The sequence below is a fragment of the Kogia breviceps genome, chromosome 5 (genome assembly GCF_026419965.1).
Source record: "Kogia breviceps isolate mKogBre1 chromosome 5, mKogBre1 haplotype 1, whole genome shotgun sequence".
Classification (NCBI taxonomy): Eukaryota; Metazoa; Chordata; class Mammalia; order Artiodactyla; family Physeteridae; genus Kogia; species Kogia breviceps.
Window position 1 is genome coordinate 113,648,823 of NC_081314.1, and position 72,089 is coordinate 113,720,911.

Sequence of the window (72,089 nt, forward strand, 5' to 3'; positions counted from 1 at the left end):
TTTTCTTGACATATCTTTAGAAATGCTTCTCTCTTCCAATAAATACTGATTAAATAGCATAAAAAGGAAAAGAAAACCTGGTCAGAAGAAAATTTCCTGTCTATGCACATCTTAATTTAAGCAGAAGATTGAAGAAATTTTCCAGGGATGCATTAACAAAGTTTGTCTTACAATATTCAGAAGCAGTAGTTCACCTCTGGCTATTTAGTCTGTTTAGCATAGAAGTTAAGGTGGCAAGAGCTAAACTCTGAGATTATATGTGCCTCTTTCCCAACATGTTAATTAGCCTTTCTAAATATTTTTCATAATCTAGAAAGTGAAGCTAAGACTTGACATTCCTCATAGGGTCTCACTGAGGATCAAATGAGGCAGTGTTTGTAAACCAATTATTCTGGTACCCGGTTTATGCTCAGAACTCAATATATTTGTGTAATTATTATGGTATTATACAGAAAAAAAAAAAAAAAACCTCTTGTATACAATGTTTTATAATTTAAAATTTTATAATTTCTGATATTTCTGAAATTGTTGACATCTTTATGTTCCTGTATTTTCTTCTTTAAGTATATTGTGAACATTGTCTCTGGATTGCTTTTCTTTTGACTGGACCAACATAATGCACATAGTATATATTCATTTTTTGACAAATATCGTAACTTTGATAATAATGAAAATCATTGCTATTAAACAATTCAGTTAGTGGCTACAAACAACATGAATTTCCCCGTACTCTTACTGATGGATTTTTTGTCTTTTTTTCCCATAGTCTGTTTATTCATAAGAAGAAGCTGAGCTCTTGATGTCTGTCTTCCAATTCATGTGGTAAGTAATTTCTCAGAATTTTTTCTCTCCTGCCATTTCCCCTCTGTTTCTAAAATCTAACTTTATTCTGATAGAAGTACTTTTATTATTATTATTCTTTACTGACATCCTGGGATGATTGTACCAGTGCTACTCTTTGCTCTGTGCTTAAACTCAGTGACTTTCTCCCACAGAAATAAAAATTATTTTAGAAGAAAAATTATATGTGGTGCATTACTACGTTATATAGTTTATTTTATTTGGAGTCCACCCTTTTGAAGTGGAGTTCCCACGTAGTGTAACTTATTAACCTCTAGAATTTCAAAGAAATTATACATAAGGTTTTTTCTTTCTCCATTATCAAATATTATTTACCCATGGTCATAACAACATTCATATGGGATTATCGAGTTTTGTATATTTTAATCATATCATAAAGCTTCTAAAGACTGTTACATAAATCAATATATAAATATGTATATGCACATATATAGTATGTGTATATATATATGTATGTATTTATATGCCAAAATAATGTTTTGAATGAATATTCTTGAAAGAATCAGATACAGTTTAAAAAATCAAATATGAGTGGGCCATACTGGACACACATGGCTGTATTTAGGGATTGGTAGATGTAAAATTTTTGAGAAGAACTATTTAATTTAGTAATGGAAGTGAATGATTCTCGTATTGTGAATCACAGGAAAATTATAAGAAGTATATTGATTTCTACTTTAATATGATCTCTGCTTTACTGGAAATTTGAAAAACGATGGAACCAGACAAAGTATGCAAGTTAGGGGAACTAATTATAGTTATGGTTGGGAAGGATCTTCAGATGTTGTAGCTCGAGAATAACAAGAGAGGAAATTAACATGAGAGAGCACAGACACGTATTTTGGGGACTGCAGGAAGAGGAGGTCAGGAGAACTGAAATTCCAAAAGGTAAAAATTAGTAAGCAAAACCTGAAGATTCACAGAGGAAAATTTAGGTATCATGTATATATATATTGAATGGAGGAGCAAAGTAAGTCTATTAACACAGATGTTGCATAATTTTGAGAAAGTAGCTCCTAACATTGAAGTATTTGATTATGTCCTATATCTGTGATCCTCACTGGGTATGGGGAGTTCTGAATAAAAAGATACTAATTATAGCTGAAAAGAAACATAGAAATATTAGTATGTTCTTCTGGATAAAGAAAGTTAGAGCTTCTTCCTGTGTCTCACGTGTTTCTACAGAGACAAATGATCATGAGTTAGAAATTGACAGCCACAGCACACAAGATGGATTTCTCATGGGCTTGTCCATAACAAGAAGAATATCCTAGATAAGTCTGTGAAGTAAAGGGATAGGATAAGACCTGAATTATACATTTGATGAGAAACAGGAAGGAATACAGAAACGTTTCAATAGACATACTGTATTTCCCACATACAAATCTACTGAAAAGTCAGTTAGGGCTATTTTATAACCAAAGCTATTTGTTTCTTCAGGAGTTATTTGAACTGCAGAGGATATATAACTCTAAAGTTCATTAGAAATTTTGGACTCAAAGGAAAGGAGAAAAATTGGTCAAGGTTACATAGAACACAACATTTATTTATAAAGAGTGCTTAATATTCCATGGAGACTAATGGAGAAATTATTAGCAAGAATGTGTACAGAATATTAATGGTACTCTTTTGAAGCAAAGGTCATTATAATTTGAGAATATTCTAAAATGTTGTTTCTTTTAAAAATATTTTGAGGAAAAAATTTAAGGATTAAAAAATTGAAATTTTCTTAAATGGTAATTTAATGATTATAATAAACTATTATGCACATGTGGCAAAATATGAATTAACAGAGGAACTTCTTAAAAGTTTGCAGAAATATTAAGGCTTATGAGTCCAATGTCATCCATATTCTCTCAGGATCAACGCTACTTGGAAACTTAATAGAAATCCAAATTCTTGAGTTTCTCCCCAAATTTAGTGAATCATGTCCTCTAGGGGTGGGTCTCAGCAATCTGTGTTTTATCAAGCTCTCCTGGTCATTCTTATACATGCTAAATTTGTAGAGCCACTAATCTACTACTTTTGTACTTGAATTAGGGTTGCAAGAAAAAAATAATAACTGAGAACAATAGCAACAATAACAAAAAAACACTTAGATTAGATTTTCAGAATAACAGCAAATAATGTTTAATATAAGCATGTCCCACATAGGGCATGGGTGATGTTAATAATAAAGCTCATTAATTATTTATCTGAAATTCAAATTTAACTGAGTGTCTTATGTTTTATCTGGCAACCCTTACTTGAATGGCTAAGACTAGTGATAGGTCAGATAATGTAACCCTTTCATTTTGAACATGGAAATACTCAGGTTTAAAAAGATGTTATAAACGACTATGTTTCAGAGTTAGTTTATTTCAAAGGGTGGGTCTGTGTGCAAGAAATATGTCGAATCCTTGCTCAGTGATCTTTCCACTACTTCCTCTTCTATATACCCTAAACTCCATGAACGGTTGTCTTAGTCTGATTGGACTACCATTAAAAAAATACTATAGGTTGGGTGACTTAAAAAGCAGAAGTTGATTTCCTCACAATTCTGGAGACTGAAAGTCTGTGATCAGGTTTCCAATATGGTCAGTTTGTGGAGAGATATCTCCTCTCGATTGGCACAAGGCCTCCTTGCTATGTTCCCATGTGGCAGAGAGATAGAAAACAATCTCTCTAGGATCTCTTCTCATCATTAGAGTTCCACTTTCATGATGTCCTCTAAACCTCTAAACTTGATTACATCCCAAAAGTCCCATCTCCAAATACCATCTCATTGAGGGTCAGGGCTTCAACATATAAATTTTGGAGGGACACAGTTTAGCCCACAGCAAGTGTTAATCTGTATCTTATAAATGTATAAGAATTTCAACTTTGCCTTGAAAATTTATATCTAAAAATTTGATATAAAGAAAATAAGTGTAGAAACACCTAATAAAATATAGTACTTCTGAGAAAAATTCTGGAGTGTTTTTGATCTGAATTGCCCACACTCATGAAGTTCTAAACTGTACAACAGTCAATGAAGCCACATAATCCAGAGTATATATTGAATCTGCCTATATCGTGTAGACCAAAGTGCATATCAACTAACAAGGATTAATTTTTTAAATTAATAGGCTTTATTTTTTTGAGCAGTTTTAGGTTTGCAGAAAGTAGAGTTCCAGTATACCACCCTCTATTTCCCCCGTATTATTAACATCTTTTTAAGTCAATGGACGTATTTGTTACAACTGATAAGCCAATATTGATATATAATTATTAACTAAGGTTCTTGGTTTATTAATGTTCAGTCTTTGCAGTTTATATTCTGAGTTTTGGAAAATGTATAATGCCACACATCCATCATTATGTTATTGCTCTAAACTCCCCTGTGCTCAAGGATTCATTTCTAAACTAGATGTTTTCAGTGATTGCAAAGTGAAGTCTTTACTGCAGATGTCTAAAGAGTTACTCGAATAGAGGAAGAGAAACAGCTTTAAATCTTATTCCCACAGAAGCAATTTCTAGAGTTGTACATTTGTTACTGCATTCTTATTTCCTTTTTATTTTCAGTAAGTTCATGGCCCTAAATTATATGAACTTTAGAGATGAAATTTTTCATCTCCCAAAATTCACCCTGAGTACCACCAAATAAAATCAAACACAGAAAATAAGAATAATTAAAAGTACTCAAGTAAAATCAGAATCTTCCTCTCTGAGTCTCTTGACTGTACTAAGTGATGTAGAGGAGAAATTTATGCTACCTTTCTAATAGTAAAGCAATCTTTTTTTTTTTTTTTTTTTTTTTCTATATTCAAGCACTAGCATCTGGTTGGTTACATTTCAGCTAAATTTCATGTTGTTAATAGTCTGTTCAAAACAGCCACTTCAAAGATTTCTTTCTGCAGCCGTGTTTGATATTGGTATTTGTTCTTAGTCCTTTGTGGGGTGCATTAATTGGATCATTTTACACTAATCGAAACTGTTTGCCAAACAGTACTTTGACAATTTGGAATGGAGTTTCTGTGTTTGCCTTGCATGCAGGCTCAGTCTGGATCAGGGTAGATACCAGAAAACTGATAGATATGCATTCTTCTTTTACCACTCTTCAACATTTTAACTTCATGGTTAATTATGTTCAATCTGAATATCTTTATAGATAGTGGGAAATTTTAATTATAAAACTTCTTTTTATTTTTGTACCTTTCTAGTTCTCTTGGCTAGAAAACTATACCTATTTGTGTCACTGTACATTTTTCTTTTAGATTTTATTGGTTATTTAAGTTCTAACAGAAAAAAAACAACAACTAATCTCTTATGTCTAATAAAAACATTGTCAAATAAAACTGAGCTAACTTTGACACACACTAATTACTTTCAAACATTGAAATCTAACATATATTTTTGAAGGAAAATTTGAGCTGTGATTTAGATTATTAACAAGCATTCTAGTTAAGCTACAAAATGATATTCAGGAAACAATTCACGGACATTCAACAAAGAATAAGTATATAGTCACAGAATATTAAACATTACAAAATATAACATGTTAAAAATTCACTAGTGTTGCTTTTAGGTGAGTACATTGTGAAATTTGAGAGTTCAGGATATTAGCATTGAAGGGGACTATTACTATTTTTAAATGACACTCTCTTAAATCACATTAGTTTTTACTCACCAATATACAGTTTGCATTATATAAGTTTTGCTTTTCAAATGAGGTTAACCTTTGACAAAATTAACAGACAGGGAAATTTGTCAGCAACAATTACATGTGCTTTTAATTAGATTTTAGATCTATACTTATTTTGAATGTCTCTTTACTTATCACCAATGCACTCATTTCTTCTATCTAATTTTAATCAATGTAGAATGCTTATAATACACAGACATTTTCTCAAATAACTTATCAGTTTGGTTCATATGATTGAGTCAGCTGTCTTCTCTCTCAATGCACAGAAATTATATATTTCTCTATACCATTAAGTATCACAGTCTAATCCAGAAATCAGACCATTATGGCTACAGTGTCTTCGATTTTCACTCTCACTTTTTAAATTTATTTTTAAATCTACAATATATTTGTTCATTTCAAATTCAAAAAAACCCCTGCTTTCTTTGGAACACAACTTATACCACATTTATATTTAGAACAGAAGAAGGAATGATTCTACCCTTTTCTCTAAAACAGCATGTCCCTAGTGTATTCAGTAGAATGTGGTCAAATATATTATGGAAACATATCATGTGTTTTTCATCTCTTCCATATCCACTGTTAACATAGTAAAGATTCTTATTAAAATGCAAAAAAAGAAATTGTGATTAGTACATAATTTACTGAACACATTTACTTTCCAATATTCCTCTCTCCTATTTCTTTAAGGAGACATTAACATTATGAAGCATCCATGGATCATGCTGCTCTTAATATTGACAGAGTAGAGAGTAAAGAACACAGGATTCTGCTTTCTAACTGGATTTTGATGTTCTTAAGTCATTAAACTACCTAGCTAACATGAAACATGGTTTAATCTTTCTTAGGGTGCTCTGCAAAACCAAAGTATGCTTATATGCTTTGTAAGTAATTCTGAAAAACACTGAATAAAAGTCATGGGATAAGTTCAGTGGACAACCACTGCCCCCCACCCTAAAATCTACTTAAACACTTACCTATTGCTTTCATAAAAATAAAAGCACTTTCCCTAAAGCCCTTAATATTTAAAATAGAACAATACTAAATGAAACACTAAAAACATAAGAATAAAATTACTCTTAGACACAAAGACTAGAAGATAAGAAAGATGAATACATATACCAAATTCCAGGAAAAATTGTGAACTACTTAAAAGTACTCCACTCAGAAATGAATAAACAAAAGTTAGAGAACCAGCAGGAGAAATCCTAAATCCAAAATCCAGCTCTAAAACTTGATAGTTTATTTCCATTGGATAACTAGCTAGCACCTCTAAATTTCAGCTGTAAAATGTGTACACAAATAGAAATCAAATCATCAGTTAATTTGGACTTTAGCTGAGATTATTGATGTAAAATCTTAGCACAACACCTGGCACATGGTAATCACACATTTTATTAGTTATCATAATGAAAATCCATTATAGCAGTATGTCAACAATATAAATATTCTGTGCTCTTAAGGAGGCAGGTTTCCAAGACTCTCCCTGGCAAGAAATTGAAAGAGAGGGATAATTCTTTCAAATACTTGAGAAGTTTTTCTGCACATTTCTGTTTGATATTGGAGGCTTGGGTAAATTTTGTAAGTGATAATTTGCTAATAATGAAATGATTGTGCCATACCCTACATTAAATATACTTCTTAAGAGCAGAAAATATGTGCTCAAGTCACAACTCTCTAGAACCAAGGCCACCTAAACCTAGGGTGGTTTCTGTGGCATTTATTAAAATGAATTTACCAAGGGAAGTACAAAAAGACTGTTATTGGTTTCATTTTTGTACTCTACCTAAGAGCTGTAGGGGTCACTTTGGACTAAAATATGTTTGTAATGTATGGCTTCTAAAGAGAAATAAGAAGTTATGAATTACTATAATTAAAGTGTTCTCTATGCTCACACAGAATATGAAAAAGCTCTTAAATATTTTTTACCAGAGAGTATAAATTGTCACAAAACAGAATGAAAAAAAATGAAAAAGGTACCACAGGTATATATTAATAAAGTATACAGTTATAAAAAGTATTAATAGGGCTCCCCTGGTGGCGCAGTGGTTGAGAGTCCGCCTGCCAATGCAGGGGGCGCGGGTTCGTGCCCTGGTCCGGGAGGATCCCACGTGCCGCGGAGCGGCTGGGCCCGTGAGCCATGGCCGCTGGGCCTGCGCGTCCGGAGCCTGTGCTCCGCAACGGGGGAGAGGCCACAACAGTGAGAGGCCCGCGTACCACAAAAAAAAAAAAAAAAAGTATTAATAAATTACAGATCAGAAAGAAAGGAAATTTTATTGATTTGATTCCTCTCCCTTTTTTTCTTGATGAGTCTGGCTAAAGGTTTATCAAATTTTTTATCTTCTCAAAGAAGCAGCTTTTAGCTTTATTGATCTTTCATATTTTTTTCTTCATCTCTATTTCATTTATTATTGCCCTGATCTTTATGATTTCTTTCCTTCTACTAACTTTGGGTTTTATTTGTTCTTCTTTCTCTAGTTGCTTTCAGTGTAAGTTTAAGTTGTTTATTTGAGAGTTTTCTTGTTTCTTGAGGTAAGATTGTATTGTTATAATCTTCCCTCTTAGAACTGTTTTTGCTGAATCCCATAGGTTTTGGGTCATTGTGTTTTCGTTGTCATTTGTTTCTATGTATTATTTCAAATTTCCTCTTTGATTTATTCAGTGATCCATTGGTTATTTAGTAGCCTATTGTTTAGCCTCCATGTGTTTGTTACAGTTTTTTTTCTTTTTTTATCCATAATTTATTTCTAATCTGATAGCGTTGTGGTTATAAACTATGCTCAACATTATTTCAATTTTCTTAAATTTACTGAGGCTTGATTTGTGACCCAACATGATCTGTGCTGGAAAATGATCCATGTGCACTTGAGAAGAAAGTGTATCCTGCTGCTTTTGGATGGAATGTCTTATAAGTATCAATTAAGTATATATGGTCTAATGTGTCATGTAAGGCTTGTGTTTCTTTCTTAATTTTCTGTCTGGATGATCTGTCCATTGGTGTAAGTGGGGTGTTAAAGTCCTCCACTATTATTGTGCTATTGTTGCTTTCCCTGTTATGGCTGTTAGCATTTGCCTTATGTATTGAGGTGCTTCTATGTTGCTATGCACCTGAAAATAACACAACATTGTAAATCAATTATACTCCAATAAATTTTTTTAAAAGATAGAGAGGAAAAAGAAATATGAAATATTTAAAATTTACAATAATTATAAGCATGTAGCAGTATTTCAAGTTCTTTGAATCAATTATGACATAGCCAGAGATAATCAAAATTGATGAAAACAGTCTTTGCAGATATGATTAATTTAAGGATTTTGAGATGGAGAGATTATCTTGGATTATTGGGTTGGACCCTAAAAGAAACCACAAGTGTCCTTATAAGAGAGAGGCAGGGCAAGATTATCAGAGAACACAGAGAAGAGAAGACAATGCGACCTTGGAGGTGGAGATTATAGTGATGTGGCCACAAGCCAAGGAATGCTGGCAGCCACCAGCAGCTGGAAGAAGCTAGAATAAATTCTCCCTTACAGCCCTTTTGCAGGATGTGTGATTCTGCCAACACCTTGATTTTGGCCCAGTGACACTGATTTCAGACTTTTGGCTACAAGTATTTTGAGAGAACAAATCTCTGCTGCTTTAAGCCAACCAGGAAACTAATACACTGGGATGAACAATCTCTTCTACATGTTTCTCTCATCCTCTTGCATTCTGTCAGTGTGCTCTTTTTTCATGGAAATTTCAAAAGGCAAAAGCAGAATGAGAAAAGGCCAAGATCTTTTCAAGTCTCTGCTTACAACAAGTTTGCTGATAACTCACTGGTAAAAGTAAATCACATGACGGGTAACTAAGTGGCTCAGAGTCAAAGTGAGAGGGCACTGAAAGTTTGCAAAGTAAAGGATATGGATATGGGGTAAAAGGAAGGGTTGGGGCCATTTTTGCAATATACCATGCATAGGTTTATTTTCACTAAATTTGATTATTATCTTTGAGTCTATCTCTGGCTAAATCCCCCTTATTTTCAGATTTTGCCCTTTCTTAATGCTTATGTTATGTTATACTACTGTAGTACAATTCTATTTTCACTATTACAGCAGTTATCCCAAAATGTTAATTTCACAGGTCCTCACTAGACTGTAATTTCAGTGGGGACAAACATGCAGTCCTTGACTCTTTATGTCTCCAGTGACTAATGTAGAACCTTGGATGGTAGTGCAAAATATGCTAGTTGAACTACTATACAAATTATACTCTGCTACATTAGACATTCTGCTAATGCACTAAAAAAACAGTGTTAATACCTTTATTTCAAAGGATTTTAAATAAATATAATACAACTTGTTTTTCTTTTTGCAAATAAGTTCATATACTTTTATACTTTTATTCTTATTTCATATATTAAAAAATGTGTTAAAATCAAAGTAGAAAAATTTTCACTACCATTTAAAAAGTAAGGCAGCACTAATTGCTATGTGATTATATTCAAACTGGACAAAATTACTAATATTAAAATTTTCTGTTCAGTTTATATTTTCTATCATTCTTCAATTTATTTTCCTGAGAAACTTTAGGAAACAGGTTGAAAACACCATAAAGTTATTTTTGCTCATGTATATCCATTGAAACATTTACCTATTGTTGAACAAATGTGTTCAGGTACCTGATACTCCTGTTAAAAATGATTCATATGTTGTAACTGGTTTGATTTTATTTCAACTCTTTTAGTAACTCTGGAATGGTGAGTATAGAGTGAGCATTACTCAGACATTTTACTTTGGTTTAGTACAAAGTGAATAGAAATATTTTGAGAGTGACCTTAACTTTAACCAGGAATGCAGGTGAAAAAATTGAATGCTAGAAAAAGTAATTAATGTTTCAAACACACATACCCACATACACACACACACACCTTTCTCTTCATTTTACATGATTTCTTATTGATATTACATTTTACCCTTTTTCTTATATTGATATGTATAACAGTATTTTTTAATTTTAATGATAATAAATGTAATTAATTCCAGCAATATCACTTTATTGTTTTATATTTGTTTCTAATTTGATAAATATTTATGAAAACGAAAAAGAGAAGTATTAGCTAATATTGGCTCGAAAAATATTTTAGACACATTCCTCATCAGGTCCCCCTAAACAGCTGTGCCACTACACCTCCGTCCAAAACCACTTGTCAAGCTCTGTGCCTTAGCAGCACACAGGGTGCCAACTCTGCTGGCCTGTGCCAGTCTGTGGGGGAGTTGCCTGACGCTGACTCAGATCCAGTTGGAATTGTTTTTAAAAACTCTAAAATCAGTACATTTTTATTTTAGGAAGAAAACCATACATTCCTTTCTTCTTTTTCTTTATAATATCACTTTTGAAATAATATAAACTGTCTACAATAAAAATCAGAAAATGAGTGTTGTTTCTGAAAACATATTTGCCATTTTGTAGCTTCCAGACTACAAAAATCTCATAATGTCTGGAAAATTGGATCTCAACCATTCAAACATAATTATTTATCAAACTTTTTTTGGCAAAAGACTACAGTGCATAGTAGCTTAATTTGCATACATGCAAGCAATACAAACATTCTGAGTTATTGAACAATTATTAGCTGAATAGTAGTCACTGAATTCAGTCATCCCAGTCAAGCCAGTGATCTATATACATGCAGCTTCAATGAGAATAGTAGCAAGTGTCAGAATACATAGTAAGTGTAATAAATTAAAGCCCATGGTATATTAGATCTTTTGATTTCCTAAATAAATTTAAGGAGATCACAATGAAAGTCAAAAGATCAACAACAACAAAGATACTCTGTGGATGACTTATAAAATGTGTCTTGTTTTGAAGTAATCATAATAAAATTTTACTTGCAATCATTGCCAGCCACGTCATGATAGATTTCTTAGGAAAATGAACAAACCATAAAAATAGAACAAGCATTCATCACAAAAAGTGTACTATCTGTAGTCTGATGTTATCACCACCACCAACACAAAAAATAAAGTTGAAAACTTTCATTGAAAGAATACTTCAAAAGTTTAAAATGTTAACCATGAAGAAAATAGAAAATCAAAATATAAATTTGATTCTCTACTAAGCATGAAATATTTCAGAATTGAAAAATGCAAAGTATTATACTACTCACATTGTGCCATGTTAGCTATTAGTGTGTTGTGATGATAAAAGAAAGAAATTATTACAGAAGATAATGCACCCCCTCCTCTGCTCTCAGTGGAGACTTAATTATTGAATTTTGTCTATACTGAAGTATTTATTCATAGCCCTTTTCAGACAGACAAAGTGAAATTATTTTAAAAATATTTCTGTATATAAAAATCATGTATAACTGTAATTATCACATAAAGTTAATGTAAATAAAGTGTTAGCATATTTTGTGGTTCAGAGTAAATGTTGAATAATTGTAATTATTGTTAATATTTCTAAAATTACCATTGAACTTCATTAAAATGAATGTTTTCTTTCACTAGTTAAATTGGTTGCAGTGAGATAGTAACTTTTGATAGTGAACACAGATCACTGGTGCAAAATTTAATCCAGGTCACCTGAACCACTCAAAATTCACAGGTAAGGTGGGAACCTGGAAGATTTTCTGAATGGTAAATGAAAATTTTAAATTGTATTTATACATATGTAAGCATATTCCCCCTTTGGTTTTCCTTTTACTAGTGTTTTACAATAATCATTGACATGATAGCTTGCAATAAGTAAAATTACATTATTAGGCGGATTTTTTTTTTTTTTTTTTTTTTTTTTTTTTTGCAGTATGCAGGCCTCTCACTGTTGTGGCCTCTCCCGTTGTGGAGCACAGACTCCGGACGCGCAGGCTCAGCAGCCATGCCTCACGGGCCTAGCCGCTCCATGGCATGTGGGATCTTCCCGGACAGGGGCACGAGCCCGTGTCCCCTGCATCGACAGGCGGGCTCTCAACCACTGCACCACCAGGGAAGCCCCCATTAGGCGGATATTATTGATGCCTTAATATCTGTCGATATTTTTAATAATTAGGCCTACGTTTTCCAGCATCCCTTCAGAAATTCAGTTGAGAGAATTTAATATTAATTTCGATGATAGTAATGGGACCCATAATTTGAACATTTTGCTTGGAAAATATTAACAAAAAAATAGAAAAAAAATCATATCTTCAATAAAGATAATAGATTTATGAATATAAAAGTATATACAATGTACTCATGTACATATTAATTTTTTTCAAATAAAATCTATTTCTACTCTATATCTTCTAATATATATGTAAAAGTATTTAATGAAAAAGTGAGCATACAGAAATATTGCAGCATCTCCTTTTAAAGTATCAGGGCAAATTTAAGAATAAGCAACTTATATCTAATGTATGCTTAGGCAACACGTGAAATAAAAGGAAAATTATTACAAATTAAATAAATCTCTAAGCAGGTATTTTATGGTTCTAAGCTTTTGGGTTTTTTTTAAATAACAATGTTTCAAAACAAGAGATCCTTCTACAATGCTATGTGAAAACACAGTGATGGAACCTGTTAAGAATCCACATTGCACATCTCCCTCTCTCCAGGGTGCCACTAGAGTCTACCCATATTAGATAGAAGCTAGATCTATCACACATTAAAGATTTTACTAAATTTAAGGCGAGCTGGAGCTTATAAAGTTATCACTTTGTAGCCTAGTAACATGTTCATAATTAAATGCTAACTAAGGAGAAAATTGCAAAAGATAAACAAATAATAGGCAGTATAAGAAAGCATGTAGAGAATCCCTCCAAAATAATTTTATGATCTGGTGTCTCTAAAGACTCTTCAAATTCTCAGTAGCCCAAAAGGAGAGATTCTTCCAACTCTTACTTTAGTTCTCCCTCAGCTTGAAATGCAGAGTTGAATTATGATGTATGATGGCACTTACTTATGAATATCCTGAATTGCAAGATAGAGAAGAGAGAAAGAGAAAATTGTTAATCCCCTCATCTTTAGGAAGAAATAAAGAATTGTTTAAAAGCAGCCGGCAAGAAACAACTCAGGTCACCTTCCGAGAAAGCAGGTTAACTGTCGTGAGTATTTGATGTGTGAATGATAAAGGGAGGAAAGGCAGAAACAAAAATGGAGGGATTTTCTACTCAATAGGACATCTGCTATCATCCTAACAAATCAAAGTATTTGGGGACATGGATGGTTTAGTAGTTATTCAAATGAATTAATACCAAATAGAAAATCACCAAAGGATTGACTGCTGGGAAATCTAGAGTGATATTGACAAAAAGAACATTGTGTTTTTGTTTGTTTTTTTATTGGTGATACAAAAGGGCAGTTTCATTATAGTCACAAAGAGGGTTGAAGCAGTTCTTAAGGCATAACCCCTAAGAGCACACACACACAAAATAGATAGAGGGTTTCCCGGGCTTCCCGGGCTTCCCTGGTGGTGCAGTGGTTGAAAATCTTCCTGCCAATGCAGTGGACACGGGTTCGATCCCTGGTCCGGGAAGATCCCACATGCCACGGAGCAACTAAGCCCGTGCACCACAATTACTGAGCCTGTGCTCTAGAGCCAGGGGGCCACAACTACTGAGCCCACATGACACAACTACAGAAGCCCACATGCCTAGAGCCCATGCTCTGCAACAAGAGAAGCCACCACAATGAGCCCACTCACTGCAACGAAGACCTAACGCAGCCAAAAATAAATAAATAAATTTATATAAAAAATAGAACTCCACTTATGAGAAATTATACACTATTTGCATACTAATTTATGTAGCAATAATAAGTGCTTTAAAATCCAGTATCTTAAGTATAGAAACATCCATATAAGGTTTGTGGAATAAAATGATGTTAGCAAGCATTAATATTTTACAATGATTAAACCCTCCTTTCTAAATAACAATTATATGATCCAACTATACAGGTACATATTCAAACTCAGTTTTAGAAATTGGAAAAAAAATAATGTATATGTAATTGTATACTTAATGATTATATAAACTGATACAAATATTTAATACATTTTATAATGTTCAAACATAGTTTTCATAATGCTCAGATGTTTTAGGGTGCACAGTCACATATTTTTACTATTGTCTTTAAAAAGGCAGCTCTTCTGGCATGTTAAATCACAATATTTCATCTTTAATCTTAGCTAGCCTTAACAGATATTATCTAATTAGAAGCACAAAAGAGTCAACCATATTTTTTTTTCATTGTACCACTGCTGATATTTGGTCAATTATGACATGGTTTTACTGTAATACATTAAATTGGCATGCAAATATTTATTATTAAAGCCTCTTTAAAAAATAACCATTGTTGCTTACTTAGCTCCTGTATCAATATTTCTTACTTTCTCTCCTCCTAGGCATACGGGATGTTTACATTTCTCTGTCCCCTTGAAGTTTAGGGTAGTTATAGGACTTACTCTTGCCGATGAAAAATAAAGCAATGAAAAGTGAATCAGTTCTTGGCAGAAATACAAAAGAATTAATAGGCAATTCTCCATGCTCTTTTCTTCGTCATGCTGATTGTGGAAATAGATAATTCTGTATAGTGGAGACTCCATCAATATGGATTGCTGAGATGTTTCACAGAGGAGAGTTGCCCTAAGAAGGACACTCATATTCACAGCTAACTTGAGGACTGAAATATAAACATTAATTATAAAACTACAGAAATTGGAGGGCAGGGGTTGTCAGCATGGTATAACCTAGCTTATCCTGATTCATATAATTTTCTTTTCCCAATTCCCACAACTGAGTAGCCCACTCTACTAACTTCACATGTTTAATAGTATCCTATTTCTATAGAGAAGAGATATAAAAGGCATTCATTTAAAATCTATTAGAAATATTTAGCTGCATTTAGTGTTTTGGTAAACACCATTTAAGCAATAGGCTTACTCCTAAGTTATTTATTCACAATAATGATAAGATTGGTCCTTGTTCTACAGGAACATATATTCTAGAGAGAAGGCAGACAGAAATACAAATGAATCGGTTCAATACAGTATGATCATTGGATTAATGGAAATGCATACAAAAAGAGTGAAAGTAGACAGAAAGAAACACATCCCTGCTGAGGGAGTTAAGGAAAACTTTGCAGAGAAGAGTAAATTTGCTGACTGAACACAAAGTCTGAGCATATTCTAAACAAAGGGAATATGCAAAGGCCTGACAATGTATGAGCTCAGGACAAGTTTGTGATTAAATATTGCCAAATAAATATAATGGAGGTATTGGAATAGATCAGATTGGACAGCTGGACCAAGCTATATCACAATGAATCATATGTGAAGGACTTTATATGTTTATAAATGAGAAATTCTGGAAAACATTGCATTTTAGAAAACAAAAGATGTAGAATAGAGAATGAACAGAACAATATTTTAAATGGAAAAAAAATCTGGGTGGCAATATTTGAAAAATGAGGGACCTGGATGTATCTAAGATGCCTCAAAGGTTTCAAGTGGAAAAATATATGGAACTGACTGAGATGTGAGAATGTAAGAAGAAAAACTGATTTGAGGAACGGAAGGAAAACGTAGTGATTAGTTCAGTTTGGGACACACTGAATTTGTATTTATGTTTCATTTGAGTAAAGATGTCTAGTAAGAGCTCAAAATAAAGTTTTCGATCTCTGATTCTTCCCACTTTCCTAAAATTGTGTAACACAAACTGGTCAAAGAAAACATATGGATTGAATTGAAAAAGTGAGGATTAAGTGGTAGGAGCTAAAGGAGACAGCTAGAAATAACTCTTTCTGAAATCTAACATGTTTATTTTTCTCAGTGCTTGAATCCCTCGCGTGTTTCCTTAGTTTCTCTGTGAAAAATGCCTATCTTATTATTCACTAGAGCTTAAACGTTATGAAATCAAGGGTTTTGCTTTATTTATATTTTAGAGCCTACAGAAGTTATAGCAATGTGTATAATTAGGAATCTCAATAAATTATAGATCAGAATTTAGTCCTTACTTCAGTTATCTACATGTGTAGGCAATAGGAGAATTGTGTGGTATCAGGATTTGTTTGCTAGCATAAGAATTTAACTTAGACAACAACTAGATACACTTAATTCCCCAGCTATGGAATCTATAACATAGAGATTTAGTCATGTGATCAGGATTATGCAGGAGGTAGGCATATCTGGATATACTAACTGGAAGAGGCTGGCCATTGTCCTGCATTGTTCTGATATGCTCTTTTTAATCATCTTTGAAAAGTTAAGAAAACATAAAAGTACGCCTTCAAAGTATTCCTTGTTGTAAATAAATTTCTGACCCTGTAACAGCTTGGTTTAATACCACTTTTGGACTCACAAACAAGAGAGATAATTTGTTTGGTTCCCTCCAAGGTGATAAGGTCAAAAGAACTTATTAAAAGATCAATGTCCATGGTCAAATTTCTGAACCTTTAGAGAATCTGTGACATCTCGTCAGCAGAGTGCCCAAGAAGGTCTGTGCACAATAAAACCATACACATTCAGTGAGACACAATTTCACATTGCCAGATAATAAACGAACATATCATATTTCTGATTGTAACCGAACTCTGTCTTGGCACTCAAGTCCTGAAAAAACATTTATCTGTCCTTAAGTTTTACTGTTTATGTTTCTCCATTGGAATTCCATTCTCAATTTAACCACACTACAATACAGATTACCTGACTTCTGTGATGTTAATTGACATTCTGGAATTATTACTCAATCTTTTAGACTTTTCCTGCTTGCCTTCCATGGCCCTGGTCATAAAGACATATGGGTATTTGATTTTGGTTTGGAACATTCACTTATGGTAATAATGCCAGGTCTGTTTTTAGACCTGTAAGTCATTTTTAGTCCCCAAACTCTGTTTGGAAGCATGCTTCCCTACCTGCTGCTAAATCCTTGACCCTATTCCCAAATCAGACCACTGGATATATACTCATTCCTGTTTTACTCCATCTGCCAACTGCCATAAAACTTTGTGCTTTACATTCAAGCGGATTTGGCATACGGTTTCCTAATGTTTATTAATTCAAGAGGCTGTTCCAAGTGAAGAGACAAACATTTCATGAATGATCAAGGATCTGTAGAAAACTAGGCAAGTAATTGGCTTAAATATCTTTGTTTCAGCATGTGTTTACTGAGAGGACTACTTACCCATTTACAGAATAATAACACCACAGATTCAGTAACATTAAATTGGCAAGAGATTGCTTTGTAGGTCAGGAAGTCTGTATTGCAGAGATTACCAGGATATTAAAATGACATTTGTGATCAAAAGAAAGGACAACTAAGAACATGACTAGCATAATTTACTGTGATGTGGGATGACATTATTCATAAATATTCTGAATCACAACATGCTACCATTTCCAACGCAAGACCAAAAACATACATAGTTAATTTGGATTCATTTTTATTGGCTCCCTCCATTTTGGCTTTAAGCACTTTTAATTTGCTCTTGATTGTATTTATATTTAAGTAAGTTGTCATTTGCATGATTTATTAGCAAATAACTTGATTTAGACTCCATCTCATATAACCACTTTTTAAAGAAATTACACTAGTTTTCTGCTCCATACTTATAGTATTACAAATATGGTGTGAACTGTAAATAGTTTATGAATATGCTTGTAAAATATACATGTGTTTTCTTATTTTTCAAGTTACCTGATCATAGATACAGTTCTAGAGACTTTGGGCAATATTATAATGTGAAAGTTTCTAGAATACCTGTGGAATTCTAGAATGCACAGGAATCTTTAGGAATCATGGAGGATAAAATGTTTATTGAACACCGATATGTTAGTGTCATCAGAAGCTTATACTAGTTCAATAAATCTCCAATAAAAGTGGAATTTTACAAAGTTGACAATAATGGTAAAACAATAACAAAGAAAATAATAGAAAAAAAAAGAAAAGAATTTTAGGGCACCAACCATGTAGATTATGTATAATTTCCTAATTCACAGTAATGCATTTGATACAATGATGGCTGAAGACTGGTGAGATGGAAAGAATCTTGAAATTGGTGTGTGGGTATCTGTGTTCTGGGCTGAGCTCTGTCACTAATGATCTCAGTAAACTTAAGCAAGTCATTTAATCTCCTAGGTTCTTCATCTTTAAAAATTGGTCAAACCATTTCTTGGATAATTTCTCTGATTATAGGCTGAATTGTGTTTCCTCAAAATTCATATGCCCATGCCCTAACCCTCAGTATTTCACAGTGTGACTGTGTTTGGAGACAAGGCATTTAAAGAGTGAACTAAGATGAAATGAGTCATTAGAGTGAGTCCTAATCCAATATGACTGTTGTCTTTATGAGAAGAGGAGATTAGCCGGGGGAGAAGGAAAGAAAGAGACAGAGAGAAGCCAGACACATGTACGCAGAGAGAAAAATGTGTGACCATACCACAAGAAAGGAGGATCTGGAAGACCAGGAGAGGGAACTCAGAAGAAATCATACCTGTTGACACCTGGGTCTTGCAGTTCTAGCCTCGAGAACTGTGGGAAAATAAATTTCTGTGTTTAAGGCACGCAGTCTGTGGTATTTTGTATGGCAGCCCTAGCAAACTAATAAACCCCTTGGCCTCTAGAAATATGTAATAAAATACCCTTTGAACTATATTTATTAACTAGATTTGGGAATAGAAAATAACATGGTGAAGATTCATTTTAGTGACATAAATGCAAATGACTTACAGAAAGAGAACTAAAGGCATTTAGTTCAGTCCACATTTAACATATCATGGCAATATACATGTCTCCCTAATCTTGTACCTATGGTCCAGTAGAAACCAGAGACATAAAACTAAAAGACGTTTTCTCTTTCAATAGATAAGAGAGTATTTAGTGAAACCTTCACAAAGTATAAGTTTAATGCAACTCTAATGTCTAATGTAATGAGTGATTGATTGGCACTATGATTCTAAATAACTGTGAAATGTATAACCTCTACAGAGATTCTTCCATCATTGAAAGTTATCTCCATTGTGAGGCATGGCCACTTTAAATGTTTTCTCTGATATGTTTGTATCAAAATGTATGTAGAAATGTTTACCTTTAATTTATTACTAAACATTTCATACGAGTGGACAATAGTAGAATATAATTTAAAGCACATTGACCGTGTCAGAGTTACTCAGGAAAACAGAAGCTACGCTATTTTAACTGAAGACCATTAATTATAGGAAATTAAATTCCTTAAACTTTAAGTGTTTGTTAGAAGATTAATATTAGCATGGAACACTGGGGTAACAGAAATATAACTGTAGGAAGCATCTACCATTCTAAGGCTGAGGAAACCCTATGGAATTATCAGAACCTAAAAGACAATTACTTCTTGGTATTGCTTATACATGGAATTTTTTTTTTTAATGTCAAACACATAGAAACAGAGAGTAGAAAAGTTGTTGCCATGGGTGTTGGGAAAATAGAGAGAAGTTGGTTAAAGTTTACAGACTTTCAGCAATAAGATGAAAAATATCTGAGGATATAATACACATATACATAGCCCATATATCATATCATATATGTAATTACTTTACAAAAAGGCCTAATTACTAAAGCAATAAAATTTAATAATTCTTTTCTACAAGATCTCAGTTAATTATAAATTTTAGATCATAACCTCCTAAAACACTATCAAATTTGTTTAATACTCTTAACTAAACTAATATTGTTAAAATAGAAACTCAATTTGATTTTAATGATTTTTTCCCAAGAATAAAATAAATTTATGCTCATTATTTAGGAGTCAGTAGACTAAATCCATAGCTTCTAAAAGATGACTTTGTTACCATATGGAAATGATCATAAAATTATTTGAAAAATTTAGCTAGCAAATCAAAGCAATATATATATTTTTAAATAAGTCAGTAAATACTAGAGGAAATTGATTTTACCAAGTTTAAAACCAGAAAGGGAGTTATTTTTTATTAAATTAAGATTCATCTATAATTATAATTTCAGGCTAGTCTCTTTTTTGAAAAAGAGCTACTACAGTATTTTCAAAATTTGAAATAAGTATAATATAGTCATTAGAAAGGTATTAATAAATAATTATCTCTAAAAGTTTCTCAAGCAAGGCATATCACATATTTTTGGCAATACTCTAAAAGAGATTGTATTTATTTTCTAACTATTATAAAGATTCATCTACATTCACTTTAACTTTGCCATTATGAATATTTTGTTTCAATGTCCTGACAGAAGAAATTACTGAAAAGAGCTATAGAAGGCATTTGATGTTACACTTTTATTTGGCAAACATGCTGTCTCCTGTGTGAATTAAAAACCAATGTCATTGTGTATTGAGTTATTTTTTAATATATTATGTGCTCTCTTTCTGTCTCTCAAGATTTTTTTTTTAATGAATGCAAGGATCTACATTAAAACCAAAACAATAACAAAAAAAATCTGTTCTCAGGTAGGTACAGAAACACATTTGCTTCATCATTTCTTCACTGAAAAATACCCTTTGCAGTGTACCTAGAATATTTTTCTAAGAAATAGATTTGTATAAGGCTTCTCCCAGAGTGCATTATATTAATCTCAACACATTTACTAGAAAAGCAGCACTATCTTATAAGAAATGCACTTTTCAGCATAAATATAATAATAAAATATTATTAGAAAGCATATGTATCACCCTCTTAACTGATGAATTGAAATAAAAGACATAGTCTATAGAAGTTCACTTAATATCTATTTTATTGTTACTTATAACCCATGAATTAAAAAAATATCTTTTTGATCATATGTAAATTAAACTTGATATACTAATTTCAAATAATTTTAAAATAACAATACACATTCTGGTCACAAAACCTAGAATTTCAACAATATTATCTTTTGTAGTTTGGGGGGAGGCACCCCAAAATGCTGTGGCCTCAGAGTCAGTTCTGTGATTAGCATGATAGAAAAATTAATACAGGCTCCATATGCCTCATGACCAAAACATTGCTTTTTATGGTCTGTTTGCAGTATGGGATTACATATGTGGAAAAGAAAGAAAAAAAAACCAATACAAATGCATCGACTGTGTGTGTGTGTGTGTGTGTGTGTGTGTGTGTGTGTGTGTGTGTGTGTGTGTTTTAATTTAAATCTCCATTTTCTTTCTCCTCTCATTTGACATAATATCTAGTAGAAATGTAGGTCAAAATTAGATCTCTGACCAACCAATGAAAAGCAACAAGAGAAACTGGTCACTTACAGGCCAAAGATAACTCTAAGAGGAAAGAGAAAGACAGAAGGGAAAATGAAAGAAGAAAAAATTAGAATAAAAAAAAGAAGCAAAGGAGGAAGGAAAGAAGGGAGACAGACAAAAAGCAAGTGAAAAGTGGATGACTGTATTCCTTTTTCCTCTCTTTCTTCTCTCTTTTTTTTCCTGGCTTTGCAAGTTAACTTGTGATGATTGATGTATACATAATTGAATGATAACTCAAAGGTAGACCAGATTGGCAGAAGTGGTCATAATCCCTAGAGACTGTGCTCCTCTGGGTTGGTTTTGTCTCACAGCTATTCCTTTAGAGAGAAGATCCAAAGAGACTTGCTTGAGGATATTCTCACAATAGAAACCAATCCCTTTCTCTACAACTGAGCTAGGAACTAGTAAGGCAAATCTTTCTTTACATATTACTCTAGAGGAAAGTGAGATGGGGGCTGGGGATATGCGTAATCTGTAATTAACTAATGTTAAAATAATTTAATTTTGTGCCAGTGGCTAATATTCTTATTTTGGAAGCATTTGAATTTAAATACCAAAACCATTATTAAATATTTCTACTGGTTGGGAACACACCAGTAAAGGTGCAGTCATCAAAAAATTATGTAGATATTAATAAAAATAGGTTGAACTTTTCTATAGTGTATCATATATGCTTATCACTAAACTTGAAGTCTGACTGAAAAGGAAATCTTTGTTTAAGAATTTTATTATGAACTTCTCCAGTAATCATTTATTTTGATTTAATTTTTATTTATCTTTGGAAATTTGAAAGTTTCTTCAAGAAAATAAGATAGCCACAAAGGTTTTCCCGTTTGTCCTCTTGTCGCAGCTGAGTGTGGGACATTATCATAACCTGATGTATTGGTCTACTTTAAAAAATATTTCAAAAGTAGGTGTTACATTTTAAACAATTACTGAAAATTAAGGTCCAGGTATTTAATATTGCTATGATTCTATGACTCAACATTAATTTTATCTTATGAGATAAATCATTTCAATATTGCCTGATAGGCCTTATAATTTGCCTTTGCATTTAATATTTTATATCAGAAAAAAACATAGATTAAACCAAATTTCTGTAATTAATTGATGAGTAAAAAAAATGTTGTCTAATCTGTACATATTGTGTTAAGTAAAATGGGAAGCCTTGTTAGTAAGAAATGTGCTAAAGGAAATATTTATGCATCCATTTTTTAATTCAGTTTTGAAGAACTCCAAAAACCTTATAATTTAATGGTTAAGAGAACAAAGAGGATTTAAATCTTGACTACACTATCTGTTTTGTGTTTTTTTACCTTTTACATAATTACCCTAAGCCTCAGAATACTCATAATTTTAAAAAGATAACACTAATAAGAATAAAACAAATAGATAATATTTATTATCTATTTCTAAACCTGTCCAGAGAATGACTTAAATGGCAAGGATTGTGCTTCTTTTTAAGAGTGAGATTAGTAGATATTTTTATGTAATATAAAAAAGCATTATAATGTTGATATTAATGAATAATAAGTAGAGTTATTATGTGTACTTAATGACATAATTAATTATTATTAGTATTATTGTATAATGGCTTTCAAACTAATTTTATAACAAATATTTTCAAAGCTGTATAAAATTAGGAAGAGAGAAGAGAGTGGGTTTGGCCTTTTAAAATCCCTTCAGAAAATGTGTCCATCATGATACCATCTATTCATTGATTATTAGTTAGCAGGTGCTTTCCTCTGCTCCTCCCCAAATATATGAACTTTTATTTAGTAAGGTATTAGCCAGAGAAATGAACGTCCTTACAAACATATTTATTGTAGAAAGAAGACATTATAATCAGTTTTGAGGTTTCAGATATAAAATATGCTAAAATTATTATAAAAACTTGAATTTTAAATAATTATGTGACAATTGCTTTTCACTTGCTTGATTATATATTGTCCTTTTACATACATAACTAAAGATATTTTAAGGGAAAATTAAGAGGCATATTTTCAAAAGTTTCCATAATAATAATTTTCTTATTCTGAATATATTTATTTTTAAATAAGAATGAAAGATAGTCATTTAAAAAAACTGATTCCAGTTTAATTTAGCAGCCTCTGATAAAGTATTTCAAATTTTAAGTTCAATTACAGGTCCTCTCATTTTCTTAAGGAGATTTAAAATCTGGTGTTATGGGTTGAGTCCCCTTAAAATTCACATGTTGAAGCCTAACCCTGAGTACCACAGAATGTAACCTTATTTGGAAAAAGCATTGTTGCAGATGTAATTAGTTAAGATAAGGTCATTAAGGTGGATCCTCATCCTCTGTGACTGGTGTCCTTATAAAAAGAGGAAATGTAGAGACAGAGACATACATACACAGGGAGAACCATGTGAACATGAAGCCAGAAATGGAGCTGATATTTCTATAAGACAAGGAGCACAAAAAACTGCCAGCAAACCAGCAGAAACTAGCAGTGAGGCATGGAACACACTCTTCCTCAGAGTCTCAGAACAAGCCAACCCTGCTGACACTTTGATCTCAGACTTCTAGCCTTCAGAGTTGTGAGACAATACATTTTTCTTGTTTATTCTACCCAGTTTTTTATGGCAGACCTAGAAAACTAATTCATCTAGATATATATATATTTAATACATTTGTATATTAGTTTAAAAATATTAGTCAATGTTTCTTCTGGTTTCCTCTATGTTATAAATTTTGACATGGCTTCTCTTTTCTATTTATATGTAAGTGAGATGACATATAATTAGTGTAAAACTAAGTTCTATGCCTAATATTACAATGCCTTCCAAATGTTAAAAGCTAAAATTCTGAAACTACCTTGGGACAACCCATGAGTATTAAATGTGTTATAACTAAATAGCCATGTGGCTTTGGAGCAATAGCTTAACACTTCTGGGCCACAATTTTCTCATAATGTGTTACATAGTCTTTGAATTAAAGATCTCTATGGATCTTTTTCATTATAAACTCTATGCTTTGTAATTTTTTAGGGAACTTTATACGTTACAAAGTTAAATATACTGAGTAACCTATCCCAGTACTTCTCAATCTAATGTGCAAAAGAATTACTTGGAATTCTTGTCATAATGCAGATTCTGAGTCACTGAATATAGCGTAGTCCTGAGATTCTGCATTTCTAGCAAGCTTCAAACTGATGCCCTTGCTGCTGGTTCTGGACTATATTTGTGTAACAAAGGGTTTTAACTTTGCCATGGTTATCAGATGAATTTTAGTCTCCACCCTCACTGGGGCTGTCATCACTAATGACATTAACACCAAGGTTTTCAGTTTTAAAAAATCCTAGAATCAAAATTCCTTGATATAATTATTTATAATTTTGTTAATTATGAAATAATAAATGATAACAAAACAAAAATCATTAACCGTTTATTGACTGTTTATTATGTTTTAAGCAGATCAAGCAGGATGAGATTAGAAGTATTGTTGTTAAAGTGGTTCTGCTGGGATCCAACCCTGTTCCAATTCCAGATCTCACCTCCTGAATCACTGCATATAACAGTGTATGTGCATAGGCATTCACGTGTACACATATGCACATATGTGTGTATGTATTCATCCTCTGAGACCATTTCAGTTACCATGGGCAATTTCAATATTTAGGAACGATTTTGTGTTATTTACCTATCTCTGACTTCAACGAGTTTACTATGTGCATCCTTAACTGTTTAATTTCTTCTTCTCTGTTATGACTTCAGCCTCTGATTGTTTCATGCTTCCTCATTTTTTAGTTAAATTCTACTCTTCTTAACCATGATAAACTGCTAAATCTCTTGGCCTCTCCATGCTCATCAGGCCAATCTAGGTTTTGCAGTCCTTTCTCCATAATCCTGTTTCAACTGTTTCCATTTTTTACAGCAACCATTCCAGAGACATGTTATAGAACATGGGTTCATTGGATCTGTTTCAGGTCCAAATATCTTACTCATAAAAAGTATACTAATTATTCTGTTTATCTGTTTCTCTTTTCAAAAATTTTATACATTTTTTATGTTAAAGATGTATCAAATAAACAACTAATAATACAAGACCCAAGGCTTATTCTAAAATACATGAACTATGAAGGGATATTTCCAAAATCTTTCATTCGACTGAAAAATGTATTATATAAATACTCCAGTGGGCAACCGTATAACTACACTTTCACATTATAGAACCACATCTGTGGTACTAGATTCAGCTACTATCACCACATATGGGGAAACTTAAGACTATCAAATTTCAATACAACAATGAGAATGAGCAAAGTATTGATAGGCTCAACAGCAAGGGTGATCCTTCAAACATAATGTTGAGCAAAGTAAGCGAGAGAAAATTGTCTACACTTTGTGATTGCATTTTTTGATATTCATAAGCAATTCAAACTAGCCAATGATTTTAGAAGTCAGGGTGGTTTTTACCTTTAGGGGCACAGTGTATGGGACAAGATGCAGGTGCTACTCAACTGTGTAAAATTTATTGGAGCTGCATTCTTCTGTCTGATGTACTTTCCTGTGTGAATACAGTGTTTCAATTAAAAGTAGCTTCAGAAAAAGAAAAATTTGACAATTTACAAAATTTTAGAAGTTGGTAACTTTGAGTGTTAACATGCACACTAAAATATTAATCAAAACTATAGTGCATTGGCCTCATTTTGTCTTGCACCACATTTGTCAATGTAATATTAAGATAGACGAAGATGATATGTAATATAGAATAGAATAATCTGCTGACCATTGAGATAATTTGCACAGGAAAAGACTCCTAATCTCCTGACTGGGCATCACTAAACAACATCTATTCCTTTTTTTTTCCTCTCTCTCCCTTTCTCTTTCTCTCTCTCTCTCTCTCTCACACACACACACTATCCCTCACATTTTGTCTTCATTGGTATGATGCTAGTCATCCAAAGACTTCTCTGGGTGAACTGTACAATGTATGGAGTATATGTTTTACCACATCTAACTATTTTGTTCTTTTTTTTCTCCCACAGTTGACATTAATATCAAATTCTGCCCCTTCCTCTTTTCTTTCTTTCTGAATCTAGTAGCTTTTTCTTCTTCTCAATATGAAGGAAGAGTAAAATTTGGAACCCTGTGTATATAGATGTGTTGTGTGTGGTGGGTTGACTAAAATTGCCAATAGTAGCTCATATTTTGAAAAGTGTAAACGGTATTCAGGTAAAAATAATAATTTAGTTGATGAAGTAATGATAACTTGTGGGGTATTTGGAGACTTGCAAAGGGAAAAACAGTTGCAAGTCTTTTATTTTTCAAATATCAGCATTTAATTAATTTCAGGTCTTAAATGAATCAGCTTCTCCAATCCCATTCAAACACAACCAATGTAGAATTTTAAATTCTTTTTATAAAATTGTTGGTTTTTTTAAAAATGTAATTACTAACTTTAGTCTTCCTAAACTTTAGGAACTTCAGAAATTCTGGTTAATAAATATTGTGATGTTTCTTCCTTAATTAACCTGAATAATTTTTTTCTGGCTGTTCTTGAGCTTCTTTTTTAAACTACCTCATTGGTTGTTTTGAGATCTAAATATGAAGGTGTCTTAAAAACATTTAGATAGTGCCTAATGCACAATAAGAGCACTGAAAGGAATACTTATATTTTTCTTGCTTATAACTATAATAATTATTATATAAGTTGGCAAACATTATTTTTGCTCCTACTATGAGCTAGGAATATAACCTTAAAAAAAATCAGTCAATGTCAATTTGTAAACCACTAATGCTAATCTTTGGGGAGTAGTTCCATGACTTGAGGCAGAAAAGACACTACATGTATCTGGGACATCTTGTTGTTGCCAGAAAGCAAGTATTCCTGTAAGAACATCAAGAGAGAGTTGTAAATGACTGAAGAACCTGCTTAAATATATCTATGAATTTTAGACTTTGCAAACATAAAAGAGGAACAGTGTTAAATATTAGTAAGCCTAGTAAGCTCTTAAATAAAAAGCTAATGTGTCAAGACCTGCAGCTTCCATTGGCTTTGGTGACCACGTGTCATTACTACATAGGAAGAAGCAGAGAGAGTCCAATAAATAGTTAAAAATAATAAAATAACCAATGCCTAGAAGAAAAATAACTCCACAGATAAGCTCCAATTCCCTAGGAGAGCCTAGATGATATTTCTAATTATAATAAAGCATTTAAAAAAACAGATCAGGTTAATATATCATATATATAGCACAATGGGTCAGGTACTACTGTGAATGCAAATATAAAAACCTCAGTTCTGGGAAAGATCAGTGTTTCAGAAATTAAAATCCATAAGTAAGTCTGACATATAGACCCAACATATAAAAGTGAAACTATATTTAAAAATTTATCTCATCACTTGTTACTTGGTGTGGAATTAATTCCAGTCTAGTTAGTCAGAAGAGGCTTCTTTGAAAAAGGGATGTTATTATTTTCAACTGTTTTCTTCCCACTCTTTTTGTTTGTTTGTTTGTTTTGTTTTTGCGGTACGCGGGCCTCTCACTGTTGTGGCCTCTCCCGTTGCGGAGCACAGGCTCCGGACGCACAGGCTCAGCGGCCATGGCTCACGGGCCCAGCCGCTCCGCGGCATGTGGGATCTTCCCGGACCGGGGCACGAACCCGTGTCCCCTGCATCAGCAGGCGGATTCTCAACCACTGCGCCACCAGGGAAGCCCCTTCTTCCCACTCTTGAAAAAAATTTCTCTTCTCCACTCTCAAACAACAATTCAGTGTAGTGATGAATAGTGAAAAAAAAAAAAAAATCTAGATCCCAATATTCATCATCATTAAACATTTTTCAAGTACACTGTTAATTGCCAAGCTGGTGACATGTTTAATTGTTATATCATAAATTTCAACCACTTGCCTCCACTTGCAAGCCTCCTTTATGGGCAATATCACACCTGCAAACCATGCTGTGTTGGACGGTTTAGGCAAAGATATTTTCTATCAGAAAATAGATTTGTATAAATAGATTGTAGATTGTATAGATTTGTAGAAATTACTGCAGTATGGGATTGAAACAATTAAATGTATAGAAAGATTAGAGAGTGACCATTTAAAATTGTGATGGAAATTAGGAGAATCAAAGAATTTAAATCAAATAGTCTTGATCTCAGTGACGAATAAGGTCTTTTTATATGCAGATAATAATGATCGTACAAGTAGATACTGTATTCCCAAATTTTTGAAAAACAAAGGGAAAAGAGCATTGTGCAGAGAATAATCAATGACCCAGATAAAAAGGAGGGCAAGTTGTAAGACCAAGATCTTGAATGTAACACTAAGGGTAGAAGGAAGAACACAGAGATAAGTTTCTGAGGCAGAGGAGATATTTCTACTTGGTAGGTAGACTTTATAAAGAGGAGTGACAGTGACGATGTACAGAGAATGTTTACATGCTCTGATCTGAGGTTAAAATTTCAATCTTCAAATATTACTTGAATCTACTTTCTAATCTTTAGCAAATTTAGACATCTCAATCTGGCAGCTCCACATTTTAGATTATGATTTTTCTTCCCTCAAGAATGTCCATTCATATCATTTTTGTATTTTTCCTTGTATCTATTATTTAAGGCCTATATCAGATAACATTATATTCATTAATGTTTCTGAAAATTCTCAGCCATTAACCCTTATTACTATTTTAATTTATAGTTTTTGATGGTAATTCTAAAATGTAAGCTCATCGAGAGGATTTTTTTATTGTGTTGTCTCCAATACTTAGGATCACAAATGTATACTTTATGTGTACTTTGTTTACATACTTTCAATGATTAAATTTTTGAATAGTAAATGTTTATTAAAATTAAATTGACTATAACATTAACTAGATTGCATACCGATCTAGTAATCTAGAGTAATATTTTCAAGAAATTCAATGTGAAATTATTTAGAAGTGAATAAAGTAGTTATTAGAGAACAGGTGCAGATTTTTCTGGGAGGGAGTCATGTTGCTGATACAAGTAGTCTAAGATATTTGGCACAATAATTAAGATTCTGCATAGCTGAAAAGAAAAGCACTGAACTAAAATTAGATTTAAGATCAGGAGTAAACTATAATAAATAATAGCTAAGTAATTTTATAAAACGGCCACTGTTTTCATTTTTAAATGTTTTCATTAAAATCAGTGACATTTGCTCATTGTTTAAAAATAAAGCCTAATAATATTGATTAAGCTTTCCTGATGTGTAAAATATTATATATACCTATAAATCTATATAGATATATCAATACTATATACACAGATGGTATACATGTGGGTAATTTGTTTATGAGTATAGGCCAAATAATGCCCCACCTTGAAGATTCCACACCCTAATCCCTGGAACAAGTTAGTTACATGACAAAAGGGATTTTACATTTGGAATAAAATTTGCAAATCAGCTGACCTTTAAATAGGTTATCTTGGATTTTCCATAGTCCTTAAGTAACCACAGGTGTCCTTAAAAGATAAAAGAGAGGCAGAATAGTCAGTCTGAGAGATGCTACAGGGGAGGAGGCAGAGGTTAGGTGAAACTGAAAGGATGGTCAGTTAAATGTGAAGTATAGAACAGGGGTCTCCAACCCTCACCCACAGAGGGCTCCCGGCCTGCATGGCAGGAGGTAAGCAGCGGATAAGCAAGCTAAGCTTCATCTGTATTTATAGCCCCTCCCCATCACTTGCATTACCCCCTGAACTCTGCCTCCTGTAAGCATTATGATGAGTTGTACAATTATTTCATTATATATTAAAATGTAAGAATAATAGAAATAAAGTTCACAATAAATGTAATATGCTTGAATCATCTTGAAACCATCCCTTCCCCCCACCACCACCCCGGTCTGTGGAAAAATTGTCTTCCATGAAACCGGTCCCTGGTGCCATAAAGGTTGGGGATGGCTGATACAAAAGCACCTGACACACCTTTGCAGTTCTGAAATGAAGAGGGCTGTCACACAGGGAATGCAGGCAGGCTCCGGAAACTGAGAAGGAGACCCAGCCAATGGACAGTAAGGAAAGAGAACCTCAGTTCTACAACTGCATAGAACTGAAATCTGTCAAAAATCTGCATTAACCTGGAAGCATTTTCTTCCCCAGACCCTTCAGAAAGGAGCACAGCCCTGTGGATCCCTTGATTTAAGTCTTGGGAGACTCTAAACCAAGTCCCAGCTTGAGTTCACTGGACTTCTGAAAACTGTGAGATACTAAAAGGGTGCTGTTTAAGCCACTAAACCTGTGGTAAATTGCTATGGCAGCAATAGAAAACATCTTTTATATTTAGAGCCATTTTTTTTTTTTTTTTTTTTTTTTTTTTTTTGTGGTACACGGGCCTCTCACTGTTGTAGCCTCTTCCGTTGCGGAGCACAGGATCTGGACGGGCAGGCTCAGCGGCCACGGCTCATGGGCCCAGCCGCTCCGCGGAATGTGGGATCTTCCTGGACCGGGGCACGAACCCGTGTCCCCTGCATTGGCAGGCGGATTCTCAACCACTGCGCGACCAGGGAAGCCCTAGAGCCAAATATTTTTTATAGTACTTATAAATACAGTTATGAAATTCTTAATCTCTGTTTTCTTATCATGAAGTTAAAACTTCAGGGATTGTAAGATTCTATGACTGCCTGAGGCAGCATATCTGATTATGGACTTTGGGAATGGTACACACATTTTTCAAATGTGGGCAATATAAATCTAAAAAGAAGAAGTCTTACAAAGTCTTGAAAGGATTGTTGAATATAATATAAAAACGTTGATTATTTTGAAATTTTAATATATATATTATCTAAGATAGTCATATATTTGCTCAGCTTAAATGCCAAATTGTAGGCTAAATTAATAGGTTCCTTTGAACAAAATCTAAGCATTATTCACTCATTTCTTTCAAGATTAATTTGTTCTCCTTTTAATCTTATTTTTTCTCCTTTTTCTCCCTCAGTACCTATGTTTTTTTCTTATTCATCATCCCATCTTGGTTTTTATTTGCTGTTTTTGTATTTTACCTGTCTAAAATTTCATGTACAAATGTTTAGGGATTTTTTTGGGGGGAAGGTAGTATAAAATTTAAAAATCAATAATACATATAGTAGCCCATTTAAAATGAATGCTTTTATTGCATGGTGAGATCAGAAAATGTTCAATAAATGCTGACTTCTGCTGTTTCAGCATATTTCAAGATCAAGTCAGGAAGAACGATACAGTTCAGCCTAAAATGAGTATAAAGAAAAGAGAATTATTTAAGGCACAACTGTTGGAGTAGCTATTTTTCCCAGTATAAAGAGATAGCAAATAGTAGCTAGTCAATAGGTTTTATAGAATGAAAACACTGTCAAGAGAAATAGGACTTGTCAGTGGTGATATTCTTAAGTCACAGTTGTCAGTGAGTTTTCTTAACACTTGGCATTCACCACAGCAGGTATACTATTATTATGAAAACATTACCCAAAATTAAATTAAAAACATAATTCTTTGAACATAGTACCTATTGAAAAATATTTGTGAGATGAAGGAGAGAGCAATTTTTATTAAATACATTTAAGAAAAACAAAAGAAAGGACTTCTCTGGTGGCGCAGTGGTTAAAACTCCAAGCTCCCAATGCAGGGGGCCTGGGTTCAATCCCTGGTCAGGGAACTAGATTCCACATGCATTCCACAACTAAGAGTCTGCATGCCATTACTTAGGAGTCGGCAAGCTGCAACGAAGGAGCACACGTGCCTCAACTAAGGAGCTGGTGAGCTGCAACTAACGAGCCTGTCTGCTGTAACTAAGACCTGATGCAACATAATTAATTAATTAATTAAATATTTTAAAAAAGAAAAACGCAAGTCTCAGAGAAAAAATATTTCATTGAATCATTCTAATCTGCAACTATCTAAAAATGCTGTATATTAAGCATGTAATTCACTGTGCTAGAAGAAAACCAAACCATTGTAATATTGTTTTATATTTCCTTGAATTTAATGTCCTTGACATATGTTAAAACAACCCTAAATATTTTGAATGACTTAAGTAAGAAGTTTTTCTGCAGACATGCCTATGTGGATTGCCACATTAAATGAATTGTGAAACATCAATATATTTGAGTTGCCAATAGAAATCTTTGGAAGTTTACCTTTTGCAAATCTCCAGGTGACTTCAGATATGTTTGTCATTCTGAAAAGCAGTCTCCTTGTCATTATTTAGTACTTGAGAATGAATATTTAGCCAATATGAGCAATCATACGTGGATACTTAAATTCTATAAGCAAATAGTCTTCAAATCCTTGCTTCTTTTTTATGTTTTCAAACTTCTCCACTCACATCCTCACCCTCTGTGATGAAATATAGATTTTGTAGAGTGAGATCTCATTTAGAGACATCATAGAGGTATATGAGGTAATAAGAGTTAAAATAGAGGATCTGACCTTCTTAAGAGTCAAAAAAAGTATTCATGAGAAAGCCATGGTTGGTTATAAAGGTATAGAAAGTGAGTAAAAATGTGTTAGGCAAAGTGAAGAGAACCCAGTTCAAGATGTTAGAAGTGTGAGATCTTGTGGAAAGATGAGTATTATTTTTTTTCTCAGAAACGTGGCTGAAGCACAAAGGGTGCTTGATAAGGTAGGATGAGAGCTCCATACAGGGAAAACCATCTAAGCATTTGAAGTAATATGAATGGCCTATTTAGGTTTATAATGGTGAGAGACTGCTTCCTTGGGCAAACCATTGACCTGGAGAGCAGGAACTTCTTTATTTCTTATTACCAATCATTATTTATATTTCAGATTTCAGTACATGGAATAGGCCTCATTTATTCTTTCCTTTCTCTCTTCCTTGTGGCTAGTCTGGTGAGAGAGCAGAAACTGTCATATATGTTATCTTAGTTTTCTATACTGTGTAACAAACTACCACAAAATTAACAGCTTAAAATAACACATATATATTATCTCACAGTTTCTTTGGGTCAGTGTTCAGGCATGGCTTAGCTGTGTTCTCTGCAGAGGATCTCACATGACTGAAATGCAGGTGTCATCAAGGTCTAGCTTCTCATCTGGACTGTTGACTAGGAAAGCTTCTGCTTTGCTACACTTGTGGCTCTTGGCAGCATTCAGTTCATTGTGATTTTAAGATTCATGGCAGCTCTCTTCTTTCCAATAAAGAGAGAGGGGGGAAACTAGAAAGAGCCTGCTAGCAAGACAGAATCTTATTTAAGGTAGCCTAATTATGAAAGGCCCATCCCCTTTGCCATAATATTGGTTAGTCACAGTCCTGTCCAAATTGGAGGTCAAGGGTGGCATTGGGAGAGGTGATGATTATATAAGAGCATTAACAGCAAGAGGTAGAGATCATGGGGCCATTTTAAAGTCTGTCTGCCACACTCCTGCTTTCTGTCTTTGTCTTTGGATGCTCTTTCCTCCTATATGTGTATCTGGATTTACTGCCCTGGCTGTGTACTAGATGTACAAATGCACCTGTTGCTTTCTGGTTTCATCCTCCTGATGTTTATAGTATGAAATAATTTCATGATTCATAGTGATAAGTACAGAGACTTAGAGTTTAATGTTTGAATAAGCATGGGTTGAAATTGAAACAGGCTCTTGTACAGAATTACCCCATGAAGATATTGGATCAATTTCCTGTTTGTAAATCACATATTTAATCATTTTATTGACAAAATAACAAAAGAAAGCCAAGAATGACTTTATTTAAAACAGAAACAAAATGATTTTATTTTGTTTTGTTTTGTTCACCAAAATATTTCCACACTGACAACATTGCCCAGGTCATAGTCAAAGGTAAGCAAACAATTGACTAATGCTTGAATACATGCATGCATAAATAAAAACAAAATGAATAGATGAATCATGCTGGTTATATGCCTCCAAGTGGGAGAGCATGATATCAATGCCCATGTTGCTGAAAAGAGTGATCATTTCAGGTTCGGAGGCTAAAGGTCATGCCATTTGAAGTGTAACACCCTTGAAAGATAATCAATGTGTTCTCTGGACATGTGTTACACTAGGAAATTACTGAATGCATTTTTTCTTCAGAAACAAATGCACATGTTATGTCTCTTTTGTTCTTTCTACACAATTAAAAAAATAAAAATTATTTCTCAGCATAAAGTTGGAAATACCTCACTAATTTGAGAATTGTCCACAAGAACCCTCCTATCAAGACTCTATTCATTTGCCAAACCTTTTTCATTCTTCCACTTTCTCTAGTGTTATAAATTACTTTGGGCACCATTTGAGAAATTTAGTTTCTAGAGCCATTCAAACTGCATTAACTGGTAAAAAAAAAAAAAAAAAAAAAAAAGATGATTTAATAAATGTACTATAAAGTGAAACTAAATATTTATAAACTACAAAAATGTCATGGTTAAGTACAGTGAAAAACCCACTGGTTTTTCCTCTCATAAGGTGAAGCTGTTATAAATAGTTTTCAAGTTGACCCAATAATTTTTCTTGGATTCTTTTTTTCTCATCAATGATCACATGAGGGAATATGTATAAAAGGAATTTTATTGTCATCTTTTTTTAGAACAGTGGAAAACAAACAGCATAAGAGGAACGTTAGTGAGATGATCTAAAGTCCTTTTAATGCTGCAGTTGGTCCTAAGGCCATAATTGACATTCATCATTGTCTTCCTAAACCACCCATTCTAGACCCCCAGCTAGTAATTCCTCTGGTCTAAGTAACTTGCCTGTTGGAATGACCCAGCCTCTCATCAACAAAGGATCGGGGATTCTGTGTCACAGGTTAAGTTCTTCAGAAAAGAAGTTAAAGAGTTTGGGGTCTAGGATTTATGTTAAGGATCAATACTTGTGAAAGAAGGAAGAAGAAGCAGGATTAAGCAGAGAGAGAACACTATATAAGCGTGATAAAGTCTTGACCAATCCTGCAATGTGTTCTGGGGCAAAGGTTGCCTGTTGGAGTTATTATTTGTCAGGACAAATTGGCCTGGCTTCTATACATGTGCCTCATACTGTGAGAGAAAGGCTTCTCCCTGGAAGAGTGGAACCTTAAGAGAAGTGACTACACTTTTGAGCCAGCACTGAAGGAACTGACAGCTAAAGGCTGTCTGTTGACTACATTTTCTAAAACCCGGCAGAACATCCTTCCTTAAAGGGAAAACTGGGTGCCACAGCAACATACCTACCATACACTAATTCCTATATTTTTAGCAGGTCACAGGCCATGGCTACTGTGAGACCATTTACAATTACAGCTGGCCAAGAGAAACTCCAGTGGATCACCTGTATTTAAAACATTCTTGGGAATTTCCTGGCGGTCCAGTGGGTAGGGTTCTGAGCTCTACTGCCGAGGGCCTGGTAAGGACTAGGTCAGGGAACTAAGACCTCACAAGCTGCACAGCCTGACCTAAATTAATTAATTACTTAATTAAACCTATTCTCTCCTGCCTCTATTATATAGTGTTAGCCCTGCATCTTCATGATTGTCAGGATTAATAACCCATGTCACTATGGTAACTCACCGACAATCTCCTGAATGTGGAGGCCTAGATGTGAAGGCAATAGAAGTAGAGTATTGACTGAGAAACAGCTGGACAGTAGAATTGGAATGGTCATATAAGGAAGATCCAAATGACTCTAGTATCTCAAACTCCCAAACATCCCTCAGGTTGAGTGAAGCAGCTCTTTTCTATCTGATGAAGTTGTTCTTGTCTTTTGGGAGAACATATTGCAATGACTTTACTAAAATGTTTAGATTTAGAACTAGAACCAGATTTTATCATTCTTTGAATAGTTGATCACAAAGTCAAATCCAGGAAAACTGCACCAAAAACTTGACAGATAGGTAGATAGATATGACATACAGATATCTGTATAGATATCAGCATCTATAGCTACATCTATAACCACCAATAAAATCCTAGGAAATGCATGTGGAAATAAATACTAACTCTATTATACCAAGAAAGGAAAAAGTGACTATTTTGAACTTAACATTGTGATATATTTAACAGTTAATCTTACTCACATGTGTAGGGGAGGAAATACTTTTTCCCTATGCTCTCCTAGGTTCTCCAGATAAGACTCTGCAAATTAGACTGACAAGAGACAGGTCAACAAGATAAAAGCAAATACTTTATTAACTTATGCAATACTCATCAGTGGAAATACCTAAATGATGAGTAACTAAAAAGGGTGGTTATAACATGGGCTTATAATGGCATTTTAACAAAGGACAATAAATGCATACAGAAGGGACAAGACAAAGGAAAAGGGATTTTAGGCTTTCAGGGACAGTAAACTGCGGGAAGTTAAATATATGGGGAAATGAATGGAAGATAAGGGCTAGTTAGTTAGGTTTGTTTGTGTAGACTTTTTCTCAGTTCCACCTTTTCTCTGGTGATAAGGATGTTATCTCCATCCTGGTAGAGAAATGGGGGAGGGACAACTTCACAAGAGAAATGCATGTTCTGCTTTCATGCAGATAAGGGGAGGGCAGAGAGTTCATCCTGTGTCTGCATCTTCCCACTTACCTTCAGCTCAAAATAATTTTTATGTCAAAGTGACACAGTTTGGGGTGTCATGTTCTGAACCCCTTCATATGCTTCTTGCAACTACCTGAGTGTGTTTCTAATTAGTTGCTGGTTGGCTGACTGAAACCTGGACTCAATAATGACCTATTGGGGTTGAGATCCCAGCAATGCCTCAAGGTAGTGCTGGCTACATAATTTGTGGAACACAGTACAAAATTAAAATGTGAATTCCCCTTGTTCAAAAATTACAAAAACTGTCCCGTTAAGGGCACTAAAATATAAAACTTTTCCCTTTCTCTGTGAGCTCTCAACTCCTAGTGTTGGGTTTTTTTTTTGTTTTGTTTTGTTTTGTTTTGTTTTTTATTTTTGCTATTTGAAATTTTAAATTATTAGCATAGACTTTACATTTTATTTTTACATTGTGAAATGCCAGCTTTAAATGCAAATACAAGGGCACTCAACTCATGCAGAATCATTGAAATTTATATTTCATAGTTCATCATGCATATGCAATTCCTTTTCCCACAACAATGGATATACTGTACAATAGTAACTTAACTCCTCTTATTTCATTTCTTGACACTTGCACATTCTACCAACACTCTCTGCCTTTAGATTACTGATGGGTAAGGAAAGACTGAATGGTACTATATTTCCCTTTTCTTTAATGACATCATTTTCAGTGTGAGTGGTTGGCAAACACAGGGAAGTAACACACGTAAGAAACGAAGGGGTAAAGCTCTTTGGTCATTCTTACTTTTTAGAATGCCACTGCCTTCTTTCTATATTTGGATTAAGTTCTAGTTTGAACAGAAAGGATTACCTCTCAGAGCTGTCAGAACCTCTGCTTACTTAATCACAGATGTAGCAAGCTTACCTTATCCTTGCTTTGAATCTTGTAGAATCCCATGGATTGTGGGTCTCCTGGAATTCTGTGCTCATGGACCATTGTAAATGCTATATGCAAATGGAGAGGCAAGGAACAGAGAATATGAATATGGTACATATATCCTTTGCTTATGTGTATGCTGCATTGTTTCTTGGGCAGCAGAACATTAAGCCAATTGTGGGGGTCTTCTGAGTTCATGTCCCTGTGTGATTACACGTCAAGTTTTTCTGAAACTGATCCTGTCTTGGCGTGATGTAGCAGAAAAAGTTTAAAGACTTCAAACAATATAAACACTGTCATGCTTTTTATGCCATAAAATATATAGCATCACACATGTATTCAAATCAAGGTTAGAGAAAATACTTCACTTCATTAAGATAAATATACTGGAGAAATATATTGGTGAGGATTGTACAAGTATTTCTGGAAAACCACTGTAATGGATCTTTTCCATATGTTAGTGATAAAATGAGAGATATAGCTATTGGAATAAGCTCTTATGGAGACAGAAGCTAATTTAACAAGAGCAAAAAGGGCAGGGTTACTCTAATATGTATCAGGACAGAATGGTGTTCAGAAAGGTCTGATCCAGTGGTTTATTGATCATCCTTTCTCTAGGAATGAGTCAGATGTGTGATTTACCTGTATAACCAAAATAAATGATGAATAGGAAAATTAATGTTCCCTGGGACTCCAGAGCAAGACCCTTCCTTTTATGTCAAATAAATCTTGACTCACTACTGTGCCCTGGTAGAGGAAACAAATAAATTAAAAAACAATCTCTGTTTATGGAATCAGAGGTTCTGATACAATGATAGACCTTTGAAAACAAACCCAGAGTATGAGAATGTGGTGGCATACAAGAGAAGCCCCCTAAGGAGATGACTTTTAAAGTCAAATGGACAATGACTTGACCTGTGGATATCAGTCACCTCTTGCCACAGTGTAATAGTCATCTAGGGCTGACATAACAAAGACTTGGAGGAGTAACAGAAGAAATTCATTTTCTCAAAATTCTGGAGGATGGAAGTCCAAGATCAAGATGTCAGCAGGGTTCATTTCTTCTTAGGGTTTTTCCTTGCTTGGAAATGGCTGTTTTCTCTGTCTTCCTGTGGTTTTCTCTCTGTGCTTATCTATATTCAAATCTCCTTTTCTTATAAGTACTCATCATATGAGATTACAGCCTAGCTATATGACCTTCTTTTACCTTAATTACCTCTCTGTAGATCCTATCTCCAAATAAAGTCACATTCTGAGGATGTTGTGAGGTAGGACTTCAACATATAAGTTTTGGGGAGACACAAATTAGCTCAAAACATGCAGCTATGAATTCAAGGACAAAGTAGCCATGGTGACAAGAGTATAGGTTAGGCAAGAATTCAAGAACATAGTCTCCTTTCACCAGATCTCTGTCATGGCTACCACCATCACTGGGTGCCTTTCTTGACAGCAGCAGTGAGCAATGTTGTTCATTAGAAATAATACAGTAACTAGTGTCTCCAGGATTACACCTAGTGGTATAGTGATTTCATTGGATGTTTTCCATAGAAACTGTGTTATAGAGTTATTCAATAGCATATTCAGTACTTAGTTACTGTACTTACTGTGAGCATAACCTCAGGAGTTGGATTTTCAGTCCTATATCCTAAGAACCAGTGGATGATATGCTATTTCCCCCAGAGCCAGAATACATGAGTCCAGGAACTAAAAAGTAGAATTGGAGGTGGTCTATATTACTATTCCAACCAAAAACTACTTGTAAAATGCTTATTCTCTGACCTCAAAGACTGGACTCTGTTGGTTTAAGAGGCTCTGTGCGTTTAAGAATTCTGACCTCAAATCTGAGCTTTCCTACTTTAAGAGGTTTTACTGGTAACCAAGGGAGTAATCCCTCTACCAGGGAGTATAAGAAATTTTCTATTAAATTGGAAGTTAAGATTCTCACCTTGCCTTTGTGTCCTAATGATACGAGATTAAACAAACAAAATAACAATTATCCTGTATAGTATTAAAAAAGTAATCTGAAGACCTAGTAATCTAAAAAGGTAGTTTCAGTTTTAAATAATGTAATGTGTGATCAAATCATCTTCCCTAATTAAACAAAAATGGATTTATTTCAAGGGGAAAAATAGCAAAAATAAGTCTGGTTTGTTTACCTATTAATGCAAAATAGGTTATATGACAAACACTTTCCATAACTCAAAAGAGCAAAATCTGCATTTCTGAATTTAGTCAAAACTATACAGAAAGGACATAAAAAGATAAACATATTTTCATCAAACATGATATTCTTTTTTTTTAAACATGATATTCTTAAAGATATTTTGAAATCAACAATGATTTTTTTTCAATTTGCAGAAACCTTCTTGTGTATGACAGCTTTAAAAATGTGCCTGTAAGTGAAAGGGTAACAAACAAAATTAATAGTCACTTGATAAGTCTAAGTAAATCCTGTTTTCTTATACTTCCCATAAACTGTGAAAGTGAATGACTCAAATGATTGCGTTTTCAAATATTTTGTGATTTATTTGGTTTCCAATTCTTTAATTTTGACAAAACTAAAATAATGCCTAAATATATTGTTAGCAAAAATGATTGAAAGTTATTTTTAATATTGGTCATGATGTGACTTTTATCCTATAATTCTGAGGAAATCCAAAATATTGTGTGTCCTATTAAAAACTCCCCAATTTCCCATATACTTTTTAATAAAATAAAATTTTCCCAGTTTTTAAATCAATAAGATAAACATAGAAATAGAATCCTATGTCACTCTGTCATATTTGAAATTAATCCATGGATAGATGAGACAATGTATTAAAGAGATTCATTATCTCATTAAGAAGTGATTTTAAATACAATATTAGACTTTATACTTCAAAACTGCATATCAAAGTGTGAAATATATTTATATTGTTTTGAGTAACTCTAATAATTTTTCCAGAAAAATATTTTAATATGTAGGAACTTATGTTTAACTTAAACTTTCAAAAATGATTTTTAATTTATCTACATATCTATGGCTGATAATTATAATAGGATAATCAATAAAAGACTTTCCAGAGTAAATAAGTAATATATTAGATTAGGATAAAATTTTGTTCAGGAAGTGGAATAGAAAGAAAGAGGAGAAGAAACATGAAGTAAAACATTTAACTACTTTTTACTTGTAAAAAAAATGCTTACTGATGTATTTTTTCAAGGGATGATGACAAATATTGAATGTACATGGCATTTACACGCCAAAGGATATATTTTTAAAGTACTGGATTATTTTTAAAGGTCAATATTTAACATATTATTTACTATACAATGGAGTATTACACAGCCATAAACAAGAATGAAGTAATGTCATTTGCAGTAACACAGATGGACCTAGAGATGATCATACTAAGTGACGTAAGCCAGAGAAAGGTAAATATAATATGATATCACTTATACGTGGAACCTAAAAAAAGGATACGAATGAACTTATTGACAAAACAGAAATAGACTCACAGACATAGAAAACAAACTTATGATTAACAAAGGGGAGGGCTCGGGAGGGATAAATTAGGAGTTTGGGATTAAAATATACACACTTCTATATTTAAAATAGACAACCAACAAGGTCCTACTATATAGCACAGGGAACTATACTCAGTATCTTATAATAACCTATAATGGAAGAGAATGTAAAAAAATAATATATGTATTTATATATATGTATATCTGAATCACTTTACTATATACCTGAAGCTAACACATTGTAAGTTAACTATATTTCAATAAAAATTTAAAATTAAGTGCTATTTATTTTGTAACTTTTAAAATGATCACATCAACAAATTTGTAGATGATTTAAGAAGAAAAGGAGGAACCAGCACTGGAATTTCAAATAGGACACTAGAGACATAAGAGTAAAATAAAGTGCATGTGGTATTCTGAAAGCCAAGTGCAGAGTTTCATAAAGAAGAGAATTTCTAATAATGTCAAATACTGTTGAGAAGCTAAATAGGACGAAGACAGCCAGCCCTTGATTTGACCAAAAAATGGGTTAATGGTGGCCTTCATAAGAGCTGTACATTTCAATGTTAGATGATTTAGAATGTCCTGGCAACCTAACTATAGAATACTGAATTAAAATTAGAAACTGAAATGGAGACAATTGGCAGGCACAAATTTTTGAGGCCCTGGGGAGAGGAATAGAAATGAATATGTGGGGTTATATAATTTTCCTTAGGTGGGTGAAGGTCACTAAAGAAGGTTATATGAAAATGGTAATTTTATGACAATAATGATGGTAATGATTCTGTAGAAGGAAAGAAAGTGGTGCTAAAGGAGAAAATCGATACAACTGTGGGATTGAGGAATTTTTGTTTGATTGCTTTTGTTGTATTTTCCTTTTACTGGACATATGGGATGGGATATAGGGTATAAAGAGAGAGGTTTTCTTCAAATTGGGACAAGCACTTATTATTCTATCCTACTATGAGCGAAAGGCATAGTGTGTGATTTCAGGTACATACAAGAAGGTGAGTGAGTTGGCAAGGGTTAACAGCAGAGAGTAATGGGGGAGTTGACTTGGAGGAGATGTGACCAACAGGGGATGTTACAAAACAGAAATTCAGAAAATGATTTTACAAAAGAAGTATATAGTATGATTGTCTGGCAGTGGTAATAACTATTTGACATTTTCATCATAATTTTTAAATACTTAACACTTCGTGTGATTGTCTCCAAGAACATTCCATGGCTTTAAAAAGACAGATTAATATGTCAGAGAGGAGAGGGGTAATGGAGTTAACTTTATTTTCCAGTCAGTTATAGAAGATGAAAATTAGATCTATGCTGGGTCCAGAAGGAAGGGGAACATAATGCTGGTGAAGTATACTTTACATAACACAGCTTCACCCACTCTAAGTGTACAATTCAATATTTTTTTGTAAATTAACCAATTTGTGCAACCATCACCACCAGTAGGACATTCCTATAACGCCAATAAGATTCTAACTGCCCCTTTACAGTTAATCCTCATTCCTACCTCCATCCCCAGGCAAGCACTAATCTTATATCCATTTCTAAAGATTTACTTCTTTTGAACTTTTCTTATAAATGAAATAATATAATCTGTGGTCTTTGGGGTCTTGCTATTTTAACTTAGCATAATGCTTTCAAAGTTCCCCCAGGTTGTAGCATGTAACAGTACTCTATTTCTTTTATATGTCAAATAGTATTCCATTGTATGGATATACCAAATTTTATCCATCTACCAGTTGATGGATATTTGGGCTAGTTCCACTTTTTGACTACTATGGATAAAAAAGGAAATATTCAAAATCAATAAGTTTGGACATGCATAGTCATGAAAAGTCATAAGTATGAACAAGTGTTTTAGGGTTTTATGACTTGTAAAGAAGAAGATCATTGTCCTGGATAAGGAGGTAAAGAAACAGGAAGTTAGGAAGTTAGATGGATCATCCATGTGATGGTTTAAATCATCAATTATAATGAGAAGAGTAGTGGATGAGAAAGACAAGCTGAGTGAGGTAGTGAAGTCAGTAAATGACAATAAAGGGATGAAATGCAGTGAACTTTTATGACCTTCACTTAACATGGACTATGCATTAAGAAGGAAGGAAGTGAGGCAACTGGCAAGCAGCAATGTGAAACAAAGGTTTTATTTATATTTCCTTAATGCCATTTGGTACATATGAGAGGAAGAAGTTAATAGTCTCCACTTAAGAATTTTGTAGAAGAAGTAGCATATTCAGGGAGAACTAGATTTAAATTAGAGCAAAGACATTATTGGGCAGCAGAAGGAGAGTTTATTTAGAAATGATACAGTGGAATAATTTGGAAGTTGGGGAGAAATGGGAATGGGACCAATTCAGGGCAATGTTTCCCATAATTCATATTAGTGTCAAAGTCCCATTTATAATAAATATTATGTAACTCCATTTTAATATTGTGAAATGAAATTCAAAGAAAATATAAACAACTTAAAACACACTTAAAAAAAATCAAGGCAGTGTCCTGGGTTTAATATGGATAAATAAAAGGAAATGATATATATTAAATAATGTGTGTCAATATATATTCAAACATGACTACTGTGAGATATATTAACATAGTCAGAAGCTTGCATTTCTACCTAGAATTATCCTGAAGGAAATGAAAATGTGGATGGCTAGTTGTACACTGCACTGACAACTCAAACACCATGACAGGCAATTGCTGAACAAATTTTCCAATATGGTGAACAGTTGTGGTGAAATTCCATGTTTTTTAAAATGCAGTCTTCCCTTGATTTGAATGGTTAAATCCTGGAAAACAAATTATAGTATATTGAAAACATACAAAGTTCCTTATATTTATATGTGAAAGATAGTTAAGGTACAAATTTATGGATATCTTGAATGTCACAGGTAGCTATGAAGTCAAATTATACCTGTTGTTTCTAAATGCAGACCATTAAATACCACTAGTACCTCCTCTCCACAATCATTGTGCAAAGAAAAATATAGTTTCTGAAGAAGGGACAAGTACATATTTAGTGCTAGTAATTCAAGGGAATATGCAGAGTAGCATGGGAATTAGCACTCATAAATGAGGGATTATTTTTTACACTTTCATGTTAAATAGTAAAAGAGAGAACAAAACTTTACTTCTAGCTACATGTTCCATTTTCTCTGATAGGCGGTTAACTAAAAATAACTTTATCTATCTCATTGAAATTCCTGTGATACTATTGTGCCCCTTTAAGATTCATGCAGTTGTCTCCAGTATATCTGGTTAACTACTTTGTCTATGCTTTACAAATTTTTCAAAAATCTAGATAATCCAATGGGAAAAGTGAGGTCAAATGAGGCTATCTAAATTCTCATACATAGATACTGCATATTATTAACAGAACCAAGACAAATAATGGACTTTTTGTCTCTACTTATTTTTTCCTCTGTGAGGAAAAACTACAGAGGACTGGAAACACTATATATGAAACTCTGTTATTTGCATCCATTTTTTTTCTCCTATTGAAAGCATTAATAGTAATGTTTGGATTAATATGGTGAAGATAACATCATTCATAAACTTACAAGATACATACATAGATATTTTCCAATATTTAACTACAATTCTAAAGAATGTAAAGGAAACTAGAAAATTTTCATATTTCATAGACAATATTCAATACAGGTTTCAGAAATATAGATGTTCTCATATATCAATATTTACTTAGGAGATAGTGATCATTTTATTTTCCTTATAATCTAGAACGTTTAAAAATACTATACAGTTTCTGATTAACCTAAAAGTATTGTCAAGTTTCCAGGCTTAAATTTGACATTCCTTTGTGTACTTTTGTACTCAACATGAAAGTAGTGACCAGATAAACTTAGGGTTTTAAATCTTCATATACAGACAAATATTCCACTGCAAGAGAATCTTTAGTTAACATATTGTAGGTTTAGCATGTATTAAGTCAAAGAAGGCAGAACACATTTTCCTAATTAACTTTCCCCAAAGTTTATTTCAATCACGATGTTTAAATTTTAATTACATTGTTTTATTTCCATATATGAATGTTCAATCTATGTAGATGAATATGAATGTGTAACATTATTTTAAATAGCTTGAAAAAATATACTTTAAAACATCTGATGTGCAACCAGTTTGAATAATGAATGACTTTAGAGTGATTTTTTTCCCAGAAGAACTTAAAGTGAATGCTATTATATTAAATATGCTAAAATTATTTCAAATAATTAACAAAGAAATATTTTATTTGTTACCTATTTACAAAGATTATCTTAAACAATGAGATCAGCCATATCATATAACTGAAACCACTGCATAAGCTACCATATCATCCTCAAAAATACTCTAGAACTCAAATTGAAAGAAAATCACATTATGCATACTTTAAAACTGAAACAATATATGAACAATTTTATATCAGACATAAATACTGAGAAATTATTTAGAATGTGGTTTTGGGGTTTTTATTAGATGAAATTTATTTCCTTTCCTTCAAAGTATCTTGTAAAGTACACGACTATATATTTGATTCTTTAATTTTTAATACAAATCCAAAATCTACCACAGCAAACTGACAGAGAAAGTGTGGAAATGATACATTACTTGTTCAGCAATCTTCAGTTTTTCCACAGGTTCATTTTTTTCCTTTCCCTGCAAGAACACACCATTATATTTTCTAAGTCTTTAAGATGTAATGATCTTCCATTTTTAAACTGTTGCCAGTTATCAGCCCCACAGAAGCTATCTGAACATGTGGTTAGGGCACAGAGTAATAGCATTGCCCAACTGTTTTCCATTTCATCCAGTGTTCTAGAGTCCAAAACAGAAACAGTCTTGCATTGAATTACTCATAAATTGCTTATTAAGGTGCTAACATTACACTGTTACTGCTTCCTCATATTCCATGGGCCTTCGGAGCTATCGACCATGGCATTTTATTATTATACCTGCTCTCCATTTTAGGTCTGCTGTGGAATAACAGTGATACCTCTCTAATTGGTTTTAACTCCTTAAATATGGTTGACTTCACATCCTCCCCATCTGTTGCTCCTTTTTTCATCCCTTCGTGTTTAGTTCTTGACCATTTAGTATTCATAAAAGTTTTATATTTTAAAATGGCCAAAATATTGCTTGCAACCACCTACAACTTTATCATTAATATATAAAAAACTGTTCAACCAGCAGACATTGCTCCATTATGCACTGGTGTTTGAATAACTTTACTTTTTAAAATAACAAGGGCATTTCATGGTTATAATTCAAGTCTTAAATAAGGTATTTAGCATGGAAACATTTTCTGAATGCCATGCTTATTCAGTATATTACCTACATGTATAAAAATGGAATTTTAAGCATAATATAAGAATAATTGTTTTGAACTGATGAACAGTCTTATTTTTTACATGTAACATTTTTAATTTTCATATATTAACTTTCTCAATCAATAAAATGTAGCTTCATATTCAAGATAATTCTTTCATGATCAAAAAGTAGAAATGATGACTTAGTACTGCCATTATCAGCATATTAATTAACCCAAAAGCAAGTTTAGGATAGATACTTTTATTAGTTGTTGTAAATAAAATAATAACTCCTGCCTCCCTATTAACACTTCTCAGAGGCCTAGAATACTTAGTGTTTTTAAGTTCTGACTGAACAACTTTGAAAAAATACATCTTAGAACATCGAAACAATTTTTCCAACAGGAGACAGAATATCTGCCTCTTTATTAACCCTTTAACTGAATAAAACTACTGAAATGTACGTAGTCATGTTACCTGGAAGAATGGACTACACGAGTGATTATATGTCTTATCTTTATTGGTTTAGAAATTAAAATTTTGAAATTCACAACTGAAGGATTTTGCATGTTTTACCTGGCAAACTTCTAAAAGTTCTTAGCATATTGTTTTATATTTTAGTACTGTATATTAATCTTATTTAGATATATTCTTTGTCTCAGTGTGTTACTATTTTATGGTCACCTCTCAGAAGTACATCTAAATGTTTCATTTATTTTTCTCACTTTATAATGTTTCAGTAAACGTATTTTGCTTTAATTAAGAATTTGCTTTATTCAAGTATCCCTGCAATTAATTTTGGGAGACTCGAAGATGAATCATGTAAAACCCCTTTCCTAAGTTAGCATAAAATCAACTTGCTAGGGCTTCCCTGGTGGCGCAGTGGTTGAGAGTCCGCCTGCCGATGCAGGGGACACGGGTTCGTGCCTCGGTCCGGGAAGATCCCACATGCCGCGGAGCGGCTGGGCCCGTGAGCCATGGCCGCTGAGCCTGCGCGTCCGGAGCCTGTGCTCCGCAACGGGAGAGGCCACAACAGTGAGAAGCCCGCGTAGCACACACACACAAAAAAATCAACTTGATATATCATGCCATTATATTTGTCAGTATGCCTGCTTCATCCCTTACATTCTAGTGCTCCTTCTTTCTGTGTCACTGGAATCATTTTACAACGTCAAGATACTTCACACCAAGAAATTTTTTCCATAATTTTTTGGATATTTTCTGCAGGATTACATATCAATGCCCCTATTTTTTCTATATCAATAACATCTTCTCTGATTTCTCCTATGCTATTTCTGGCTACATATCTTCTCTTTCACCAGTACTATTTTTTCTTTAACCATTAACTTGAAAAACATCAGAAGGCTTGTAGAATAGTGAACATTATTCTGAACTCTTTTTATTTTCTTTTTTTCAGGGGATAGAGGGCTTAGTTAATACATAATATCCTCCACTGTCTTCTAAGAGTCATTCATTTTTTTACCCATTAATTGTTTTGTTAATTCATTTATTCATTCATTTACAAATCCAAAATGAATTGAATTAGAGCAACATAAATTTAAAATAATAAAAGTAGTCTGCATCACATATTTTCTCTGAAATTTTCACTCTCATATATTGTCTCTATAATTCTAAATAAGTCTTGGTTCTCTAAGATTTGTCCTAGAATCATGTATATTCATATATTTTATAAGTTCTTCCATCAATAAATCTTGGCAATCATGTCTTTGATAAATCTTGATCTCTCACCAACTCATATTTGACATTAGCTATCTTGTTTCTCTTATTTCCATCATTTAATTTTTCATTTCACACCAAAACCTAACATAGGTAGCTAGGATTTTCTTTCTCAAATGCTATATACTCCCCCACTTTCCCTTGAGGAGCTAGATTGATTTCCTCTCTGCAAATTCTTTTTTCTCTTGGACTCAAGATAACCGTTAGCCCTCTTCTATATACTCCTCCTTAATTTAATTTATACTACATGTCACTCCACTAGATAAATCAAATTATCCACATGAAACCAATACACATTTAATTTCACTCATGTTCTTTTCTTGCTTCCAAACATACATGTAGTGAAACCCTAAAGATATAGTTTGTAGAAATTGGTTATTCTCCTACATGTAAAATTATGGCAGGTTGTAATATTGATGATCTAATTCGTTTATTTTAGTCTGTTTTTACTTCACTCTTCCTTTTCCAGTGAGTTAGCAGTACCCATCATTCCTTTAAAAAGAAGTAAGGTTTTATATCAGTAATGTAAAAACAAATGAATATTTAATCTTTTTTGTTTGTTTATTTTCCAAGTCTTCTTTGGAAAACTATAAGAAACTGATCCTGTGAGTGGATACTAGCAAGGGTGGGGAGCAGGAGAGACCATGTGACGGCCACCTACTGGGGTGCGGTGGGGAGGGGGGAGGAGATGAATGTGAGGCATGAACGCAATCTAAGACCGGCAGGAGGGTGTTGCTTGTGTGTGGAGCAACCCCGGTGGACCACCTATCCACTGAAATAAACAGCCTATTTTATCTGCCCTGAGGAACAGATATTTAAGTCACTGATGGATTAGGGCTCCTTAAAAGGGACTGAATTTGGTGCATTATACAGGAAAAGCCAAATTCTAGTTTGGGGCCTATCTGAATGATCCTGAGAAAATTGCCTTACTTTTCTGTATTCTTAGTTTCTTCAACTGTAAAATAGAATAATAATGATAAGAATGTCTACTCTTAGAGTTATTGTGAGAAATAAAGTGATGATATACTTAAAGAGCTAAGGTAAATCCTTGATACATAGTCTTAAATAAATTAAGGAAATCTAAATGTGCTTTGATTAATAACATTTTTAAAGAAATATTTTAGTCAACAATTAACTATTTCTGTATAATTTCTGGTGCCTATTTTTCCCGAAATGAACATTAAATTAAAAGATGTGTGTTTTACTACTTATTTACCACTTTAAATCTTATACACCCCACTTTTGACTCCAGAATCCAGGCACTTTTCTTTTGGTTGTGATTTGACAGTGCCTTCATGTAAGTCCATGCCATGTAAAATACTGCTTTCTTCTTTTATTCCACAAAATAGGGAAGGCTGTAGGAATCTGATCAACACTCTCACATGCACAACCCCTAAGTTCCAGGATGGTAGAGGAGGGTGGGAAATAATTTTTGGTCACTGGGGAATGAAAACAAATGCTTCTCCCTTTCCTCTCTCAGATAAGCACCTCTGAAATAAATATTTCAAAAAAGTCCCCAGAAATTACTGTGGGGTCCAGCACTAGTCAGGAGTTGCCTACCCTATTGTTGGATTTCCCACCTTCCTTATTTTACTGTCCCTGGAACCCACACACACAACTCTTAGTCCTCCCTTCTGCTCTCTGGGATCAACCTCCAAATAAACTCTATACATGCAAGATGGTCTTAGGCATAAGTAAATTTGAGCTATGACAAGCTGCTAACCCCCTGCCTAGGTAACTGAAATAATTTATCATGCAGATTCTAATATTAATTTGTACCTTACACTATTTAAACACCCTTTGTAATGATGTTTTAACGTTTCAGATAGTATTGTTTTGTTCTCAGCAAGATTTTTTTTAACATCTTTATTGGAGTATAATTTCTTTACAATGGTGTGTTAGTTTCTGCTTTATAACAAAGTGAATCAGCTATACATATACATATATCCCCATATTTCTTCCCTCTTCTGTCTCCCTCCCTCCCACCCTCCCTATCCCACACCTCTAGGTGGTCACAAAGCACCCACTGAGCTGATCTCCCTGTGCTATGAGGCAGCTTCCCACTAGCTATCGTTTTTACATTTGGTAGTGTATATATGTCCATGCCATTCTCTCACTTTGTCCCAGCTTACCCTTCCCCCTCCCCATGTCCTCAAGTCAATTCTCAGCAAGATTTTGAAATTCTTAAATGTGGGGATTTTATTTTCAATGAGCACTGGTAATATTTCAAAATAGTGTATATACTCATCTGAAAATGACTTTCTACGAACCGATTCTTAGAAATAGGAAACCACCTCAAAATGCTTGCAATCTCATAAGGTAGCCAAGACCAGGCCACAGTTGCATGACCTCAACAATATCTCCAGATGCACCTCTGCTGCCTGCCAGTATTCAATTGAGAAAGGGAGCCAACAGAGGTGACACCAAAGAGTTAGCCATGGGTCCCCATGCTTTGAATTGAACATACATTCAGACTTTGGCATCTGGTTCCTACTTTTGCCAAATGTGCCTTGTTTGTATCCACAGCTATTAAATGTGTTTTCTGAAAAGCGGTAGACCAGGGAAAAGAAAGAGATTGGCGAGAGATATGCCAGCTTCTGTGGAAGGCAGTGTCAAGTCAATATGCAGTTTGCTCACAGATAATTATTTGCTTTAGAAATCCAGTGTCATTTATGAGAATAACTGTGGTATGCGGTGAGCAGAAATCTCATGTTATAGCAGTGTTCTTTATATTTCACTGTAAACTAGGAATTTATAATTGTGAGAACTGATCAACACCTAACGAGCAAATATATCTTCATTTACTTCAAATAATATAAATGGACTGTTTAGATTGAATTATTAAAATCAGGGATTTATATAATTCTCTGATTTGGGGCATTTCAAAACATTTTAGCAAATAAAGTGCCCTTCTGGTGATACTCTATTAAGTATATGAAATTGTTAGCCATTGAGAAATGGCTGAATAATATATGCAATATTTAAACCTTTAGAAGTGTTCATGTTTATTCCTACTCTATGCTTTATTTCTACAGCAAAAATGTATTTTAAAATATTTTGAAAGTGGAAGGTTAAAGCTATTATGTATTAGAATAATTGGCATGATGCAAATTTACTGAATTCACAGTTTTTTCTTATTAAATTAATTTAGAAAAATAGTATAATTTGTTATGAAAAGGTGGAGTATGTAAGTTTGACAATGTACTCAAACAAGTCATATTAGTATTTATTTATTTATTTATTTATTTTTAGTTTTAATTTTGAAAAAAATTATTGATGCACCATATCAGGAGGCAGAGTAAACTTAATTGCAGTTGGATAGTTTGCATAGTGTGTGGACTGTGATAAAAATTATAGTTTATCTACGAGGTAGTCAATTTTTGCTTGTCATTTCAGACCAGTGACTGGTGATTACATTTCAAAAGCACCTCCCTTTACTCTGACACCCTACATTAGTTTACATTGCACATATCACATACTTTTAATGTCCTATCTCCAGCATCCAAGTCCCCTTAGAGTACCCTGCTGAACTCAAGGAATATAGGAGTGGATAAATGAATTTATGAATCACTGTCTTTTCAATTTTATTTCTTTTAATGACCATTGGGAATTAAGACATTAGGTAGATTTTTATGGTTGAAAAAAGCAATCTTAGAGATTCAAACCTCTTTTCCATCTTAGAAAATAGGCCTAGAAGTTCTAAACATTCTCAGAATCATAGTCTTCCTTCCTAAACTTCATGATCTTCTTATTCCAAAAGTTGTTTCAAAAGGACATATGGGAAAAGAAATTCACTTTGCTCATGATAAAGGGAGAGTCCTGCTGCTCTTGTGATAAAAGAAAAAAAAATATTTTTCATAACTTTCCTCTTCCTTTGTGATTAAAGTATCTCTTACGATCATAGAAAAGTTTCTCCTCCTCTTGTGACAATATAAATTAATGACAAGTTCCCTGATAATAAAAAGAGAAAAATTTTCTTCACCTATGTCCTTCTTCAGAAGTTAATATATAAGTGATAAGTCTAAACCGACATTCTGTTTCAGTATATTCTAAAAGAACTGTCAGTCCCACAGATAAGTTTATTTGGGGTAACTAGGCTAATATTGAACATCCTGTACAATCAAAAAAACTTGACCAAGATTAGATTTGATATTTCTACTAACTGTTGTTGAGGTCAACATGCTGCCAGGCACAGGCAGGCAGTAGATCGTGTTCATTGCCTCCTTAGTCCAACTACCTCTTTTTTAGTGCATGATTTGTGTGTGTGTGTGTGTGTGTGTGTGTGTGTGTGTGTGTGTGTGTTTTGCCTACCTATGTATCATTGTTAAGTGTGGTATCTTAATTATTCCAAGTGATTTTATGGTGATCTTTAAAAACATTTCATGAATAGAGTGATGGCACCTAATGATATCCAGGCACATACAGATAGGCAGTACATAAAAAATATGTAAAAACCAGAGCGGCAAAAGTGGCATAGTTTAATTTAAAGATAAAATTTAAATTATCAGCTCCAGTGCTTTCCTTTGCAGTTAACAAAACCCCAACTAAACTTTTTTAAACAATATAAAGTTTTACTGGTCATGTAACTGGAAATGGACATTTAGATTGGGCTTCAGGGCTCCAGTTCCCTCTTTGAGAGGGTGTCTGTCTTACTCAAATTTGAGCTGTGTCCTAGGTTCCTTCAGGATTGGCAATATGCTGTCACCAGTTACAAGCTACATGCTTCCTCCTTCATGCCTACAGGCAAACAAATAATTGTTTTCTACAAGTCAGAACAAAATCCTGAACCTTGATCTTATTCGATCAGCTGAAACCAATCATTGTAGCCAGTGTAAAATCAGGAGATGATTGGTTTAATTAAATGACTTAACCTGGATTACTGCTCATTCCAGATACAACCATCGTTGTAATGGAGGTTTGATTTATAATGCTTGACCTAACTAATAGTATCAGTGGAACAGAATGGTTGATTTTCTAAAATTTGGTTAAAGTGAAGAGGGAGGTGTATATTGGGTAAGCGATGATTTTCTCTCCCTAACATTTACAAAAACAAAAACAAAAAGGGTGTTAATGTTTAGAAACACACTAAATGTGAATTTTCAGATTTAACTTCTTTGTGTCCATAAAATAGTTATTACTGTAATTTACACTTAATTTACTTTAAAGTATAATGCATTTTACATGTGTAATTCTAAAATTGTGGGAGTTCTAATTATTATAATTTATATTTTGTAAATATTTAGTCAAAGGCAATAAAATCATCATTAGATCTTGGGTAAAAAAATATACAGAATAAAATGTCTGTTCAGATAACAGCACTAAACTTCCAGTAGCTTTTCTCATTACTCACCTTCAGGAGAAAATCAGGGGATATTACACACACACACACACACACACACACAATTATGTATATATATACACACAATTATGTATATATATGTATCTGCATATCATGCACACATATACACACATATATGTATATGTGTAGGTATGCATATATATGTGTGTATGCATATACATATTAATATATATAAGCAAGTGACAGAGAATACACACCAATGAATTCATTATTTTTTAGTCATTTTCAGTAAGTGTCAGTCTCTATTTTGCAGAGGAAAAACATATACTTGAGGGATTATGAATTTTAGACATATTAAATGCTCTAACTGGAACCCCTACCACTGTTTGCTATGCAGTGCTAGTTGTTAGGACCATAAGTCTTGGCATATAATATTAAGGACACGGTTTGAGCTGTCTGATTTGAAGCATATAAAATCTTAACTGTCACAGATAATGTCACCCCAAATTATTATTTCCATTTCAACACAGATTATAGGACAGGAAGACATAAATGGAAATCAAAAAATAAACTCAGCACATATTTCAGAAAGCACCTTTTCACGAACAGAATGATAAATGCTTAGAAGAGCCTGCAGGCAAAGTTGTTGAGTCAAAAAGCAGGAATGTCATTCAAGAAACAATTAGATGCCATCCTTGGGGAAATGGAGTACTAAAAAGAATATGCCTTGATGGACCAAATGACCTTTATTCTCTCTCCAAAAATCTCTCATGTTCTTATAATTCTAATCGAGAAATATTTCAGCAATTTGGCCTCCAGCAATGTCAATTATTATTTGAATTATTCACCTCACCAGTTCACAACCGTTCTCTTAGTGCAGCAAAGATTGCATATTGACCAGATGTAATCTCAGAACTGTTGTTCATAAGCACTTTATTCACAAGGACACTTTAGGTCAGATACTTTAAAGTGGTTGATTATAGAAGGCTGTTTTAAATCCACTGTGATTGCAAACCGGCCCACACTGGAGAAGAGAGGTTCAATTAACTTAATTAATTATAGAAGCCATGAAGATTATTTAAAATATTTTCTTGGTCAAACATTTCAACATATAGTTGGTTCTTGAGGAATGAAGTGTATATACATGATTGTTTCTTAATTATTTTGTTTAGGTTAAAAGGCTATCTCTAACTACAGACTTTATTTCAATAGAATATTATGGAAATAAAAATAAGAAAATAGGGATCTTAAAAGAGGTTAATTACAGTTTATCTAAAACACATGCACTCAATAATTGCACACTTTAGAAAGCTAGCAGTTGGTACTGAAGAAATGTAATATGCAAAATTTACTTGGTACATTCGAGTAAAGTTGGAGAAATGAGCTATCTACAGTCATGATTTTCGATAGATTTAGCTGAACACAGAATTCTTAAGAACCCAGGGACATTGTGAAAACTACATTCCTCCTATTATGTTCTTAAAGTGACATTTAGTGAAAAGAAAAGGAACATGTTTCTATCTATCATCTAAATGGACTCCTAGAGTTCTCTCTGTGTATCACAAATTGGAACTCAGTGGTGAACTGAGTGTCAAGAGATATTTTCAAAGGCTAACAGAAGGTCATATAAATGGGACAGTTCAAAGCAAAAGAAACTAGAGGTTTGAAAAATGCCAGTATATTTAAGTGTTTTAAAAACAAATCAATATTTTAGGAATTGTTGTCAATGATGAAAACGTTTAAAAATGTGTATGTTCATTATAGTGTGAATTATTTTTATAATGGATGAAATCTGCTAATAATCTGTGACACTTTTATAAAGCACTGTAACAAAGCGTTATACATAAAGGAAATAATATAATTTATAGATCAGTCTGTACTAAAGAGATAATAGGCAAAAATTTTATGCTAAGTAATATGCTCTGTGGACTAGATCTTAGAACCTTTTAAATTATGCAACCATAGCTAAAATAAGAGTTCAACCTGAACTTCCAATTGATGGGAATATTATTTCCCATTTAGAAATTAAGTTTTAACCCAGTGTTGAATGTATAGAGAATAATGTTATGACATAAATTACAAACAGGACGAAAACATTAAATCAGTTCTCAAACCATGCATAATCAAATGAGAACTCTGTAACAAAAGTAGCAAACAGTTAATTACTACTCTGATGCTCATAACAATTATGTCAATTTGGCTAGTATTTCATTAGTTTATGAGATTTTTAAAAATTTCATTAAAATGGAATACTTATTACAATTAATTACTCCAGTACTCCGTAAGAATGCCTATTACTCATTTACTTTAGTTAAAAATGGCATTTGGTCATTCTCTGATAGTTTTTTTTGATATTTGAAGATAGCTAGAAGTTATTCAGAGATCTTTCTTGCGAACAATGTATATGCTCATTCTGGATAATTAATCCACTCTTTGTTCAATAATGTTATATGATTATAGTGTAATGAAACAAATTCTGTACTACTATGATATAAAATCTAGTGTCAATACTTGTTTAGACTAATATTTTCTTCTTAGCACAGAATATGGTTTATTGTCATGGTTAATTTACCTGATAAAATTCTAGCCCAATCAATAACCAATATTTCATTTTGTTTTTCTTCTCATTTAACCTCCTAAACTGATTAACTTTTCTAGTTGTTGGAGTTAGTCTAAAAGCATTAAAATTTCTAAGTTAATATTAAAGAAAACTGCATCTTGATAAACTAAAATTTGATTTAACTCTATCTTTCTCTAAGGAATAAACAAAAATTATAAATTTTAAAATGATGGAAAAACATTATTCTACTGCATGAGTAAAACAGAGGTGATGCTAGGTCCAGAATCCTGAAATTTGGAGATTAGAAAATAATTTCCAAGACATTTTTCTTCCCTGCCAAGTCATGCAAGTTGATGAGTGAAAATTTTAGGCTAGATAATTGATTCTAGAAATAACAAAAATACTTGACACTCTTGAAAAGTGAATTCTATGTTCTGTTTCTATTAAAAGAGGTGTACATAAATTGGAGTAACACACTCCTACTAAAAATTAGAAAAACTTGTCAAATGATTAAAAAAAACTTGTGATGGTATCAGAGAAATTACAAAGCAGTGAAGAATGACAGAGTCAGTATCTGAGAGAAGAGAAAGGAGACAAGCGAGGCTAGCATTTGGGATCACTTAGTCCTTAGAACATTTCTACTTAAAATGTGGCCGATAGACCAGCTGATAATCCTTGAACTGCTTGTTCCAGTCAGTGACCAAGTAGGGAGTCACTATGTGAAAAGAGATACCCAAGTAGACTATAAGCATATGAAAAGATGCTTTACCATTTTAGTCTTCACACAAATCCAAATTCATACTATAATGAGAATCCCTCATACACTGCTGGTGGGAATTTTAATTGGTTATATAGATTTTATAAACTCTTACAGTATCTTGTAGAATTGAATTTATGCAAAGTTTGGAAGCAACATCACCACTGCTTGATATATATGTCCCTAAGTCTTTTCAACTACTCTTTATATTTATCAGTTCTTCAAGTTCAAATATCTAATACTTGTCTTAAATTTCTGGACATGTTGAACAAACTACCTGTGGTATTTATATCTGCTTCCTGATGGAAACTTTCCCATAGGGCATGTTTTGTTCTTGGGCTTTGAATTTTCCTGCAGCTTTTTTTTTCAGAGATACAGGAGAATTCCCTTCCTTTCCAGCAATAGGAATTTTAAATTGCATTTTAGTAACAGTTCATTTTATTATTTTATTTATTTTAATCTTATATTACTTTAAAAATTAATAATACATGAATTTGTTACTATGGACCAAACTTATTAAATACATTGATGACCAATGACTGTGCAGAAATTTCTGTTGGGTATTTTTTGCACAATATTTTAATAAAAAGTAAAACAAACAATAAATTATGCCAATATCTCACCACTAAAATTAGAAAACTCAGGGCTGTGGGCAATGCGCCTTATTCTCAGAGGGTTGCCCAGGAACTCTATATTTCTAAGAGTGAGGAGCAGGGAGAGAGAGAGATTTACTTTTAAGAAATTGGCCCACATGATTGTGGATGCTGGCAAGTCTAAAACCTGCAGGTTAAGTCTTCAGTCTGTAGAGTCTGGAAAGAGATTTGTTGCAGTTCACATCTGAAGACAATGGGCTTGCAGAATCCCCTCTTCCTCAAGGGAAGTCAGTCTTTTTCTTAATGCCTTCAACTTACTGGATGAGGTCCATCCATTTTAAGAAGGGTAATCTGCTTTACTCAAAGTCTACTGTGTTAAATATTAATCTTATTTTAAAAAATACCTTCATAGCAACACTCATGTTTGACCAAATTTCTGGGTATGGTAGCCCAGCCCAACTGACACATAAAATTAATTACCACACCAACCTATATATATTATGGAATTTTACAGTGAACAACACATTAAATTCTGTCATTAATATATCACCATACTGTACTTGCTTTATCATATATCTATTAAAAAAGTCATTCCTCTATTTATCCATTAATCTATTTTGGGAAGAATTTCCATAAATGTCAACATATTTCCCCCTAAATTCTTAATCATGCATATCATTAGCTATATTTCAACATTTGTTTAAACTTGTATATTTGAGGCAAAGTTTACATAAAATGAAATGCAAAATATTGAGTATACATTGAGTTGTTACAAATGTATACATCTGTGTGCACCAAAATCATGCAGAGATATATAACATTTCCGTTACATCTTAAATTCCCTCTTTCACTCTACCAGTTAATCTACACTCCTACTACAAACTCCACAGAGTCAATATGGTAAGTTATCAACATCCTTAATGTATATTTGCCCTTTGAGTCTATAATTCTAAAGCAAGGCAATTTTACTAAGTAAATTATTTTAAATGTTTTCAAAATAAACATGAAAGGTAGTTCCTTATAGTATTTTCTGTGATAGCAAATATTTTGAAACAAGCTAAATGTGTTATACAAAACTGCTTAATTAAATAACCTTTGTAACTATCATCATTAAAAACCATGTTTTATAAGAATGAATGGAGCACAGGAAGTATTTAATCATGTATGGTTGTAGAAATCAGGGTAATATAAGGAATTGTTTTAGAAAAAGATGTATATGTACGAATAAAGATGGAGAAATACTATGAGAAAATATTCCTTTTGTTTACATATATTTTGTTTTATTAGGCTACAGGTGACCCCTTCTCTTTTATTTTTCTTGGTATATAAGATTTCTCTCTTCTAGCTCAATCCCCACTAAGTTACCTCACTCCATGAACCACTTCCCCAGAGTCTTGGTCAAGATAAATTAGGTTAATCTTGTCAACGCATAGTGTAGCTCTGGGAATTGAAGTCTCCTAGGATGAAACAAATTAAGGTGGCTATTGAAAATAATGATTTTATTAAAATTTATTTAAAAACAATAATCAATATACTTTATATTACCAATGAATTTGGTTCAACATGTTAGTCTTTTCAGTCCTTTGTTGTAAGCTAAAGCATGTTGCCCCAAAGAAAAAGTTGAAACCTCATAAGTTCTATACAGAAAATTATCCTTTCTAAGACTGACAAAATTGAAAGTCTGAAGATAGAATTGCTGTTTTTGATTCTACTGTGTAATAAACCAAAATTAGTAGAATTATACAGAGAAGACTATGTGGCAATTTATTTCTTCAAGTTAGAAGTGCAGACAATTAACAGAAGTGATGGAAAACCTTAGGGAACAGAGGCATCAAGATTCCCAAGAAAAGAGAGGAGATGTTAATAACATAATAACACTTTATAAGGTATTAACGTTGTTACTTGGGAAAAAAAAGTTTAAGTAAAGCCAAGAAGGAAAAAAAAATAAAAAGCAAAAGAAGGCATTTTATGCTTTAAATAATATTTGTGGAAAAACAAGACTTAATAAGAAAAACAACTATGAATGCACATTTTCATTTGATGCATGATATATTAAAACATATATTGTGGGCTTCCCTGGTGGCGCAGTGGTTGGGAGTCCGCCTGCCGATGCAGGAGACGCGGGTTCGTGCCCCGGTCCGGGAGGATCCCACATGCCGCGGAGCGGCTGAGCCCGTGAGCCATGGCCGCTGGGCCTGCGCGTCCGGAGTCTGTGCTCCGCGGCGGGAGGGGCCACAGCAGTGAGACGCCCGCATACCGCAAAAAATAAAATAAAATAAAACATATATTGTGATTAACTCATTACAATTATATTTTGTAATATACTTTATCTTATAGAGACTTGGAAATATATAGTAGTGTCTAAGTTTATTTCTCAGAATATCTTAAAGCAGAAATTTCCATGAACACCAACTTTGCCCACAATGTTGGATTGATTGCTTTGCTTTTCCTTGACCTTCTCCTCATATTTGGTTTAACTGAGGGAGAGCAAACTACTGAGTACATGTTCAGCATCAAGGGAGTTTATGTGTCTATGAGAATTGAAAGCTATAACTCCCTAAAATGGATGCCCTATGATTTAATTCTAAGAACTGGAGTCTAGGATATTTGAACATAGAATTTAAACCATCGAATTGTGACTAAAAAAGAAAGCATCAATAGAAACAAAATTGAAAACCTTAACATTAAAGAAAGCTAAAACCACTACTACTAAAATTTCAATTAAAACTTTAAAAAACTATTTTGTTACATATATATAATTCATATAGATGATACTCATTGAAATTCAGATTTTTTAATATATGTAAAATAAATTTATCCATTCTATTTTATATTTCCATGATCCTTCAATTTATCTTAGCCTTCTATTCAATACTGGTGTTATTTATATTTTAAAAGTTAAATTGTTTTGTTTTGATTGACAATATATTACTACTTTTACACATTTTGCATTTATATGAATAATAATATACATAATATTTTATTCTCAGATTTTTAATAGTGACAACTAGTTTAAATAAATACTTTAGAGGCGAGAAGATGGCTGAAGAGTAAGATGCGGAGATCACCTTCCTCCTCACAGATACATCAGAAATACATCTACACGTGGAACTTCTCCTATAGAACACCCACCGAGTGCTGGCAGAAGACCTCAGACCTCCCAAAAGGCAAGAAACTCCCCACGTACCTGGGTAGGGCAAAAGAAAAAAAGAATAAACAGAAACAAAGAATAGGGACGGGACCTACACCAGTGGGAGGGAGCCGTGAAGGAGGACATATTCCCACACATTAGGAGCCCCTTCGCGGGCGGAGACTGCAGGTGGCGGAGGGGGGAAGATTCGGAGCCGCGGAGGACAGCACAGCAACAGGGTGCGGAGGGCAAAGCGGAGAGATTCCCTCAGAGGATCGGTGCCGACAGCACTCACCAGCCCGAGAGGCTCGTCTGCTCACCCGCTGGGGCGGGCGGGGCTGGGAGCTGAGGCTCGGGCTTCAGTCGGATCCCAGGGAAAGATCTGGAGCTGGCAGAGTGAAAACAGCCTGAAGGGGTTAGTGTACCACTGCTAGCCGGGAGGGAGTCCGGGAGAAGTCTGGAGCTGCCCAAGAGGTAAGAGACCTTTTCTTCCCTCTTTGCTTTCTGGTGCGCGAGGAGAGGGGTTTAAGCGCGCCGCTTCAAGGAGCTCCAGAAACGGGCGCGGAGCTGGCGAAGAGACAGGAGACTTTTTCTTGCCTCTTTGTCTCCTGGTGCGAGAGGAGAGGGGATTAAGCGCACTGCGTAAAGGAGCTCCAGAAACGGGCGCAGAGCTGCCGAAGAGACAGGAGACATTTTCTTGCCTCTTTGCTTCCTGGGGCGCGAGCAGAGGGGATTAAGGGCACCTCGTAAAGGAACTCCAGAAACGGGCGCGAGCCGCGGCTGTCGGCACGGACAACAGGGACGGGTGTGGGACGCTAGGGTTGCTGCTGCCGCCACCAAGAGGCCTGTGTGCGAGCACAGGTCACTCTCCACACCGCCCCTTTCGAGAGCCCGTGCAGCCCGCCACTGCCGGGGTCCCAGGATCCAGGGACAGCTTCCCCGGGAAAACGCACGGTGCGCCTCCGGCCTGTGCAGCGTCACGCCAGCCTCTGCCGCCGCGGGGTCCCCCGCATCCGTGCCCCTCACTCTCCCCGGCCTGTACAAGAGACGCCGAATCAGCTGCTCTCCTTTGACCCTGTCCTGTCTGAGTGAAGGGCAGACGCCCTCGGACGACTTACACGCAGAGGCAGGGCCAAGTCCAAAGCTGAACCCCAGGAGCTGTACGAACAAAGAGGAGAGGGGGAGGTCTCTCCCAGCAGCCTCAGAAGCAGCGGATTAAAGCTCCACAGTCAACTTGAAGTGCCCTGCATCTGTGGAAAACTTGAACAGACAGCGAAATATCCCAAGTTGACAAGGTGGACTTTGGGAATGAGATATACTATTATTTTCCTCTTTTTTCTTTTTGTGAGTGTGTATGTGGGTGCTGCTGTGTGAGATTTTGTCTGTATAGCTTTGCTTGCACCATTTGTCCTAGGGTTAGACCAATCCTTTTATTTTTTAATGGAAATTTTTCTTCTTAATAATTATTTTTTATTTTAATAACTATATTTATCCTACTTTATTTTGTCTTCTCCCCTTCTTTCTTCCTTCCTTTCTTCCTTCCTTTCATTCCTTTCTATTTTTTCCTCCCTTTTATTTTGAGACGTGTGGATTAAAGGCTACTGGCGCTCCAGCCAGGCGTCAGAGCTGTGTCTCTGAGGTGGGAGAACCAACCTCAGGACACTGGTCCGCAAGAGTCCTCCAGCTCCACGCAATATCAAACGGTGAAAATCTCCCAGAGATCTCCATCTCAACACCAAGACCCAGCTCAACTCAAGGAGCAGCAATGGACAGTGCTGGACACCCTATGCCCAACAAAGAGCAAGTAAGGTCTACAGCCCCATCCATTAGCAGAGAGGCTGGCTAAAATCATAATAAGGCTACCAACACTCTGAAACACACCATTAGACGTAGACCTGCCCACCAGAAAGACAAGATCCAGCCTCATCCACCAGAACAGAGGCACTAGTCCCCCCAACCAGGAAACCTACTCAACCCACTGAAACAACCTTAGCCACTGGGGACAGCTGCCAAAAACAATGGGAACTACGAACCTGCAGCCTGCAAAAAGGAGACCCCAAATACAGTAAGATAAGCAAAATGAGAAGACAGGAAAACACAGAGCAGATGAAGGATCAAGATAAAAACACACCAGACCTAACAAATGAAGAGGAAATAGGCAATTGGGCTAGAATTTTCTACCTGAAAAAGAATTCAGAATAATGATAGTAAAGAGGATTCAAAATCTTGGAAATAGAATAGACAAATTGCAAGAAACAGTTAACAAGGACCTAGAAGAAATAAAGAGGAAACAAGCAACGATGAACAACACAATAAATGAAATGAAAATACTCTAGATGGGATCAATAGCAGAATAACTGAGGCAGAAGGATGGATAAGTGACCTGGAAGATAAAATAGTGGAAATAACTACTGCAGAACAGAGTAAAGAAAAAAGAATGAAAAGAACTGAGGACAGTCTCAGAGACCTCTGGGACAACATTAAATGCACCAACATTCGAATTATAGGGGTCCCAGAAGAAGAAGAGAAAAAGAAAGGGACTGAGAAAATAGTTGAAGAGATTATAGCTGAAAACTTCCCTAATATAGGAAAGGAAATAGTCAATCAAGTCCAGGAAGCACAGAGAATCCCATACGGGATAAACCCAAGGATAAACACGCCAAGACACATAATAATCAAACTGTCAAAAATTAGATACAAAGAAAACATTAAAAGCAGCAAGGGAAAAACAACAAATAGAACACAAGGGAATCCCCATAAGGTTAACATCTGATCTTTCAGCAGAAACTCTACAAGCCAGAAGGGAGTGGCAGGACATATTTAAAGTGCTGAAGGGAAAAAACCTACAACCAAGATTACTCTACCCAGCAAGGATCTCATTCAGATTTGATGGAGAAATTAAAACCTTTACAGACAAGCAAAAGCTGAGAGAGTTCAGCCCCACCAAACCAGCTTTACAACAAATGCTAAAGGAACTTCTCTAGGCAAGAAACACAAGAGAAGGAAAAAACCTACAAGAACAACCCGAAACAATTAAGTAAATGGTAATAGGAACATACATATTGATAATTACCTTAAATGTAACTGGATTAAATGCTCCCACCAAAAGACACAGACTGGCTGAATGGATACAAAAATAAGACCCATATATATGCTGTCTACAAGAGACCCACTTCAGACCTAGGGACACTTACACACTGAAAGTAAGGGGATGGAAAAAGATATTCCATGCAAATGGAAATCAGAAGAAAGCTAGAGTAGCAATTCTCATATCAGACAAAATAGAATTTCAAATGAAAACTATTACAAGAGACAAAGAAGGACACTACATAATGATCAAGGGATCGATCCATGAAGAAGATATAACAATTGTAAATATTTATGCACCCAACATAGGAGCACCTCAATACATAAGGCAAATACTAACAGCCATAAAAAAGGAAACTGACAGTAACACAATCATAGTAGGGGACTTTAACACCCCATTTTCACCAACGGTCAGATCATCCAAAATTTAAATAAATAAGGAAACACAAGCTTTAAATGTTACATTACACAAGATGGACTTAATTGGTATTTATAGGGCATTCCATCCAAAAACAACAGAATGCACGTTTTTCTCAAGTGGTCATGGAACATTCTCCAGGATAGATCATATATTGGGTCACAAATCTAGCCTTGGCAAATTTAAGAAAATTGAAATCTTATCAAGTATCTTTTCCGACCACAAAGCTATGAGACTAGATATCAATTACAGGAAAAGATCTGTAAAAAATACAAACACATGGATGCTAAACAATACACTACTTAATAATGAAGTGATCACTGTAGAAATCAAAGAGGAAATCAAAAAATACTTAGAAATAAATGACAATGGAGACACGACGACCCAAAACCTATGGGATACAGCCAAAGCTGTTTTAAGAGGGAAGTTTATAACAATTCAATCATATCTTAAGAAACAGGGAACATCTCAAATATACAACCTAAATTTGCACCTAAAGCAATTAGAGAAGGAAGAACAAAAAACCCCCAAATTTAGCAGAAGGAAAGAAATCATAAAGATCAGATCAGAAATAAATGAAAAAGAAATGAAGGAAACAATAGCAAAGATCAATAAAGTAAAACTCGTTCTTTGAGAAGATAAATAAAATTGATAAACCATTAGCCAGACTCATCAAGGAAAAAAGGGAGAAGACTCAAATCAATAGAATTAGAAATGAAAAGGGAGATGTAACAACTGACACTGCAGAGATACAAAAGATTATTAGAGATTACTACATGCAACTCTATGCCAATAAAACGGACAACCTGGAAGAAATGAACAAATTCTTAGAAATGCACTAGGTTCCAAGACTGAACCAGGAAGAAATAGAAAATATGAACAGACCAATCACAAGCACTGAAATTGAAACTGTGATTTAAAATCTTCCATCAAACAAAAGCTCAGGACCAGATGGCTTCACAGGCGAATTCTATCAAACATTTAGAGAAGAGCTAACACCTATCCTTCTCAAACTCTTCCAAAAGATAGCAGAGGGAGGAACACTCCAAAACTCATTCTATGAGGCCACCATCACCCTGATACCAAAACCAGACAAAGACGTCACAAAGAAAGAAAACTACAGGCCAATGTCACTGATGAACATAGATGCAAAAATCCTCAACAAAATACTAGCGAACAGAATCCAATAGCAATTAAAAGGATCATACACCATGATCAAGTGGGTTTTATTCCAGGAATGCAAGGATTCTTCAATATATGCAAATCAATCAACATGATACACCATATCAACAAACTGAAGGAGAAAAACCATATGATCATCTCAATAGATGCAGAGAAAGCTTTTGACAAAATTCAACACCAATTTATGATAAAAACTCTGCAGAAAGTAGGCACAGAGGGAACTTTCCACAACACAATAAAGGCCATATATGACAAACCCAGAGCCAGCATTGTTCTCAATGGTGAAAAACTGAAACCCTTTCCACTAAGATCAGGAACAAGACAAGGTTGCCCACTCTCAACACTCTTATTCAACCTAGTTTTAGAAATGCTAACCACAGCAATTAGAGGAAAAAAAGAAATAAAAGGAATCCAAATAGGAAAAGAAGAAGTAAAGCTGTCACTGTTTGCAGATGACATGATACTATACACAGAAAATCCTAAGGATGCTACCAGAAAACTACTGGAGCTAATCAATGAATTTGGTAAAGTAGCAGGATATAAAATTAATGCACAGAAATCTCTGGCATTCTTATACACTAATGATGAAAAATCTGAGGGTGAAATTAAGAAAACACCCCCATTTACCACTGCAACAAAAAGAATAAAATATCTAGGAATAAACCTATCTAAGGAGACAAAAGACTTGTATGCAGAAAACTATAAGATACTGATGAAAGAAATTAAAGATGATACATATAGGTGGAGAAATATACCATGTTCGTGGATTGGAAGAATCAACATTGTGAAAATGACTCTACTACCCAAAGCAATCTACAGATTCAATGCAATCCCTATCAAATTACCACTGGCATTTTTACAGAACTATAAGAAAAAATTTCACAATTTGTATGGAAATACAAAAGACCCTGAATAGCCAAAACAATCTTGAGAATGAAAAATGGAGCTGAAGAAATCAGGCTCCCTGACTTCAGACTCTACTACAAGGCTACAATAATCAAGACAGTATGGTACTGGCACAAAACCAGAAATATAGATCAATGGAACAGGATAGAAAGCCCAGAGATAAACCCACACACATATGGTCACCTTATCTTTGATAAAGGAGGGAAGGATATACAGTGGAGAAAAGACAGCCTCTTCAATAAGTGGTGCTGGGAAAACTGTACAGCTACATGTAAAAGTATGAAATTAGAACACTCCCTAACACCACACACCAAAATAAACTCAAAATTGGTTAAAGACCTACATGTAAGGCCAGACACTATCAAACTCTTAGAGGAAAACATAGGCAGAACACTCTATGACATAAATCACAGCAAGATCCTTTTTGACCCATCTCCTAGAGAAATTGAAATAAAAACAAAAATAAACAAATGGGATCTAATGAAACTTAAAAGCTTTTGCACAGCAAAGGATACCATAAACAAGACCAAAAGAGAACCCTCAGAATGGGAGAAAATATTTGTAAATGAAGCAACTGACAAAGGATTAATATCCAAAATTTATAAGCAACTCATGCAGCTCAGTAACAAAAAAACAAACAACCCAATCCAAAAATGGGCAGAAGAACTAAATAGACATTCTCCAAAGAAGATATACAGATTGCTAACAAACACATGAAAGCATGCTCAACATCATTAATCATTAGAGAAATGCAAATCAAAACTACAATGAGATATCATCTCATACCGGTCAGATTGGCCATCATCAAAAACTCTAGAAACAATAAATGCTGGAGAGAGTGTGGAGAAAAGGAAACACTCTTGCACTGCTGGTGGGAATGTAAATTGATACAGCCACTATGGAGAACAGTATGGAGGTTCCTTAAAAAACTACAAATAGAACTACCATACGACCCTGCAATCCCACTACTGGACATATACCCTGAGAAAACCATAATTCAAAAAGAATCATGTACCACAAAGTTCATTGCAGCTCTATTTACAATAGCCAGGACATGGAAGCAACCCAAGTGTCCATCGACAGATGAATGGATAAAGAAGATGTGGCACATATATACAATGGAATATTACTCAGCCATAAAAAGAAATGAAACTGAGTTATTTGTAATGAGTTGGATAGACCTGGTGTCTGTCATACAGAGTGAAGTAAGTCAGAAGGAGAAAAACAAATACCGTATGGTAACACATATATATGGAATCTAAGAAAAAAAAAATGTCATGAAGAGACCAGGGGTAGGACGGGAATAAAACACAGACCTACTAGAGAATGGACTTGAGGATATGGGGATGGGGAAGGGTAAGATGTGACAAAGTGAGAGAGTGGCAGGGACATATATACACTACCAAATGTAAATTAGATAGCTAGTGGGAAGCTGCCGCATAGCACAGGGAGATCATGTCTGTGCTTTGTGACCACCTAGAGGGGTGGGACAGGGAGGGTGGGAGGGAGGGTGACACAAGAGGGAAGAGATATGGGAACATATGTATATGTATAACTGATTCATTTTGTTGTAAAGGAGAAACTAACAAACTATTGTAAAACAGTTATACTCCAATAAAGATGTTAAAAAAATAAATACTTTAATAATATGTTATTTATAAATATTGATGCATTAATATTAATTCATATATTGATTAATAATTTCATAACATTAAACAATTTAAATTAATAGTTTGATTAAATGATTTAATAGTGACACAAATTTAGTTAAATGATTAGCAATATTTTAAGATAATAATTATAACTGTTAAATATTAGTGATACAATTAATATTTTAATGAGCAAACTGAGTTTCAGTGAAGTGGGATTTTCTTTTTTTTTTTTTTTTTAGCATCTTTACTGGAGTATAAGTGATTTATGGTGGGTCAGTTTCTGCTTTATAACAAAGTTAATCAGCTATACATATACATATATCCCCATATCTCCTCCCTCTTGTGTCTCCCTACCACCCTCCCTATCCCACCCCTTTAAGTGGTCAAAAAGCACTGAGTTGATCTCCCTGTGCTATGTGGCTGCTTCCCACTAGCTATCCCTCCCCATGTCCTCAAGTCCACTCTCTATGTCTGCCTCTTTATTCCTGTCCTACCCCTAGATTCTTCATAAACATTTTGAAGTGGGATTTTCTTAATCTCTGCCTTTCCTTATATTTTCATAATAGTTAATAATATAGAAAAATGTTTTCTGCATTCAACTGTATCATCTTTATAACAATCCTATAAGAGGCATAGTGACAATTATCTCCAATTTATGGGTGATAAACTAAACTCAGAAAATTTTAATAGCTTAAAAAATCTTACATATCTTGTTTATTGTTATGTTAGAATGACTTGCCAGGCCACTATTACTTCCAACAAGCCAAATTTTCTTTGACATTGTCACCTCAATGTCAGTTGAGAAATCATGCAGAACCATCACAATATGAAAGGAAAAGCAAATTTATATTCTCATTAAAAAATTCCCTTTGTCAGATGGAACTACAAAAATATCAGTAACCTACTTTTAAAGTAGGTAAATTTAAAAAAAAAACCTATGTATTAAACTGAACAAAAGGAAAATATAAGAACTTAAAAAATAATTTAAAAAATAAATAAAAAACCAAAAGCAAATAAACAAAAAATAATTGTACACTTTATAGCACCATACACAGATGGGCATGGGACATTGTGTCTTGTCAGGACTTACATTTTACAGTTACAGAATGAGTAACTGGAGATTCAAGAAATTGTTAAGAAAGAAAAAAGGAGAGGTTGGAGAAATATTCCTATGCATCATCTATTGTAATACATGCAGAATTATTTTTAATTTTAATTGAATTTGGAAAATGGGCTCTGCTCAGTGACACCCCTTTTTATTTTATCATTTTTTATTTTATCCCTAAAACATTTTTAAGGGGCAATTTAATGCATCTGTATGTTGTTATACAGATTTAATGTCCTTTGATTTAATCCCTATATTGTTACAAGAATATATAATAAGATGAATTTTATTTTAAACAGGAAACCAGATGTAGATATAGATTCACAGATGCTATACCTCACTGGATAAAATAATTTCTTCAAGAGAGCACATAACATTTCAACTGCCTACTACCGTAAAAATGTAACAAATAAGCTTCAAATTATTAATCACAACAACTAAGACTCATATTAGACTAACTGTACTGTGAATGAAACAATTTAAACAAGAAAAACATAATTATGCCATACAAAATTCTCAAATAATAGTGATCCCGAATTTTAAAAATATTGTTGAAAGATGTATTTCATTTATTGTAATACCTAATGATAATAGAATGACTTTAAAACTTTAAACATTTTGTCTAACATGATTTCTTACTTTTTTCCAGTTTTATTGACATAGTGCGTTGTATAAGTTTAAAGTGTACAACATAATGCTTTGATGTATGTATACATTGTCAAATGATTACCACACTACGTTTCCTTAACATCCATCACCTCACATAATTACATTTTTTCCCCTTGTGGTGCAAACTTTCAATATCTACTCTCTTAGTAACTTTCAAATATATAGTACAGTGTCGTTAATTATTGTCATCATACTTTTGATTTTCTCATTTAAAATTTGGCATGAAACTGTCAAAGTAATAGCTATCTCTTTCATAAAACTATTTTCTAAGAAAAGGATTAATATAAAGTATTTTAGTAGACATGAGAATTTGTCAGTTAACAATCAATCTTTAAGAGTATGAAAATATAATTTTCTATAAATTATTAATAATTTCTTACTCTTTGTAAAATGTTAAAATATCTCTTTCAACAAGTATTTTGTTAGAGTGTCTTAATATTTCTATTTTCTAAGAAAACTACAAATGTATAATCTCTCAAAATAGATGTAATTCAAATGATCCCATTTTAACTTGTTCAGTTTGTAAATTTTTATTGCTTATTCACATAAAAGATATAGTTTACAACAATTTACATAGAGGCATTTATTGACTACTTAAGCTGATTTTATACTGATGAAAAGAAGGGTGTAGATCTGTGCTATCCAATACAGTATACTCTAGCACATGTGGATATTTAAATATAAATTAATTAAATTAAATTTAAAATTAAAAATTAAGTACCTCTGCTCTTCTAGCTTTATTTCAAGTACTCAATGTCATATTTGGCTAGTGGCTACCTTATTGGACAGCACAGGTATAAAACATTTCTATCATCAGAGAAATTTCATTGAACCATGCTGACCAGGATGGTTTTATTGTACTGTATGTATGCAATACAATAATAAATATTATAAAAAATAATTTACCTAAAATATTGGAAATATGAGGTACAGACACTACCTACATTATCCATTATAATAAAGTAGAGACACACAAATCTGATCTTAATCTTCCATTTATCTCAAAAAATTTCAACATATTTGTTAAGGTAAAATTGATACATTAAGAACTGCAGAGGGAATTCCGTTGTGGTCCAATGATTAAGACTCCACACTTTCACGACTGAGGGCACAGGTTCAATCCCTGGTCAGGGAACTATGATCCCACAAGTCATGTGGAGTGAAAATAAATAAATAAATAAGAACTGCACATATTTAATGTGTACCATTGGATGAGCTTGACATGTGCAAACACCCATGATACCATCACCACAATCAAGGTAATAGACATATCCAACACCTTCCACAGTTTCCTGTGTCCCTTTATTTCGTTTGGTTTTATGTGATATGATCACTTAACATGAGCTCTACCCTCTTAAAAAAATTTTTAGCTGGACAATATTGTCTTGCTAACTATAGAGACTATGTTGTACAGAAAATCTTTAGCATAACTGAAACTTTATATTGTATTTTCAGCTTCTATGAGTTAGACTATTTTAGATATTTTATATAAGTAGAATTATGCAGTATTTGTGCTTATATGACTGGCTTATCTCACTTAATATAATGTCCTTCAGGCTCATTCATGTTGTCACAAACTGCAGAATTTCCTTCATTTTTGAGGCTGAATGAAAATACGTAATGTTATCTTCATCCATTTATTTATTGATGGGCTTTGGGGTTGTTTCCATATCTTGGCTCTTATGAATAAACTTGAAATGAACCTGGGAGTGCAGATATCTCTTCAAGATTCTGACTTCAGTTCTTATGGATATATATGGATATGTATTTATCCATAAGTGGATATGGATATATATATGGATATCCATATATATGGATATGGATATATATATATCCATAAGTGCAATTGTGATCTTGTTTGGTCAAAATCACTTCTTCATGGGAAGAGAAGTTAGAGGGAAAAGCTAACAGCGTTCAAATATATGACCAATAATGATCACACATACTTCCCTTATACAACATTATGTATTCATTCTAATAATATACACAAATGCCTGGTTGTGCTTTCTTTTGGTAAGTTTTATTAATAATTACATCTAAAAATGTCATAAAAGATAAGTGTTGCATTAAGAAACTCATCTCCATACTGGAAAATATTCCTG